The sequence below is a fragment of the Pygocentrus nattereri genome, chromosome 13 (genome assembly GCF_015220715.1).
Source record: "Pygocentrus nattereri isolate fPygNat1 chromosome 13, fPygNat1.pri, whole genome shotgun sequence".
NCBI classification, from domain to species: domain Eukaryota; kingdom Metazoa; phylum Chordata; class Actinopteri; order Characiformes; family Serrasalmidae; genus Pygocentrus; species Pygocentrus nattereri.
The window spans coordinates 32,947,878-33,019,966 of NC_051223.1; the positions used below are offsets into that span (position 1 = coordinate 32,947,878).

General features: G+C 39.0%; 1 protein-coding gene and 1 long non-coding RNA gene across 18 annotated transcripts in view; both read left to right on the forward strand.

Annotated features, from left to right (window-relative positions):
• ebf3a (EBF transcription factor 3a) overlaps positions 1–17,294 on the forward strand; it is a 118,369-nt gene extending 101,075 nt beyond the window's left edge. For 3 of the 17 annotated variants that reach the window (XM_017701356.2, XM_017701396.2, XM_017701402.2), the window contains exons 12-17: positions 2,879–2,967; positions 8,539–8,604; positions 9,256–9,433; positions 10,715–10,915; positions 11,656–11,853; positions 14,401–17,294. In XM_017701356.2, coding sequence (XP_017556845.1) covers positions 2,879–2,967; positions 8,539–8,604; positions 9,256–9,433; positions 10,715–10,915; positions 11,656–11,853; positions 14,401–14,432 — 764 coding nt within the window. In that variant the 3' untranslated portion in view covers positions 14,433–17,294. The remainder of the gene's footprint in view (positions 1–2,878; positions 2,968–8,538; positions 8,605–9,255; positions 9,434–10,714; positions 10,916–11,655; positions 11,854–14,400) is intronic. The other 14 variants (XM_017701429.2, XM_017701437.2, XM_017701446.2 and 11 more) reach the window with 8 other exon arrangements.
• Positions 17,295–40,290: 22,996 nt separating this feature from the next.
• On the forward strand, positions 40,291–56,685 carry LOC119264977. The gene is made up of 3 exons (XR_005131306.1): positions 40,291–40,454; positions 55,524–55,778; positions 56,619–56,685. It is a non-coding gene; the product is annotated as an uncharacterized LOC119264977 (long non-coding RNA).
• The last annotated feature ends 15,404 nt before the right edge of the window (positions 56,686–72,089 follow it).

A 72,089-nucleotide genomic window follows, 5' to 3' on the forward strand; every position in this document is an offset into this window, starting at 1 on the left:
CAATATGGCCGATCAATGCTTTATTAACAAGGCAGCATCTTATTTCACATTGCTATGCTGCGCTTTGTCTTCAGCCATGCATGATGGCCCGTCAAATAGCATCATGTCTGTCAGACTGGCAGTCACAGGGTGACACGTGCATACGCTGCTCACACTCACCATACACTGCTCCCGCGAATATCGATCACGAGCCCCTGCACTTAGACGCAATTGTGCCACTTCATCATAAAGTCATCCAATTATTTTGAGGAAGTTCTTGTCTCTTTCAGTTTCAGCCGCTCTCCGCCTGTCACCGGGCCACTATAACATACTCATTTACTCAACATACTAGGCAGAGCTGATCACTACATAGCACCAAAGGCTAGGAATGATAAAACAGGTAAAAAAAAGCAGGTTTGCACAATTTACACCTTACTCCAAATGTAGCTGATCAGCCAAGATATGCTTGGAGTTTTACACTGGAGTTATGATGCTTGTGTAGGTAACAATTAATGAAAACTGTCCACCAATTTGCAACATGCAAATAGATGAATTGACAAATTTCAGGCTTCAAATTACTGCTACATCCTTTGAGTAGCTCATTCTTTCCACTCACACATTGCATTTCTCTAAAGAATCATCTACTCAAAGGATGTAGTAGTAATTTGAAGCCTGAAATTTGTTAATTCATCTATTTGCAACATGATTCTTTAGAGAAATGCAATGTGTGAGTGGGAAGAACATTTTTAAAGTTTTAAGAACCTCTACTATCAGTGGGCATCAACTCTGGTCTCAAAGATCTACCTTCCTGCAGAGTCAAGCTCCAACTAAAGTCTGCCATAACCACTCCAGCTAGTTATCTTCTTCAGAAGTTCTTGATGGGCTGGATCAGACAGAGTAGTGTTTGGTAATTTAATTTACAGGTTGGGACTAAACTCTGCAGATGATCTCCAGGACCAGAGTTGGTGACCACTGCTTTGTATATTGTAGATGCTCTAGGAAGAACCTTTACATTATGTGAAGGTTTTTTATGCCTTTAAACTGTTCTCCACACTGACAAATCTCTTTTCCAAGCTTGGTTTTTAGGCAGCTGAATGCAATTCTTCTATGGCGTTGCTCAAAGAACCCTTGGCACCCGTTTCTGTTTCTACCCATGCAACATACCTATGTCAGTGTTATTTACAGTAAACAGATTACAGTACACTGTTAGAAATTAAGATGCTGTACACATACATTCCCTCAAAGGACAACAGTGGTTTTAAGATCTAGTTGAGTACCTTAAATAAGTTTTCCACATGAAAAGTGTGTATTTGTACCTTTTTCTAACATAATATTTTAAAACAGAACAATAAAATAAATTGCCTGGAGATGAGACGGGGTGTATGGAGTCAATACAACTTAGAAAATATAATTTATTTAAAAAGTAATATAATTTTTTTATGGTTCAGTTATTTTCCCTGACAAAAGGTACTGAGATGTACCCTTGAGGGTACCACCCAAGTGAGTACTGCCCCAGTGGCAGTTTTCAGTTTCTTTCTGAGAGTTTATGTAACATAGCATCAGAATCAAATAATAATAATAAATGATTTATTCATGCAGTTTGCATGATGCTAATGATGCTGGTGGTGTTCTTCTCTTTGCCTATCCATTCTCTGTCATTTCTCTATTTGCTGTCTACACTAGCTGTGTACTGTGTGCAAGGCTAAAGAAGTAAACTTTGCACACCTTCTCAGCTACATTTGGGATATTGCTTAAACAAAAACCCTTAGGCCTGTTGAACTGTAGGCCTGCATTGTTGGCTGTATTTGACAGTGATGTCTACATTTATTGCCAGTAATATTTAAGTCTGCTCAGGCTACACATTCATCCATTGCAAGTCTTTTTTGTTCCATTTTCTCTCTTTCTATCTCATTCCATTCTTTCTTTCAGCGGAGGAGGGCTGTAATAGACCTCCACCAGTTCCTCTAAAGCTTGTTAAACACAATGTGTGCAGTCGCAGCGAGTTGAGATTATGATTCATGCACTTGTATATGGCGCGGCGCTGGCCTTCTGATTTATAACCCGTGCCGTTCATACTCAAAATTACAATTTCAGAGGGGGGGGGGGGTGCACATATGTGGGTGTATGTGAGTATGAGATGGAAAAGAGAGAAGGAAAGGAAGAGCGAGTCAGAGAAAGAGAGAGAGAGAAAAGATTAATTACTATTTGTGGCCAGCAATTTCATGAGGCTGGCCCAACACAGCTGTGGAATGATGGCGCCCTACATCAGTTTGTAGTCAGCCATTCACAGATTATTAAAGCTTTGTAAGATGAAGTGCTCCTCCTGCCTGGTTTGCACTGGCAGTGTGGAGGAGAGGGAAAGAGAGAGAGAAAAGGAGAGAGAGAGGGGGATAAATCTGAGGGAGCAATAGCCAGACATATGTCATCATCGGCCGTTTCCCATAAATCCAGCAAACGGTACAGGAGGAAGGAACTAATGCAGACTTCAGAGCGCTGACAACTGTGATTGCCGCATGTATGTGTGTGTATTTGTGTGCGTTACTATTGCACTCTCACATTCCCTCATTCATAATGTATCCACTAAGCTCTCAAAATTTATTTGATCAATTACAGCCAGTTTGCCTTAAAAAAGGGTGGACAACAAAACAAAAAAAATGACTCCAACACTGAGTTGTGTCGTGTTGCTTGTGTGAATATTGTGCACAGTAAAACAAAATGATGTTATCGTCCTTTATTCAAATGCTCCAACACGCCTGCTCACATTTGATGTGTGCATACATTTTGATGAATAAACGCAATAACATTTGTGTAGACTGCAGTTCAGCGTGAACAAAATGTGTCGTAAAGCTGTGCAAGACTAACGGATGGTGCTTCTTGTTTGTGTGTTTTTGCGGTTTAGCTTTGAACGAGCCAACTATTGACTACGGCTTCCAGAGACTGCAGAAGGTCATACCCAGACATCCAGGTGACCCGGAGAGGTTGCCAAAGGTCAGTAACCGCTTTGAGAGAGTGAGTAAGAGAGTGAGAGAGTGGGTAAAAGAGAGAGAGAGAGAGAGAGAGAGAGAGAGAGAGAGAGAGAGCTATTTATCATAGAAATGTCAAAAAGGGAAACAATGCAATCTCTTTTGGTAAGTCATCGCTATTCAATCACTGAGACAACGAAACACACACAAACACACACACACTCAGCAGGCGGTGTGTTTGGATTCAGCGAGAATAGCGCGAAAAACTTTCAACGTGGCGAAATAGTTCAATTAAGCATTTTTCCACTCCAGTAAGCAGTGGCGATTGTAATCGGAGCGGAGCCCTCTTTCTGATGTGTGATTATTTTCCTCTTGTTTTCCTTTCATTTTCCAAAGCTAGATCCACTTTAATCTTTTGTTTACAAAGCTTTTCCGTTATAAGTCCTTGTCTTAGCGGGTTAATAAATGAGGTCCACACTCACGTTAATATCAGCAGCAGGCTCTCAGTGAGTCAAAATGTGGTGTGTTTTTTTCCATTTTGAATCCCACAATCTGAGTGGTTTGCCTGCTTTTGCTCCCATGTGGGTGACACATATCACCATCCCCTTGTTTTTGATGTGGGACATAAAAGAAAAAGCCACGCTTATCATTTCTCTTTTCTTCTTTGTTCACAACTCTTTGATTCCCTAATTTTTTTTAGTCTTTATATATAGATTTTTTTATTCCCCTCATTTGGCTTTGATATGATCTATGACTCGTGCCTGGGCTAATAGAAAACACTTTAATTTCCCATCTGAGACGGGCGAGGAGCCCAGGGCTTTTTCTTAATAACACGTTGAGAGATTATTTTGTACTCAGTTCGTGGGTGCTGACCACCGGCGAGCTCTAATAACAGATATCATACAAATATCTATTAAAGCCCAGCATGGGAGCGGCCGCTATCATTAACCAGAGCCTGGCCAACTCTGAGCTCCGGCCCGGGCGTCCTGTGGACTCGCACCAAACTGGGAATCCCTCAGCAGAGCCGCAGCCTGCACCACATGATGTGTTTCAATTACACTTGGCTTTCTCTCTCTGTGGAGAGCAATATCTGGACAGGAAATCTCGTTCCAGTAAATGCTTTAAACTATCCATTACCAATAAAGCAGCAGAACCAGGCCCAGCCTTTTTTCCCCTGCACTGAGTCCAGACCTTTTGTTCCAAATACCATTGTGTTCTTGCCTTTGCTGGGCTTCAAAACCGCACTTACATCTCCATTAAGCCTCAGCTGAAAACAAAAGCATCCAAAACAGTTGTTGTGGAAATGCAGGCTCTAGAAAAGTGGTAAAGGCACAAAAGCATGATGGTGTGGGGGAGGTGGGGGAGGCCGCTTTTCTAATTCAGGTAAACCTTCAACACCAGGAGCCTTCGCAGTGAGCCGATTGCCAAAGAGAGATGGATTCTAGCAGTTCCAATAAACAACATAAATATTTGATTTTGGGCTTTTAATGGACCCAAATGTGGAGTTCAGCGGCATGTAAATGGAAGTGCCAAGTGATTTATCATAGTTACGGCAGCCGTCTGCTCCAGGCGGCGAAACCCGCCGGGTCACAGCCGGCTCCGCGCAAAGCAGCAATTGACCCTTACACGGATTCTCAATGAGAGTGTGCGAGGGCGTGTGCATGCGAGGGTGCGGCGACATTAGGGCCCAGACAGGCCTGGGTAATAAGGAGGGAGGAATGTAAAGCGTGTGTTCGCAATAAGGTGAAGGCGTCACAGTCCTGTTCTCTCTGCCACTTCAGCATAGAGTTGATAATACTAACCTGATATTGATTTCCACTGTGCCTCCTGCAACCCTCCCCCTCCCCTAAACTCCTCCTCCCTTCTGTTCTAAGGAATCTGCAACGGCTATGGTTTGATGGGTAATTGTAGTTGGGACAGAAAACCAATATGGCGAACGTGTATTGCTTTCGACGTACACTAATAACGAGGCGGCTACATATGTAAGCTCTTAGTGAGAGCACAACCGAATTGAAGTTTACCTCCCTAATTTTAGATAACATCAACATTTGCACACTCAATCCAGGCTGAGGGGCATCAAGCGAATGCATCTATATACAAAGATAGGGCAAGAGAATAAAGGCAATATCAGGAGTCAGTCATGTGATGAAGAAGGAGATTGCTAAAGGGACCTTCCAGTCCGTTCTCTTTATTCTCTCCAATTGGAAAACAGTGTCGTCCATTATCCTCCATACAAAACAGAGCAATGGGAATCTGATTAGATGCTATACATTCGCTTATGCTTGATCAAATGATCTTTATTGCCATCATATAGCAGCAACCTGCCCGTTTTACTGGTGAATTAATCACTCCCTTTCCTCTTTCTCCATTCCTCTCCCCCTCCGTTTCAACCTGGCAAACACAAATCTATTCCGCTTCCTTCTCAATCTAATATACAAGAAAATTTATTAGAAATGCATTCATGTCGAGCAATTACCCATGCATTAAAATTCATCTTCTTTCTCTCAGCTTTTTGAAGTAGCTACATCTATTGGGCCCCCACACTCCTCAATGTATTCATAACCCGAGGCTAGAACTAACAGAATAATTGCTTTACAGTTTAGAATGACATTAGCACCTCCAGCCAGCTCACCTCGCCTGGGTTTCTGCTGCTGATATAGTGCATGTGCCCCACTCCTGATATTGAGAGGCTGATAATAATAATAATAATAATATGAGCCCCCCGTTTTTAAACGGTTCACGTCCACGGGCGGAACAGTTGAACACTTGTAATAATAACGCCCCACATTTGTCATGAAAGCAAGCTCGGGGATCGCTTTTGAGCTTTAATAGTTTCCGTTTAACCTGGAGTCTCTTACATCTCGGCGAAGAAGAGAGAGAGGGGAAAAAAGAAAGAGAGAGAGAGAGAGAGAGAGAGAGAGAGAGAGAGAGAGAGAGAGAGAGAGAGAGAGAGAGGAGTCAATTACACTTAGCGTAGCTGCGCTACGAAATTTACATTGAAATGCTTCTCAAACACCATTCACCGCTAATCATATTCCCAGCATGAGGCCGGCTGAGCTGAGAGGGGGCCACGTTCAGAACAAAACAAACTCATCGAGCCTCCAATGATTGGGCCCCTGCTCTCGCTTCGCACTTCAGCACCAGCCGCTAAATCCGCTTCATTAGTAGAGACACCTCGTGGCAAATGACAGATTAGAGTGGAGAGGAGAACGTGATTTCCTTAAACTATCCTTATGTCTCCTCCACCCGGGCGCCATATGGACGAGGAGTTCGAGAGATGCTCGCCCAGACGGGCTTTTTTTCCATCTTGGCGGACGCGGTGCCCGTCTTAATTGTAGTAATCGTCGGGTAAAATTGGGAGATGTGTAAGGAGCCTCGCGATATGACGGGTGGAGATGATGAGTAATTATTAGCAGCGCTGAAAAACACTTTATCTCGCTCCAAAGCAGGGAGAGAAAAAGAGAAAGAGAGAGAGAGCATGCTGGAGCCGGCTGATGGGACGGGATTAAGACAGCTGGGCCTTTCATTGATTGTACCTGCCGCGTGACAAGTGTAATTCTTTATTTGTATGCAAACTAGATGCATGCAACATGAAGCAGAGACACCAATTTCTGAGGTAAATGCCCATTTTAAGAGCCACTCATCCGCTCCCTCTCAGGATTAGAGTGCGTCTCTATAAAACGTATGGCGTGCGCACGGGGGCCCCCGACTTCTGCGATTAATCTTAATAAATACAGATCCAAGATGGCGGCCGGGCCTGCGAATGAAGCAGCCAGCCAGCCGTGCGGAGGGAAAAAAGTGAGTGCGCCGACAAGGGCAAGAGCTGAGGTTGGGACTCCGCTAGCACTACAGTGTTCACTGTGGGTTTTACCACAAATCACATACGAGAAGGCATCAAAAGAGAAAAGACTCCAACTCGAACACTCTCAAGGGCTTCTACGGGTAACCTCAGTATAAAAGGAATAAAACATCTCTCTGCCTTACTGACTCCTGGACTGGACACTGGACTGAACTGACCTTTGGCTTTTTTATTTTAGGTACCAACACAATTTGATAAAAAATCTACTTGAAAAATCAACTTGACAATTTGAAAAATCAACAAAAATGGAGATATGTTTTGTTGTTGCTCTTGTTGTTTTGGCAATATACTTAAACTGGTAACTCCCGCGACCCTGAGGGAGAAGCGGCTTAGAAAATGGATGGATGGATGGATGGATGGATGGATGGATGGATGGATGGATGGATGGATGGATGGATGGAAGGATGGATGGATGGATGTTAACAGTGTCTAGAGCTTTGCTACATTACATTGAGGTACCAATGGCATAAACATGTAATGGCCTAATGTTGTCATGAGCTGTCAACAACAGTGTCATATATACCATTGCTGTCAATTGTCATGACAGATCTTAATATTTGATGATGACTACCTATAGTAGACCTAGTAGTTGACATAACCTGTTACCACCATACAGATAATAGTGACATGACACATGCTGAACAAAACTCATGACAGCACATGTTTGCTATGACAAGCTTATTGCATGGCTCTATCAGTGTTATGTAGCAGGGCTCAAGTAAGATATCATGACAAAACATTTTCTTTTCATTTAAGTCTTATTAATCATTTAACTGATCACCTTAAGACAACACACAGAGCTCTAGAGTTGCCACTTGAAGAGAAGAGCAACAACAAAAAAAGAGAGAGAGAAAAACAATAGGACAGGCCAAGCGAGACGTCCTGGAGCAGCTTGCGAGGCTTGTTGGCAGCCTGGGTGTAATTTTTGAAGGGAAGCTAAGCAGAAAGTTAATCCGTGTTGTGCTATAAGTAGGGGGAGGCATGCAGACATGGATAAGACAGGGTTGTGGGCATCGGGTCCCAGGACGCAGCCTCTCAGGCAGCGCTGTGAGGGAACTCATTTATGAAGTCCTTTACAACAGCCACTGAAAGAGGTTAATTGAAAAATTTCCTAATGTCATTATGAAAGAACTAGATTAACCCGAGCTAATTCACTTTATTGTTCCGAAGAAAGAGGAATGGGCATTGAACTCCACTACAAATTTGGGGCATGAATTAAAGGGTGAGATGTTGTCTTTGAGGACTCTGCCAGTTTAATTAAGATATGGAAAATGACTCATTGTTCTTTGACGCTAAAGTGGGTGGATTTAGCAGCCGAATGCGGCTCCTGCACTTTACGTATCGCGCAGCAGCGCGTTCGCGTGTGTTTGTTTGTTTAATACCCAAAAGGCCGCAGCATTAAAACCTCAAGTGCTTATTTTTTCCCTTTTTTTCTTATTCGTTTTAGCTTGGAGGTTGCACACCACTTCACTTGCTTTGGCATGAGAAAAGAAGTGGGTCCATGGGCATCCCTGCTAATTTCTTCTATTATAGAGAGAGAAAAAAAAACAAAACATGCTATTGTTGATCAAACGTTAGTCAAATATTCACAACCTCACTTATAACCTAAGTAAATTCAGCATTTACACAGTGCGAATGAATTTACATAAAGCCACATAAATAATATAGCATGTACTGGTATGGCTCTTTGCATTTCTCTGTGACTAATTAGGGTGTTTGTGTGTATTTGTATTGTAGGAGGTTCTACTAAAGAGAGCAGCTGACCTTGTGGAGGCTCTGTATGGAATGCCCCACAACAACCAGGTAAAATACCTTACCGTACACACTAATGAACTCTCTCTCACTCTCTCTCTCTCTCTCTCTCTCTCTCTGTCTGTACAGTGGCTGTAATTAAATCAGTGCCTCTCTCCCCCTGCTATGCTCCTCTTTGTACATTTCAAAGCTAGCTGCAGGCCATTGTACTGTAGCAGGGTGTCATTGCACCAAGAGTATTTTTTTTTTCCTTTCTCTTTTCTCTCACTTTTATTTGTGGTTGCTGCTCATGGAGCAGAGAGAGGAGTTAATCACTCGCAACGCACACTCGCGCACACATGCACACTCTCACACGCAGAGTGGTTTATTTAAATGGAAGAATAACCTTGAACTCGGCCCAAAAGGCGCGTTTCTCAAACACGTAGTATAAAGCGGTGCTTTGCAGATGTGGTTGAGAGGTCTAATACATATTCAAAAGCAATGATCCATGTTCTTGTTCTTCAGCAGTTTGGGTGCGCAGAGGCAAACATTTTATAATCCACTCACATCACAACTGAAAGACTGAAAAAAAAGAAAGAAAAGAAGAGACATACCATTGTAAAAAAAAAAAAAAGCCCTAGTGTACATGTCATAGTCACATTTGACTTAATGTTGAAGCAGAAAGAATGTTAAGCCTTTTTGTGTGTCCCTTTTGTCCTGCAGGAGATCATTCTGAAGCGGGCGGCGGACATTGCTGAGGCTCTGTACAGTGTACCACGCAACCACAACCAAATCCCATCTCTCGCTAACACTGCGTCTCACGGTGGCATGATGGGAGTCAACTCATTCGGCAGCCAGCTGGCAGTCAACGTCTCCGAGACCTCACAGGGTAATGACCAGGGTATGTGGCCATGTGTGAAGATAAGCTGCAACAACAACAACTAAATAGTAACTGCTAATGAAATAATTGTACATAGCTAACCTTTTTAACATTCACAGTCCTGATGCTACAATGTGCAAGCTATGTGAAATATATTACTAATAATCTTTGGCATTTATCTGTGAATATTTGTCTTCCGGAACACACCTGTACACTCTTCAGGATGGCTACCTAACAGCTAACATTAGCAACAACTAGCTGTAATAGAAGGAAGCCAAATATTTATGCATGTGCTAGCTAGATATGCCAAGTATTTTACTAATGAAACATTCAAGGCTAGCATATTAGCAAATGCTAGCGTTATTGAAAGTGGCACAGTACTGCTGCAGCTTTATCTTCCCTGGCTGAGTGTAGTGTGGGTCCCTGGAGGTGCCTGACCCTGTCCCCCCAACCCCCACCCCTTACCAGCCTGCTGGTGCATTCTGCATTTACTCAGACTGCTGATAATGGCTTTACACCTGTTCTGTTGTTGCTAATGTGCAGGTCAGGGCGCAGGCTAAGCATAGTGACACAAGACGTAGAATATTCTAGTGATGAAAGTGCAAGCTGGTAGCAAGTACAGGTAAAGGGACATAGGAGTTCATACAGACGTACACTACAGTTCCAGTGTGTAGAAGCCAGTAGGAATGTCTTAGCATTTCGAAAATATTTTGCAGTAAGTCAATTTGCCTACAGCCAACACATTGTGGCATGTTTATTGACATGTAATTTAACCAAAGACAGTTTTAGAGAAATGTTCCATTGATTTGCAGTGTTGTACTCTCATTCTAGCATACATACAAAAGCCTTCATGGTCTTTGTTTGAACAGGCCCTTACATCAAACAGATCTCAATTATTTACAAACTCATAATGTAACACACCTGATTCGGTTCAGCAAGGCTTCAGGATGTGGGAATGTGAGAATCAGGTGGATCTGATTAAAGCTGCAATAAAACTCTGTATGATAATCACCAGGAGCAAAACTAATTAAAAATCAGTTTGTCTGAATATATAATATATACAATATATACAGTATGTCTTGGAAAAAAGAATATATATATATATATATATATATATATATATATATATATATATACATATATATGTATATATATATATATATATATATACACGCACACACACAGTGGACAGGAGATGGCACCCCTACATGCATTCGTTAGGCCTGTGTGATAAAGTGATCTGTATACTCTTGGTTACCTGGTTCAGAAATGCCAACTTTACTACATGTTTCTCATCTGCAGTTGGCTACAGTCGTAACACAAGCAGTGTGTCCCCTCGCGGCTACGTCCCCAGCAGCACCCCACAGCAGTCCAACTACAACACCGTCAGCAACAGCATGAACGGCTACGGAAACGCAGGCATGCCCAACCTGGGTGTCCCCAGCTCACCGGGATTCCTCAACGGCTCCTCCGCCAACTCCCCCTACGGCAGTAAGTATCAAGGTAATTACCCCTCCCCTCCGCTCTCTCTGTCTCCCCCACCTGTGCTCTCCTTCCTTTTTGACACTCCTCTGTTGTTGTTTGTTTGTTTGTTTGTGTTTGTTTGTTTTTTGGTTTATTCTTTTGGGAATGTGTGCTACTGGATAAAAGGAGGGGTGACTCTGGAGGCTGAACACCCGAAACAAGCCACATAGCAATCCAACCAATCAAATCATAGAGAAAAAAAAAAAAAAAAACAAACAAAAAAAAAACAAACAAAAAAAAGACAAACAATTACACTCAACCGAGCAGGCCACCAACAAACAACAACAACAACAACAACAAAATTACAGCTCTCAAACAATTCAAAACATTCCTCAAATTCCTCTCTGTTTTGTCAAGTCAGAGTCGATTAAAACACCTATTATCCAGAAAGTGGCCGAGGCAGGACATCACGTTTTCCATTCCAACCCTTTTTTTTCAGTTTATCCAATGATTTCTCTCATTTTTGTATTTGTTTTCTTTACCAGCAAAAAAAAGAGAAAAACCCACACACCCTCACTAAATTCTGACCATACCCTCATATTCATTTCCTCCCTCATTTGTTTTCATTCCGTGATTATGATTTGAAAAAGAGGCGAGGCCTGGCTCTCCCTGACTCTCGTCTATGCGGAAAAAACAAACAAAATAACTAAATAACTAAATAAATAAGCGAAAAAAAGTGAAACTCTCTCTGAGTGGTGACTATGTTTGCTTTATTGCAGTAGTTCCATCGAGCCCTACCATGGCAGCCTCTTCGGTCAGCCTCTCTTCAAACTGTAGCAGTACACACGGCATTTTCTCATTCTCACCTGCCAATGTCATCTCTGCAGTGAAACAAAAGAGCGCCTTTGCCCCCGTTGTCAGGCCCCAAGCATCTCCACCTCCTTCTTGCACCAGTGCAAATGGCAATGGACTTCAAGGTGAGAGCCGCCTCCCTCCTTTTATGATGCCACACAGCCGCCTCACCTGTTGGCTCACGTTAGTCTTTCTCTCTGGCTCCCAGAGAAGCTGCCCCATTCACTTTTACCCACCACCATGCTGCTGTTCTCCAGTATGGCTGGCTTGTGTATGAATTATGTATCTGTGTGTGGATGGCTTGATTTGTGGATGGGTGAATGAATAGACGGATGGATGCGTTTGGAACGAACACATTATGCATGTGGGCATGTAGCATGAATGCGCATGTGTGGCTTTATGTATTGATTTATTTATCTAACATTAATGATTGAGGGGAGTCAAACGTCTCCCGAGAGTTGCGCTCCTCACTCTGACTTGCGGAAGGTTTGGCACAGTCGAAGAGGTGTCCTTCGGTGGCAGGAAAAGTTTGGGTCAAATCGATAGCGCAGCCCAATCTGAGGGTGCCTAAGCACAAACAAATCGCTTAAAATGCCATGATCATTCTACTAATGCATTATTCACTGCCATCTTTTACATTTCATCTGAATTGAACATTGCATATTTTAATATTCACAGACCCCCACTTCCTTTAACTGACCCCACTGGCGCACTGGGGTCAGGGACGAACACAGGCTGTGTACGTCTGGCACACGATTATAATGGATCCTGGATAAAAGATCACCGTGTTCTCAGCTGTGCAAAAGCGCCCACGTGTCAAAGTTCCCCTGATTTCCTATGAATATTGTAGCCAGTTAAAAATTCATGGTGTTCTACAGTAGTTACGAAAACGGTGGCTCTTACAAGGCAAAGGCATTAAGATTTCATAAAGAGGCACTGAGCATTGGCTTCCCACACCAGCAGAGTAAGACATTGTTTTGACAAACATGGCATGTTCAGAAGCCACTCTGAATGCGATAACAGAAATGGGAGCAAGCGCTCAGCTTACTCTTTCGAGTCCTCGGCAGGACAGCGTCATTCAGCAAATTAACGACTTCCCGAGCTTGCTAAGTGTGCTCATATTTGCTCTTCGTCAAGGCCGACTTGTTTGCTTTGAAAACATGTTTGAGCCATAGTGTGTGCATCCAAGATTAATAATGTTAGAGCTAATGAACTGGGAAATTAAAGTTCATGCTGCTACATGCATCCACTTATTAATATGTGGTTTGCAGAAATTAATGAGGAATGCCATGGCATCGGGCGCTTTGGCAAACTTAAAAGCACTTCAACCATGACTCTACAAATAAGTTGAAAGTAGCTAAAGGATGTGGGGTTTTTTGGAAAAAATTAAAAAAGCTGGCAGTTCACTAGCCACCTAATTGTGGAAATGAGTGGAGTTCATCAGTCTTGGTCCTCTCACTTCAGCACAGCAGGGCTTTAATGGCTTTCTGACTTTCTGATTCTTTAGAGTGAAGCAAGACAGTACTGAAACAATACAATATCACGATATTTCCCAAACATGTCACAGTTTACAATTATATTTAAGTCTTTATTAATAATATAAACTCAATGCTTCTGGCAACTGCTACACTTTGGTAAAAATGCCCTAAAAAATAGATATATAAGTTAGTTTGACTGGACAATTTTATTCTAATTTCTTAAAATTAGAGCAAGGGAACCTTCCAAAGTATTGTAAACGTCAATAAACAACGTAAAAAAACAACTTTTCAGAAAAAAAAATAATCGTTAGTTATTATTTAGTGTTTTAAACAGCACTTTTAATCAAAGCACTTAGAAAATGGTACTAAAGAGCACCATTTATAAGGCTACATAGGCCTTTCATGATTGGCACAAACCTGCATCACCTCAGCCAGTGTTATGATAACTGGTGCTTGTTAGAATAAAATAAGGCTAAACAAGGCTATTTAGGTGCCTTATAAACACTATCCTTCAGTAAAGTAGTAAAGTTTTTGTTATCTATCTATCTATCTATCTATCTATCTATCTATCTATCTATCTATCTATCTATCTATCTATTTATCTATCTATCTATCTATCTATCTATCTATCTATCTATCTATCTATCTATCTATCTATCTATCTGTCTATCATATATATATATATAATCTGGATTCTGCAGGCTGGCCAGGGGGTGGACAGTTGGGCTGTGTGACGATAGCTGAAGTGACCATGTTGTTTCTCAGCTGTCAGCATGGCCGTACCCCAGGGAGTCTGGACCCTCTGATGGCCATTAACAAAACGCTAAGAGAAATCTCACACATGTGGGAGTGGGGATACTTTCTCCTCGAAAATGTCAGAAAGCTACTTCTTTAAAATGTTGAAGCCTTTCCAGCTTGTCTTGTTGGAAAAAGTACATACACGCAAATGCCCACCCCCACCCCTCCAACTTCGCCAAACCCCTTTGGCCCCCATCTCCAGCTCAGCACTACAGCCTTACAAACACATCTCGCACTTTCATCGACTGCGCCAAGCCTCGTCAGTCAGAGTGTTTTGTGAAATGCAAGTGACATACTTTTGTGCTGTGTGCCTTCTTTGTCCTCCGTGTGATGTCAAGGGATATCTGGTGCTAAAATTTTTTCTTCCTTTCTCTCTCACTCTCTCTCTCTCCCTAGCTATGTCTGGACTGGTGGTCCCTCCCATGTAGATTGCACTTCCACTTCTTGTAAAGCAGCAACGTCCACGAGATGAGCCTCGGGGTACATCACAGAACATTCTCCTGGAATCTGTGTCGTCGATCATGAAGTAAATCAAGTCTAAATCAGAGGAAAAAAAAAAGAAAAAAAAGAGAGAGACTTTGTTTCAAAGATTTTATTCAAACTAATATAAATTGACATGCAAGAAACTTTGTCATGAACGATTTAATTTTATTGACTGAATTTCTTGTCATATTTTCACATTTCTCAGTCTTGAAGAAAAAACATGGAAGAAAAAAAGCCTATTTTGTATAAACATTTCTGGTTTGATCTTGGCTATGTCTAGTTCTTGCTATGTGTGGGGAGAAACTTTGTGGATATGCCATTTGATGAAAACACTGACTGAAATGTCTCTGAATGTTTCTTTTCAAACGATGCGCAGCCGTCGCACATCTCTATAATGTGAAGTCATTTTCATTATTTTTTGCGTTCGCTTTTTTCCTTTTTTTTTTTTTTTGTTTTTTAATTTGTGGTGAGAAAAAAGGGGGGCCAAGCCAACACAGCAGAGCCAACAAACTGGAAATAATATAGCCTAAAATATATGATTTATAAAGCATAAACATTCAAAGTGAATAAGAATGACCGGGGAGGAACAGGCAGAGGAGATATCATGCATACTTCATCTAAAATGAGCTTTGTAACTTATTGTAGGTAGAAATTGTAACTTTGATATTGCAAAGATTCTTCTCTTGCCTTCAACAAGCACACTAACAGAGATGAAACGCCACTGTCTGTTGGTTAAAAAAGAGAAAAAAAGAAAAAAGAAAGAAAGAAAATACTTCCACTGCTAAAGCTTCCTGTAAAGCAAGTGTGATCTGCAATGTTTTTCAACTTTTTGCTAGCACTGTATACTATTGCATTCTTAGGCTACTGTGGAGTCTGTTTCTTGTACCAGAAAGTTGTCCTTTTACTTCTAGCTCCTTATTCCCTAATGTGTTTTGTATGTGGTTATACAATTGTAGACTTTTGTGATTTTGCCAAAGTTGTAGCTAAATATTTATACACTTGTCTTGAATTTTCCAGATCCACTTAAATATTTAGTACAGAGTTTTATTCCTACTAAAACAGCTAGGAGTAAAATAGTCTTATACATTGCAACACTTTCACACAAACACTTGCGGTCACTAAGGGGTTTTTTGTAACATATCAATTATAAATATTGTATTTATCTTTGAAATTTTGTATATTGCTTTCCATCATTTTATTTGATCTCGTATGTAATGTTTATCATGGCCGATATCGTGATGCAACACAGAAAGTTATGCCAAGACCCATTCGCTTTTTTTTTGTATCAATAGATCACAGAGTCTCTACATTGATTTGTAATTCTGATGTTTTGTTATGCCATCGAAACAATTCCGTCCATTTATTTTTCTTTTTTTTGCTCGTCCATTACTTGTTGTTTTGAGGAACCAGTCAAATCCATTGTTTATTTTTATATTAATTTTTAAGTTATCTAAACAGATACTTTTGTTTTGGAATAAAAACTGTTTGTTGTATAGTCAAATAAATTGTTTGTGTCACATGGCTGTAATAATATTAGTAGAAAAACGTGCATGTCAAGCAGCCCCAGGGGGGAAGATTCAATTGTGGTTGTAAATTTTGTTTTTTGTAGAATGTAAACAGTCATTTTTACCTGCCACCCATGACTTTGCCACATCATAGCTCAACCGTGTTTACAGGGAACAAAAAGACAAAAGGAAAAAAGAAAAAAAAATGCAAAAAAAAGGAAAAAAAATCTGGAATGGAAGCATACATACGTCAGTCACTTATGTTTATTAAAATGTCAGAAAAAAGCTCTGTCAAAGCCTTCAGAGTGAGTCTCTCGAGAGGAACCTTTCTGCTGTTTTAATGACAACCATAAACCACAATGCCAATCATTACTCCATTCAAATGATCAATGGTGTAAAAAGCACAAGCATTTTTTACTAAAATAAAAAAGAATTATTGTGACCCCTCATCTTTTTGACTATTTTGTCAATTTATTTTTTTTTTTCTTTTTCTTTTTCTTTTTTTTTTTTTTTTACATAAAATTTGCTGTACTCCCTCAAGTAAGACTCAAAATCCAAGGGAAGAAAAAAATAAATAAAAGGTTAGATTTTTGTATCATATATGAAGATCCAGGATTAAGATGTTCTATATTGTACATGCCATTTTGTAATTATTCCATGATACAGTAGCACAGTAGCTAATCACAGTAGTCAGTCAGTTCACGTCATCCCTTCGCCATCTCTCTCTGATTTTGATTTCCTAGTTGTGCCAAAATCAGCGGATAAAACACGATTATTTCTATTCATATTTTTATCTTTTATTTCCTTTGCACTTAACACTTTGTAAATCTCCTGTTGTACTGCTAAGTAGTCTGTTTCAAACCAAAAGGGATGTTCCCTCTTGGCAATCTGCACACAAGTTTCCTTTAGCAGCAGGAAGCAAGGGCAGCTGTAGAAGGGAATAAGTGATGAATGTGCAATGCATTTGCTTTGTGATAGCTCAACAAAGCTTAGCTAAGTGGAGGAGCTGGGGAAGTCACCTTGAAAGTGAGAGGAACCCAAGGTTACATGAAGTGCATTTGTGAATATCATCATTTCTGCAATCTGGTTTTTTGTGTTTTAGGCTAATTAGACCATGCACTAAAGTGTTTTGTTGCCGTTAGTCTGAAGAGTTCACTAAATGGTAGAACGACTCTGTAAGGGAAAATACTATTTTTTGTTTCATGTATACATTTTTTTATGTTTATGTCAACATTTCTACATTTTACTGTACAAAGATGTTCATTTTACACAATATTTAATTAAAGTATTTCTTGTCTGTGACCACTTTCTCCCTGCAATCTTAATTTTAATTCTCTCATTTTTTTCCCTTTATAAGAAAAGCACATAATTCAAAATAAATAAAACTGCGTAGTTAAGAATATACTATCAATAATTCTTCAAATACTCTAATTCACTTAAAAATGTACCTACAGAGTCTAAAAAAGATACAAACTTGATTTAGGTATTAACTTCCTTCAGATCTTAGGAATGCTTTTCCCTCTCGTGTTAACATACCATTTTGGAGACATTAGGTGTTGTCCCGACAGCAACAAAGCATGACTTATTTTAGAGTGATGCAAGAAATTCCTAAGTGAAACCCTGATGAAAACATTACTAACACTCGTCAAACAAACAAATCAGTTGTTGTACTGTTTGAAACGCCAGAGCAGATGTGTATAAATCTCTGCCAATATGAAACAGAGCAGACTAAGATGGCTGCCCTGTTTGCCTGGCCTTGTACTTGTTGTGGCGCTGGCCAAGGCACTTAGGGCTGGGTGTTTTGGGGTGAGCTGGTGACACAAGGCTTTCATCTTCCACTCCTGTGAATTCCTGGAAGAAAATGGCAGTCTCGGGGGGGAGCAGCCCTGCTCAGCCCACTGATCCCTGAAGAACAACTGCCATTTCACTTCGGACTCTCCATGCTAGCTGTTTCTGCCTTGCGCTTGATAGCATCTCGATAGATATTCCGTCGTAGTACTTCCCATTCGCTGTAGCCCGATGATAATTTCCAAAACAGAGGATTCCATCAGTATTAACAAGATATCATTAGTCGACCAGGAGAAGCTCTTCAGCTACTCATGATGTGAATTACAACCTACAGGCACATGTGGGGTTTGTCACTCATATATGCTTCATTAGCAACGCTAGCAGTAGCTTGAGAAGGCAGAGTGAAAGGACAGTACAGGTTCTAACCTTGATGAAGGTCATAAGCTAGGTGACTACCACATTCACCTGATTCTCATCAGGAACCTGCTTTATAAGTGATTCGACTAGATGCCTCATTGAGCACAATGTTGAAAATGTAAGTTATGCAATTACAGGCAAGAAAGAGTGCAGTTAGCTCTACCCACAGGAGTTAGGCAGTTCGCTCAGGCACTCGTCCCGTCTCCTTTGAAGGGTGACGTATGCTAGCAAGATTTTGATTTCTTGCACAAGTTATTTCATCTGCTAATTGTCATAAGTAGCCTACAGCATGAGTGCTCTTTCAATTAAGCACTAAGCTGATTTTAAACATCTGGTCATAGATGGCACATCTGAGTTTAATGGTGGGCAATATGGTTTAAAAAAAAAAGTAAAAATAGTACAAAAACAAAAATAGTAAAAACACCTCAATTAGGACATAATTTTTCTTTTTTTCCAAACAAGTTGACATGGGCAACATGTGGCAGCAGAAGAGCATTGCCTACTGGTTTATATGCAGCTCATTTAGTTACAGGCTTAATACATTTAGTCTAAATGAGTCTTTTTATATGATCCACGAAGTTCAGTTTTGTGGAAATAATGATGATACTCTTTAAAAGCATATTGTTATAATTTGTCACAATATCAAAAACATTGTATTACCCACACCTACACCCTCAGAAAAAAAAGAGTTTAGGTGTAGGTACGAAGCTGTCATTGGGGCAATACCCCTCTTGTCACTCGCCTTTAAGGGTACATCACCTGTACCTTTAGTCAGGGAATATAATTGTACCATAATCCATTGAAATAATATTTTCTACATTGTATTGACTCAACACACTCCGTCTTGTCTCCAGGCTTTTTATTTTATTGTTCTGTTTTAAAACATTAGGTTGTGAATATGTACAAATACATACATAAATAATACTTTTTACCCAGGAAAAAACTTGTTTAAGGTACACAATTGGACCTCAAAACCACTGTTGTACCTTTGAGGAAACATTTACATAGTTTTTAGCTTCATGAACAAAAAAATGTACAGAACCTTTATTTCACTGTATCAGAAATCAAAATATAGCAAAGTTAAAATTAGCCACTAAACATTTTACTGCAATCCTCTTACTATATGTTGCTGACACTTTGCAATATTTGAGCTTTTGTGGTGACTTTTTTGTTCTGCAGTCAGTAAATAAGAACATTATTGTTTATTCCAGAGCAAGAGCACCGCAAACAAAGCCATCAATGTTTGATTGTAATATTTTCTTTGCTGTCTGGTAGTAGTACATCAAGGCTACTGGACTTGTAGTGACCTTGACCCTGACTTGCTAATCAATTCTATGAGCTGTAATGACCCAGTTGTTGGTATAGCTGGTTCCTTGATTCCCAGCTGAGCAAGCATACTAAGAGTCCTTGGGCAAGGCCCCTAACATTACATTCACCTACATTTCTTGTGTGATTTAATTGTAAGCTGCTCTTGATCAGAGTGTCTGCCAAACGTGAAAATGTATGATCAAAAACCCTCAAAGAACTTTGATTCCTGCAAGCAAAGCATTTCTTTGCTAACCTGTTTGCTATACCCTAGTATGTCTTTGTTGGTTAGTTTTTGTTCACATGAAACAAAGTGCAAGATGCATGCCTAGTGTCCTACACACTTCTCTTTAGATACAATCAAATCGAGGTTCTTTGGTCACTTTCTAATTAAGCGAAAATAAATAGTCGATAAATTCAAAGGCCAAGGTTATCGCTCGTCTAAAAGGGGTGGTATCATTTTGAACCCTTCATAGTTCAGATGTTTAAAAAGGCGCAAGGTGAAATCCATACTCATCAACCAGAGAACGAGAGTCTTATAAAGACGACAGAAGAATGGGCTCTCTCTTTTAAAACAAGCACGGATGTTATCTGCCTCTCTGAGTGCCTCTGGTTAGCAGGTCAGAAAATGTCAATTTCTCATCAAGACAACGGTGCCTGCTGCATTTTTCCCCCACTCACAACATAGACAATTAACAGGATGCAGAGCGCTTGCATCAGTGATTTGCAGGTTATTATGCAACCGCCCGCTGGCATAGATCTGGCCCTGCTGCACATAATAGGTCTGCCTGATAGCCGTAGTGTCAATATGCCAAAGAACAACATTTGAATGTGAGCTGTTGTGCTTATTTGCCACCAATGGATGATCTGCAGCCTGATAAGTGAGGGCCTACCTGCCGAGGACGCTGCATGGCGCCTATCTGTGTCTCGCACAATTATTACAATGAACAAACTGGACAATGGCGAGGCCCCTGTCTTTATACTAGCCAAAGAGAATCAAACCGCCTGTTTTACCTTCAAATAACTTCCTTTATCTACTGAAAAAAAGCACTTCAGAGTAAATCTAAATTCTATCAGAGGATATAAAACAACCCCCAATCAGATTAGGGATCGATTTTTGGTCACATCCCATTCGGGGAAATGTCTTTAGTGTGAGATAGCTGCCAGTGTGTGGAATGACAGGTTTGAAATGTTGCAGCCTTTAAAATATATAATCTTTTTTAGTATTTTAAGCCTAATTTGACAGCTTGAATAGTTTATTAGGACCTTCTATTGTAAAAGCATGTACAAGAAGACTTTGATGCATTTACAAAATATAGGCTTGCCAAGCATGTGGAGGTAGTAAACTTATCGAGCAATTTTATTCGCTTGAAAAGGGCACATGGAAGTAGACGCACTTCAGAACAATCTGTGCAGTATCACCAGTCATAAAGCCACAAAGCCACAGCCATTAAGGCCATTATGGCAGCAGCTGCAGGCCTGTGGTCCAGCATTGTTCTAATGTCCAGCCCTGCTTCTTGTCCTCAGTGGATTCCGTAAATGCGGAGACAGAGTCGTCCAGGCCGTGATGTGTTCTCTGTTCATCAAAGAGTGGCCTTGCATCGGCCCCGGTCAGCCCAGCACCTCACTCAATCACCCAGAAAGCCTCTTTATTACCGAACCCTAATGGCCGTCCTCTGCCATATTTTTTAATGTGAGCATTAAATATTTATAAAACCCAAGTCAATAATCCCTCATAACCCCAGACAGAGGGAGACAACCACTCATTCATTTACTGTGGCCCGTGCACTCTGAAATAAAGCCAAAAGGTCAAGAGGTCACACAATCAAAGCGAGCAAAGGCCGGCCTTCAGCATCTGCTGTCATTATTATTAGGACGATTATTTTTCCAGTTGCTTAAATTTGTAACAAAGTAAGACAATATTGACGTGAAGTCTTTGTTGTTGTTGTTGTTGTTGTTTGTGCATGTGTGTGAATGTATGTGTTTTGTAAAGAGCATTGCTTTGAACAGTGGTTTATGTATTGTTATCTATCATAGAGCCTCTGCCTTCAATACAACACTCACAGGCAGTAAATCAGGCCTCTGCTTGCTCCCAAAGGAGAAAATCCATCTGTACAAAGGCCTTTCCAGCACACAGTCATCCTCACCTCAGCCTGCAGGATAGATGTTAATGTGTTTTAGATCAACCATCATAACTTCAATTTGGCTCAGGAATATGAAGCGCTAAAGATTTAAAAAATCATGATAGTTTTTGAAAAAGGTTGCTCAGTAATTTTCATTATTACTGGCAATAATGACAGCGTGGTGTAATTTCATGTAACAATGAATAAAAAAACTATTCACACCCTTATTGTTATTGCAATCTTACTCGTATAACATCATTTTTGTGAAATAAAGTAGACATTTAGATAAACCTGCCATACATATTCTCACCTTTAATGGGATCTTGCAATCAATAAAATTGTAAAGAAAAGCAAACAGAGAACTATTAGAAAAACAGACTACATACAAAACCCTGGATGTATGAGTGTGTGCAAACCCATAACTAATGCTTTGTTGAATCTCCTTTTGCTCTTGTTGCAACAGTAGGTCAGTAGGTGCACAGCCCAGTTTAGGTCATTACATAGGTTTTCTATGAAATTAAGCTTTGGAATCTGTCTGGGCCAGTCTAACACACTGATTTTCCATTTAGAATCCACTTCACAGATGTGGGGTTTGAATCATCCACATGTTGGAATGTGAAATTCGTTTTGTTTTCAGTTTTCTAGTGGAGGCTAGCAGATTTTGTCCCCATCTTGATAGTTGGAGCTAGTCATTATCCCTTTTATCGAGACTACAGTCCCTATTACAATTGAACAGAAGCAGATCCAAAACATGATGCTTTTTTAATGTTGGCCTCTTGATAGCCTCTTGTTTGACCTAATGATGAGAGTCTTCACAGTGGTCAGTGGTACAATCAATGCTTTTGATATTTTTACTTGATCTGTTCATTTTAACAGCAGGATTTTCAAAGTTTTTTTTGAAAACTTTAGACCATAGCTTTACTGGAAGGATGCAATCAAGAAAATGTCAAAAATAGCTGATAGTCAGAAATTATTTTCATTAATAATGCTCTTGAATTTTGTTGGTTGTAGGGTTACATTAAAAATGGAAAAATGTCTGGACATTATCTTAATTTCTAGTTTTACTCCATACAACAAAAGAAGGAGAGCAATTCTGCTAAATGTATTCAGACTATGTTCTCAAGCAGCAGACGGGAGATTTTATTATGATTTGAATTTGATGAAAAGTTATTATTGGGCAAACAAGCTTGTTTATACATCTTTTATATTTTTATTAAATCTGAAGCGAAGACTCAAATATGTCAATATGGAATGTAATTCAAATGTAACTTTTATTTTCTAGGTAATTAATGTGTAATTACATATAATTAACCACTTTGAGATAGTCTAGCAAAATGAAATGAATAACTCTTGGCCTAAATTTCTTGAAAAAGAAAACTGACATCTTATTTTCCCCACATACACATGAATATACAGAGAATAGTTTTAACAATCAGCAGTTTAAGTCTTTGAAAAGGCCACTTGGCCTATCATTTGTGCCTCTCAAATCAGCAGGAGGTGTTTTATAGAAATCAGACAGGGTGTGCAGTGTATTGGCTGTTCTGAACAGTGAAGGGATTTATGACCCTGTTCCTTCTGTATGGCCTTACTGTCCAAGCAGTGGTATCGATTACTGAATAACCACAGAACAAAAGGCTGGAGACATTTGCCATTGGTTATGCATGCATGTCATGACGTGTCATGGTGCCTATGACTGAAAACTTCCCTGTTAACAGAACGAAGACACAATCCCCTCTTTGCACATAGACACGCAGTCTTTACTGGCTGTCCCTGGTGTCTAATGGGCACTACTGTGAGACAAGGCCAACTGCAGGCTCTCTTTCTTTTTTTCAGCAAGTGAAATCCCCCCCACCCACCCACCCACACACACACACACATTCCCTCTACATGGCATAATCTTTGTTTTTGCAGTCTCAACTGTCGGTACCCATGGTGATATCTGTGCCCATCTGACGCTGTGCTCTCTGATGCCCCCCATTCTCTGATTCATTCTGCCCCCCTCTCTTTCTCTCTCTCTCTCTCTCTCTCTCCCAAGGTCTTGCAGACACTCTGACACTCGACACCAGTTGTTCCAATGGCCCCCCTGTAGACACAGCTCTCTACAGAGCTTTTTAATACAAAACTGTATCCGACACCACACACACATACTGCCTTTTACATGGAGCCCAGTGACACTCGCTTTCTGCTACAGTTCGAAACCAGTGCCGACTCTGACACTACTGCTTTTGTACTATAGCACAGTGCAAAAAGTTTCATAATCAGAGCTTTTCACTCACAGCCGCTTATATAAGCCCAGAAACGGCTGTTTGGAGGCCACCAGAGAAAAACTTAAGCGCTACCTTATGGACATATTACTGTACTCCCACGTTCAAGAATTGCCAAAACAGTGTCAAAGCTGCCCAATGACTAGCAAGAGAGCATGGTAAATGTACCCTTTATGTAGTTTAGTGGGTGTGTGGTTGGTACTTGTTGCAGTGTTCGAAACAGTCTGTGATGGTTTAGCAAAACTCGGATTACATGACGTGATTCTGTCTTTAGCTTGCTTCTTTAGTTTTGAACTGAGCTAGTGTAGTCTGAGCTGCAAGAAATCTCAATTAAACTCACTTATGTGGTCACAGAGTGACATACTGTTATCTGTCAAAATGGATGAAAGAAATTGGATTAGTTTAGTTGAATGTCTGCACTACGTCTATCCATTTTTTACCTTGTCTATTTCACACCCACTCCACCTCTTGATAGGGACCTTACACTCTCAGAAAAAGAGGTACAAGGGCAGTACCCATCCTGTCACGGGGTTGGTACCTTTAAGGGTACATCTCAGTACCTTTAATCAGGGAATATAATTGTACCATAATCCATTGAAAATATATTTTCCAAGTTGTATGGACTCCACACACCTCGTCTCGTCTCCAGGCTTTTTTTATTGTTCTGTTGTAAAACATTAGCTTATGAAAATATGTACTCACTTAAAAAAAAACTCACTTAAAGCACACAATTGAACTGCTGTTGTACCTTTGAGGGAGCATTTGCATTGTTTGTGCCTTGATGAATGAAAAATGTACCTGCACAGAACCTTCATTTCTAACAGTGTAGAATTAAATTATAAAATGTTTCGTACTGTGAATTCCGTCTTCTGGAATTGCTTAAATCTTCCTTTTTTGATGAAACAGCTTCAATTGCAAATGCATATTTTTCTTGATTCCTAATCTTCTGAAGGAGCAAGTCTTCTTATTTTCTAGCCCTGCTAACTGGAGCATCCTGTCTAGCACTAATTCTCTTGTCCTTCTCCTACCTCCACCCCCTGATTGATCTTCAGTGGCCTATTGTTGAGCAGGTCTCGCAGGATAATTGGGTGGATGATATGATTCATTAGGCAAATCAATTCCACAATCGTTCTGTAAATCAGTTGGGCTTGTGATTTATTGCAATTGATTTCTTGACAAGTGTGCTCTTTGACAGATAAAACGAAGTAACAGTCGCCTTTTTGCTCTTTGAGTGCACGCTGTAAAAGAGGAATGTTAAACATCAGAGCAGCACAGGAATCTGAAAGAGGTGAAAAGGATCATCTTCAAGCAAGTGCACAAAGTGCCTGGAAATGCAGAAAAATCAAATGAAATATTGTTACATTTCTACCTGCTAACAAGACAAATGTCAGTTTCATTATGGGAAACTGTCTTTTGTATGCTTGTATTATGTGTCCTGATCTTTCCACCCTTTATTAAGACTGTATCACCTCACTGCACTCTACTTACACTACTTTGAAAGAGTGAACATTATGAACATTATGAACATTATCCACAACTTGAGGCCATGAAACATGTTTTCAGAAATTAGCACGAGGCCTAAATGTCTACAGTGTTTAACTACCATGGATTGGAATGTCTAAGATGCCAGTGTTTCAAATGTGGTTAATTTAGCTGTCTTTCACTTTCAAGTTAAACTAGCAGCTTGTAAAAGATGAGTGCACAACTAATATACATGTAATGTTAACAGTAACAGTGCATTCAAGGCCAAAAAGGCCTTTCTCTGTAACAGAGAAATGCAAATGCACAATCACTCAAAACATTAGAGTCATCATGATAATAACTGTTATTCAGTAATAACTCATACAGTGTAGATTGAAATGCTTTAAACTAGACAGTAAAATTTAAACCAATACTTCATTCACAGTTTACAGTATTTTGGGTACAACATAAAGTTGTTGCACATGGTCCAAAAAATTGGAAGTGTCATTAAATAATAAGCTGTAATAAATAATAAATAATACATTTCTCTATTTATTGGAATTTGTTGCAAAAACTACTATGAATAGCTGTTTAATTTGCAAGATTTGCTCATTGATTTTCAAATACGAAGCATATGGATGTCAGTTTCTTTATAAGTTCCCTTTCAATGCTGTATTGATTTCTTAATTATAATAAAATCACTTACAGCAACATTTATCATCACAAACATCTTCATTTGTACAGTTTCCTACAAACTTTGAAACTTAAAAAAAAAAAAATTGTAAAATCATTTTATACACATACCTTCAAAGAGTGTAGTGTTCCTGGAAGCCCCCTAACTTGTACATTTTAGTGATTTTATTACTTTGCCATACCTAGTTCAGCTCTGTAAGGGGTTGGTAATTCCATTTATTAATGCATATTATTAATGTCTTAAACAAAAATAATATGTGAATGGAATAAAGGGCTCAAAATTTTCACTTTTTTACTGAAATAAACAAGAAAACAATCACATTTTACTGCAAAAAAAACCCAAAAATATAGAACAAAACAACCACATATCAACCATGTTATCATTATGTCACTGGCCACCTCTCTTCTCTAAGAATAGGTTTATGATTATTTTTCTCAGCACTGTGGGTACACATTTTTAGTTTATGCTTTTTCTGGTGATATGTATTGAAAGCATCACATATCTGACATTTCTCAAGTGTCTCTTCACTGCTGCTCTCAGAAAGCATCTGTAGTATTTTAGCACTGATCTTGAAGAAAATCTTGAAGAAAAACACGCTGCAGTTCACTTGTCACACTTGAACCCATCATAGCAGTCATGTTTTCAAAACAAAACCACAGCAGGGTGGGAGGGTCTCCAAAGCTACATTTCTGCTTTGATTGGATGTGCTGGATGATGTGTTTAATCCTCTGATTGGACATGTGTTGAAAAATTGTGTGCTAAACATTGATCTATATACACTGTTGCCTAATAGGCAAGCAATAGAAATGACTCTACAGATAAATCAGGCCTGGGATTTCAGAGAATATAGTACACACACAATATAGTACACACACAACACAATACAATACATACACAATATGGCAGAAGGCTCAGCGTCTCTAGTTTAAACTCTAGACTCTTAAGCTCTACTTTGAAATTTGTTAAAATCCAAAACAGTTATAAAGTCATTTGAACTTGATGTGTTGTGAGCATATTGACGGCAACATGTTTGGTCTTAAAGGGTTAAAAGAAATACTTCAGCATTTTTAAACTTAATTTCTATCTGCCTTTTCTGTCAAACATGGTGACCCTATGGAATGGCAACAGCTTATAGAGATTTGGCTGAATAACTGTGGGGTATTCCTTTAAGGGGGCCATTTGGAAAGACCTTCATGGAAAAACTAATTTTCAAAATTTCATTCCTTTAAAAAAAAAAAAAAAAAAAAAACAGTCTGTTTTGAATTCTTTGTTTTTGTGATGTCACAAAAAACAACTTATTTACATATTTTTATTACCTATTCTTCTTACATAATGTTAGCTCCACCATTACTGAAAGTTATGCAAAGTGCTTCAGCTCTGATGCTTTTTTAAATGAGGTTCAATATAAGGCAGTCAATCAGAAGAGAGCTTATTCATATTTCCTTTAAGAAACAGTAAGAAAGATAGCAAGTTTAATTCTAAAGAGTAAAGAGAGGTTGGAAATAGTCATGTATAAATGAATTATGACCATTTTCGTTACATAGATACACACAAATATTATATATAATATTTTATATTATATATATTATATTATATATAATATTATATATAATATAAGTGGACCGCAAGAAAAAAAATTATAATAAAATGAACAAAAATCTAGAATATGGTCCCTTTAAAGAGTCATTTAGACCAATGATCACCAACCCTGGTCCTGGAGATCTACTTTCCTACATAGCCTAGTTCCCATCACGTTCTGTCACACCTGTTGCAGCTAACTGACCTCTACAGAAGTTCCTGATTGGCTGGATCAGCTGCATTAGTGGTAGGCAAGCAAGTGGAGTAGCATATCAGATGCATGTTGAAACTAACCAATGTAGATCTTCAGGAGGAGGGGTGGTGACCTCTGATTTACATATAGGTCAAAACAGTTTTTTTTTATTTAGTAAAATAGCAGCAGCCACACCATCCAATGGTTTCTACTGTACTGTTCTATTGTGCTTTGAGTCAATGTGTTTTCTATTTTAATTCAAAATACAGGGAAATCAGTCTAATTTATTGTCCATGGTAAGTGACCATATACTACAGGTGGGCAGATAAAGATTATGCTGAAATCTGGACTATTCCTTTAAAGAAAGATCTTTTAAAAAGGTACTTTATGGCACCAAAGTTGGCTTTTCTATTGCTCTATTTCTATTGCTCCGATGAAAAACTGTGACCAGTGGTCACCAACCCTCCTCCAGGAGATCTAATTTCCTGCAGAGTTTAGTTCCAACCTGGATCAAAAATGCTGACCTCTCCCTACATAATAGTGATGCATATGATCCAGCCAATCAAGGGCTTTGGAGAAAGCTAATTAGCTGGAGCAGGTGTAGCAGATTGTGATTAGAACTAGACTCCGTAGGAAGGTAGCTCTCCAGAACCAGGGCTGGAGATCTAGAAGTCTATCCAGTGCACAAGTGTTCAGTTATCCAGCTAACGTTAGTCTGATCAAGACACTCTTCTCCAGAAGAAGCTTAAGTTCATCTTTCATCTAACCGTATAAATGTCAATGCCTTTCCCTCATCCACTTTTCTTCTGTGTGACTGTGAGGCCATTTAGAAAACACAGAGGCTAAATCTCTCTCTGACGCTGTCTCTCTCACCCCAAATCTCTTTCTCTTCTCTCTCTCTCTCTGATTTGCTGGGTGGAGTTCAGATAATAAGTCATAGTGCAGATAACCACAGAGGCTTAAAGACCTGAAAAAAGAGCTGGATTGTGAGATGCTAAGCTGAATATAAATGCTAAAGTGACAATGAATCACATTGGGAAGCTTAACCTTTAAGACCGGATCCAGACACAGAGAAGTGTGTAGCGGCTTACTGTACTGAGGCAAATCTAAAGCCAACTCACAGCCTGCAGTTCAGTTCTTTTAATGCTTGGGTAATTCTTGCTATATAGGCTAATGCTATATGTGCTAACAAGCTTATATCGCCTATAGGCAAAAGTCTGTCCTCAAGCAGCCGTCTTCTCTCTGGTTGAATGATACAGGCTTGTATACTCATTGGTTCAGAAAACGTTAACGTATGTGTGGGATTTTTAGTAAGCGGTTCAATAAGCTTCGCAGCAGTAGGCCTGTATTTCCGCTAGCGGTCTGTGTTATGGTAGCAGCTTCCACATTTGGCCCCCTTGCGCAAAACAGGTGTGGGTGGTTTGACTAATGTTCACAAGAAATCTCTAGCTTGCTGACTAGACACAATCTTTGGTGCAGATCATTGACCAACCAAAGCTGCAACACACCGAGGTAAGTCTTTCTGTTAGCTGTGTGTGCAGTTAGCATGGTCCCGCAGCAGGTTCCAGCTCCCGGTGCTGGTTTGGACCGCGCTGAGCCGTCTGCGGTGGCATGGAGGCTGCGGGTGACTTTGTAGTTAAAGACAGATGGCGGATGTGCTTATGCCGGTTTGTGCTGATGTGGTGAAAAGCATGACATCAAGGCCTGTCTCTCTTTACCTAAAGCTGATGAATAATGCGAAAGCATGTGGAAAAAGAACTTTAAAGTCATCCGCCTCGCAGGTTTTGAAGCTTTGTATGCGTGCAAACAAACAAGAATCAAACACGCAGACAGACACATATGTACACTGTGAACACTGTCCCTTATGCGCACGTGCTTTCAGACGTCTTAACATCTTTCACAGTATCGCAATATTTCAAAACATGTTTTATTCAGCTCATTAATTAGCTTTAGCATTGACCAAGTAGTCATTGTTATTGACTTAAGCCTGCTGGAAACTGTAAAAAATGACTCTGTAAAGTTACAGTAACTTGTACAATTAAAAAGATGTGGCTCTTCAAGAGACATTCAGTGAAGAAAATGATTCTTCATAGAACCATGAACACTCAAAAACCCTTTGCATGATTAAAGGGTTCTTGCCATTATGAAATGTTTCTTCAGATTGATGGACAATGTGCAGTAGATGGTTCTTTTTAGAACGTTTTTGACAAGGTGCTACCTATAATTCTTTTAAAAAAATTTCTAAATAGAGCCATCTACACCACATTCCCCATTTTTCTAAAGAACTCTGTCACAATGCAAAGATCCTAAAGGGTTCTTTGAGTGCTCATGAGTCTACATAAAACCATTTTTACTAAAGAACCCTTGAAGAACCATGCTTTTTAAGTATGTGTAGTTGTATAATATTAAACACCATGTAGAAAAGTGAAGTTAGCTTGGTGCTAACATAACACCACAAAATCCATAGAGGCTGAATTCCATTTTAAGCTGAAATCAGCATTATTGGAGCAATGGTATTCAGATACTTAAAAAGAGAAAAACTATTCTTACAAAGTGAATGTTTCTACATTAAATTCTACAATCATGGTATATATGAGAAAAATTACTTACTTGAATATCCAGTGTTTTATTTTATGTAGATGCATTGTTGCACGTGCATGGTCATTTAAGGGGAGGAGCTCAAGGGAAAAGTAGGGCAACATGAACATTAATTAAACACTATTTAATTTACAGCATATTGCAAACACTTTTGTCAAAAGACAGTGTAATCATGTTGTACAGGAATTCAAAACACAGTTTTTCTTAGCCAAGAATACTAGAATTACTGCACAGAGAGGAACCTGAGTGTCCTGCATACAGTGTTATGATGTTCCCTACTTAATATGAATCTGTGAGATCTAACTTCATTTAAGAGCTTGTTTTGAGAAAAGAAAACTTGGTTTAGCAAGTTTTTAAAGTCTTTACTGATGACATTATGTGTAGTTAGGGTGATTATGCAATGCGATGCTTTCTTCAAGAGATTATCAGTGCTTTATTTGTGGAATTTCCAGTAATGTGGTGATGCATGCACAGGTCAGAGGTGACCGAGGTGAAATCTCCTTAAATAGAGCAACGCCACAGGGGGCCCCCAAGAGCAATGAAGCTTATGGGACCCAATTTGACTCACCAGCTCCATTCCATGGAGGAGGACATGCTGGAATGTATCTTTAAGAATATTTGTGTAAAACATTGATATATGGACCATTCTTCCAAATAAGTTCAAACTGCAATTCCACAGTTTAAAAAACGAATAAAGAAAATAAATAAATAAAACAACTTAAACAAATTCAACATTCAGTCCTTAGATATTTACAAGGATTGTTAAGATCTATTTAAATCAGAAGCATCAATTGAAATAGTAGTAAGCTAATCTTGCAAAATTGAAAGTAAATAAAAGTTTGCAAAAGTGTATGAAACTCTGCTTTCAGTTATTGGTGTGACCCCCTTGTGCAGCACTGACTTCAGCCAAATGGTTTCTATAACTGTGCATCAGCTGCACATTGACTTGGAAGAATCTTGGCCCATTCCACCTTACAGAACTGCTTCAACTGTATAATGTCGAGGGGCTTTCTTGAATGAACGGTATGCATAAAGGCCTGGATTTGATTGTCCATTCTAAAATTAAACATTTCTTCTGCTTCAATCATTCCTTAAGGACTAACTGGTGTTTTTAGGAATGTTGTCCTTCTGCAGGATACCTCTTTCACTGAGGTTCAGTAGATGGATGGATGTCCTAACATTCTCTATAGAATTTCTTGATACAATCCAGAATTTATAGCTCTATCAAATGATGGCAAGCTGTTCTGGTACAGTAACAGCGAAACAATACCAAACTGTGATACTATTGCCACTGTGCTTCACAGTTGGAAGGAGGTTCTTATGGTTTTGTCAAAAGTAACATCTTTCATATAAGCCATAAAAATCTATTTTTTTATTATTCATCTTCATATCCAGGTGGTCTTTAGGAAACATCCATGCTATCATTCTACACTGTTCTTGTTCAGTGTTTGCCTGATTAGGGACCCATGAACACTGACATTAGCCAGTGTAAGAAAGACCTGCAGATCCTTACATGTTACTTTGGGGTTCTGTATGATCTCTCAGGATACTATATGCCTCACTCTTGGAGTCATTTTTTGACTACTACTCCAGGAAAGAGTAACAAATGGTACGCTACCTGCCTGAAAGAGGACAGCTTTTGCGTTTTGGAACCTCTTCTAGCCCAACAAACATGGCAAATGTTTATTTTACTTTCTATGTGGAGGTATCTGTCCCAACCCTAACCTGTATTAGTCCCTCAAGGTTGCATGGTGAGCAGATAGATCTCATTTTTCTAAGTAAATATGTCCCAAAGTCTGAAAATCAGTGTGCAACATTAGGAATTGTCACTGTCTACACATTTGGTAAAGTTTTGGTAGTGTTATGATTTTTTAGTAGTGACAAAATGGAATGTTCAATCATTTGTCTTAATAAAATAAACACAATCAAGGAATAGGATCATTCAAAGCAAAAACATTTCAATCTAAAGTTCAAGTAGTTTAAAAGTCTGAAATGGATGTTGGATTTTGACTTTAAACCAATTTGGTAGAATGATCCTTACGTTGACTAAGCTGGAAGAGTGAAGGCTAGCATGTGTTTCCTTCACAACACATATAGCACCACTGCATAGTTTTACACTGCCACCAACTCAACATCTCAACATACTTGGAGGAGAACACTAGCTGCTAATTCTGTTACATCAGCTAGCTACCTGTGATCATGTCAATTAACTTGCAAGCATTACACTGAGTGGTGGGGGAAGAGGGAGCACTATTCTACTCACCCAAATTATGCTCTCGCAGATTCCACAGTATATATATTTTACTAAATGAATTCAAAGTGAAGTGAATAAACTAAGCCAATCAGCGTTTAGTCAGCAAGAACGGAAGAACAATCGTACAGTATTTGATACAGTTGTGAATACTTTTCTTACATACCAAGATAACCTTCATGTAAGACATACCAACCACATGAGTACTACAATGTCACCATCAGAGACTGCAAGGACAGCAAATTTACAATGTCTTTCTAACATCCCAGGTGCTTGATGACAGCAACAAGGACAGCACCTTTACAGCGACAGCTAGACACATTTATTATTATGATTTTTTTAAAACAAATTCAGCTATAGATTTTCAAAGTCAAGGATGAGAGGTGTCTTTGAAAGGTGGTCCCAGGATCTTGATGTTGATAGAGCTGCATCACACTTGTCAGTACCTGTTTTTTTTTTTTTCTCCCTGAAAAAAAGCTTGAGTTTGATTGACTTTCACGAGCACTCAGTTATTTTAAGACAAACAATGCACGGTACGAGTTGCTTATCAGGGTTAACTGCCTATTATGCACAACCAGCGTGTGAATCTATCCGGCTGTCAGGAAGCTAAATGAGCAGAGATTACCTTTTAAGAGAACGCGACGCCGTCTCTGCACTCCTCCACTCCTCTCTCGCATGCTTTTATGATGATTTCCATTGATCTTCTTGGCATGACAGCTTATACAGGCACCTAGCATTGCCGACTGCCTCGCGCATGTGTGTTTTCATACCAAACATTCTTCATTTATCCTTCATTTTGTAAGCATGTCAAAGAAATGGCATCCAGTTGGACATGAATCAGCTCTAATGAAACATGTTTGCTATAAATAGATATAGCTTGTGGTAAAGAAGGCCTATGGTGTAGCTAGACGCGAGTTTACTTTCATCACACATGGCAGCCTGACGACTTTGTCTTTCGCCTGTTTTTTTCCATGTGAATGTGAATATCATTGAGTGGCAGGATGACCTTGCAAAAAAGCGTCTGAAGTTGGATTATAGCGCCACTAAAGAAGACACTGCTGCATCTGTCATTAAGTATATGTTCGTGTTCTTCATCAACTCTTATCATGTCTCTCCATCAGTCAGCCTGATGGAGAAATTACAATAGTTTGTAAAAAAAGACTCTTCATCTTTTGACAGCTTGAACACAACACCACAATGGAAGTGTCTGTAATGTTGGTAGACAGGTACTAACAACAGAGAGCGAGAGAGAGAGCAGGACAGAGAGAGACTCCCTCTTTTCTCCACAGGGAGTGGAGGAAGAGTGATAGTTCTCCTGTGTTCGGGTCACTAGGCCTGACTGAGGTAAAGTCATACTGATGGAGAACTGACTGTCCGACATAACACTGACACACAGAATGCTGGACACACACTCATGAACGCACACACACATACACGCACACACACCTGACAGGTCTGTCACTGTGGTTTTCTATAAAACAGCCCACATCACTGGCAGTCTCATCGACGTAGTATACTGTGTTATGTTAACACCAGGTTAAATTGGAGAATTCTCCAATGCTTTTATATTTATCCAAGTCTTTTATATATTTAGACTAAGAATAATCTGTGTACACAAGCCCACATCATATGGAGCTCTTCTGTAGAGACACTTTTAAGACAAGCTTTTATTTACCTGCTGTAATCAACTAGAGGTGATAAAACCACTGGGGCGTGATGTGAATAATGCACAATAAATTATCTCATAATATTCAATAAAGTTGACATTTCTGTCAAAAAATTCTCTGTCAAGCTGTTTTATGCACATATGTATTGCAGTATTATGTCAGTGAGTCAGTGAGTTTGTTGTCACTCACATTTGCGTATTCAGCGAACTTTTAAAAGTAATTCTAAACAGCACCATAACAATAGGCCTAAATAGATTGGTTGGAGGCAATTCATGTATATTGAATGTTTTCCAAATCAAATCATTGTATATTTGCAGATTTGCACTGAATCATTTTTTACTGAAATGTAATCAAACCAAATCATTGGTGAAATCTACGATTTTATGATGCACTGAGTCATTTCCTACAGAAATGTGATCAAATCAAATCATTGGTGAAATCTAAGATTTCATGATGCACTGACTCATTTCCTATAAAACTCTAATCGAATGGAGTCATGGTAAAATTTGAGATTTCTTGATGCTCTGAAATATTTCCTATAAAACTGTAATCAAAGCAAATCTTTCATGATCACTGAATCTTTTCCTACAGAAATGTAGACAAACAAACTATTGGTGAATCATTGGTGAAACTGAAATTTCTTCTTGCACTGAATAATTTCCTGCAATCGAACTGAATCATTATAAAATATGAGATTTTATGATGCACTGAGTCATTTCCTGTAGAGCTGTAATCAAATCATTGGTGCACTGAATCGGTTCCTATAAAACTCTAATCAGATCAAATCTCTGGTGAAATGTGAGATTTCATGATGCACTGAATCAGTTCCTCTAAAATACTAATCAGATCAAATCTCTGGTGAAACATGAGATTTCATGCAGGGAATCAGGTAATGCTTTCTTTTACAAACTGCCAAAACTCTGTAATTATTTTGAGTAAGCTGATGGTACATTCCAAGGCAGTTTAACTAAATTACTCTCAAATTACTCTTAAACACTCTCTGGTTCTAGCTATTATGCTTATAAAAGTAAATTACTTAATACATACATAATTATTTTAGATAGCAAGGAGGCACATACAAATAACCTCACACTAAATTTAACCATAAGTTTAAGTACATTTTAGTAAATCAGGTACCAGGTAGTCTTATGGCATTAAAAGACAGTACAAGTACATTTGAAGACATAAGAGTCTGTTCCTGTCTTTTACCTCGAAATGAAACAATCAGGGCTGTAAAAAAAAAAAAGCAATGATTTATACTGTAGTTTTACTGTAATACTTAGAGATTCTTCGGATTTATTTTCCTACTTAAGCGTGTGACATTGCTACACCTTTTCACTAAAGATAATTATACAGTTATGAGGTTTTTATGTCCTTTTTCAGCTTTGCAAACTTGTGAAATTCAGTTAGACTGTATTGGAGCTTATCATAATTTTGTCCAAAGTAATTACCTAATACTCTGGACTTTTTTTATAGTTAGAGATTTACACCCCTATAATCTTCTAATATCTAACAGACATTATTAGTGTCAAATCTGAAGAAAAGCAAACTTCATGTGCTCTACTCCAGAAGACAAAAGCCCTCTTTGAGAGAATAAGCAATTAAAGTGGAATGGAGCTCGGCTTGCATGGAATAGACTACCAGCTTTCCAACTGGCATCTCCAGCACGTCTGCCTCTCTCTCTCCCTCTCTCGCCCAGCCACTATTTCCCCTTTAATTGTGCCACTTGAGAAATTTACGTGCCTGTGAATGTGGCATGAATCTCACGCTTATTGCGGTATCATTAGCAGCAACATTTAAGCAACATCTGTGTGCTATAGAGCTAATTGAAGTAGCACCAGCGTCAGCTGTAAATCCACGGGAAGATGGCAGCTCGCGCCCGGCACTGCTGAGCTAGCCGCTAACAGTCAGCCTGTTCATGCAATCTGCCACGTGCAGGATGGCACAGACACACACAACACACACACATACACACGTACACTCACACATACATACACACACATATACACACTCACACAAGCTCACACACAACGTCCAAAACATACAGAGAAGGGGGTTAATGATCCTATTAGCCACCTTGTTGCACCAATTTGGCTGTTTCCCTGGCTGCCCCGCTGCCTTGGTGCTGGTGTGTTGTGGAACGGAGAGTATGTGAAAACTGTAGAGAAAGCGCAGGTCAGTTCAGTGAAATTGATTTTTATTTCCAGGTGCTCTTTGGATTACTCACTCGCTCTCGCTGTCAAACAGTCTTCATCCGCTCTCAGCCAGTCAGTCCACACCATTTGAGCTGTCTTTGAGAGGGAACTCTCTTATCACGTCTATTTTTCTCTCTCTCTCTTTCTCTCTCTATACCCACACATGGACACCCACCAACTCACAGACCAAACACTTTAGCAGTGTGTTGCTTTGTCAGCCAGTTGTGCTACCCCATAAACTAATCTGGCCAGTAATCAAGTCATTACTTCAACCTATTATACTCTCCATTCTGCTACGGCCAATGGAGCAGTAGTACGAACAAAGAAAAATAAACAACATTTTTAGAATTACAAATACAGTTTCAAGGTTGTAATTGTTTTAAAGTGAAATGGGTCCAATATTAGCTGCTTAGGAATACATATCAATTGGCTTAATTTGCATTTACTGTCTTCTGTGTGTAGTTGAAGAACCTATTGCTCAAATGTATAAACTTATTTTGTTGATATCAACATAATTCTTCATCCCTGTCATTTCCAAAATATGAATCCCTTTTCCATCGTTCACTCTTTTACACCCTTTGAAAATGTCAGCTGCCATTACATTGCGTGAACATCTAATGAGAACTGGACGAACTGAAATGGTCCAAAATGGATTCGTTTTTTTTTTTTTTTTGCTAAAAATATATATTCAATACAGTTCTCTCACTTATCACAATGATCTATTTAGACCAAACACTTCCTTCCTTGCTTAAATACAGAATGCATTCAGTGAAAGAAAATTAAGTCTTGAATTTCTTAAGCCTTAAATACGGATTGCATGCACTATTACTATGACTGAGCCCCCCCGGCTCAGACTCACACTTGGACTCCTTTTCCCAGAAGCCAGTTTGAGATCACATGACTCTGGAATTTTCTCGTTCATCCAATCACCGTTCACAATCACCTGAATACTAATGTTTTGCACCTGTTTTCTGTGTCATATGACCTGTTTAGTTAATTTTATAAGCCCGGGCACAGTCAATTAGTGAGGTATTGTTTCTCTATTAGAACTACTGAGGCAAGACTGTAACCTATGCCATATAGACTGACAGCAAAGTTAACTAAAGTAGCTAAAAGACACTTGGAAAAAACACACAGTGGGTTTTATGTTTAATAGTCACCATTTTATTGTAAAACAACAAAGTAAGGAGACATTAATATAAACCCAGTACCCGTTTAGCTGGGATTAGCTAGCTAGTCAGCTGTTCCTGGCTGAAGCTGGGCTTTCTGAAGCAGAGATCTCAGCAGGTGTGTTTAGCAGCAGATAATAGTGCTGTTTTCTTTTGTTCATTTGCAAAATGAATGAAGATGGCAGTTTGGAAAAGGTATGTTCCTCATGTGTGCTGGTACTGCTATCCTCTCCCCATCTCTCATTAAACTCAACGTTTCTTAGCGCAGCAGGGCAGTGTTTTTGTGGCTGGGAGCTGCTCTGTCTTCCTCTTTCAGAAATAAATCTTTTATATTCAACTGGGCTTTCTTCTAACTGGTTTATAAGTCAAGCGTAATTTATTTTTACTCTGTAACATTATTAAAAATTAAAGTGGGGTAAAGGTACTTCATTAAAATTACATCAAGTAAAAGTAAAAGTATTGTGATTTAATTCTAGTAAAAAAAAGTGTCATTGCAGGGAAAACGTACTCAAGCACAGTCATTTATTACTTTTCAACTCTGGATGAACATCTGCACTTGCATCTGGATACATATGCAATATGTTGCCATATTTAGAATAATGAAGGCCTGTTTTGGAGCTGACCAAAAGCAAAGGGAGTTTTGTTGTTTTTTTGTTTTGTTTGTTTTTTTTGTTTTTTTCTTCTTCTTTTTTTCAAGTGACCGTTTGCATCAGTGGGTGGTCATCATTATAACAGAGGTTACGCTGAAGTTTGATTCAGAGTCTATTTCTCTCATTCCCTTTGATCTCTAAACTGGGAACACTTGCTCCTTTCTGTTTCACCACTTGTTCAAAAATATTGGTCAGTGTGTCTGAATTCTGCCTTACAGGCAAGCTGCATAAAATTTCACATGATCACAAGTTTGTTTCAAGCATGCAAATATATGACATCAGTGACATCATCTGATTAATATGTGATTACACATGGACAACTTGAGATTACAAATGAACCAATATGTAACAGTATCATGTGAATCACATCTCTAAATAATCTTTATTACATGTGAAAATCCTTCATGTGGAAAAAGGTAAAATAAAGATGTGAAATAAAAAAAAAACATTTATTCAACGTTTTTTTTGGCTGTTGGCTATCATGAGACATGTTGGGAACCCAAACAAAGGCCAGATCTTTTATAACGGTCTATATTTAATATTGTCTATTTTCAAAACAGACTTTTAAACCTGTCTGCTTTTCTTTTATAGCTAGACTTCATTACAGGCACTATGAGATCAAACTATGCTGTTTTGCAAGGCCAGATCAATAGGTACATGTTCAAAGGACAAAGTCAGGCAGGTCACCCAGATGACCTCAGACCTCAAACCTGTGTGTCATTTCTTTGCATTTATTATGTAGTAGACCTCAAAAAGACAAACAGACAAAATGCACAAAGAAGATTCAGTATGAAAAAAAAACGAAACATGAAATGTTTTTGTAAACTGGTAGATGATTCTTGACAAAGGTGGAATGAATCCACCATTCTTTAAAAAAAATGGTGCAGCTGGAGTGAAGGAGGAAAGGAAAGATCCTCTGCATCCACTCTGTGTGCTATGGATCTTTCAGCTATTGAAAATCAATAGTCACATGACATGGCTGAGGTCAGAGTTCAGGTAAATGAAGCACTTTAAGCTCTCCAGCTGCAGTGGCCTGACTCCCCCGGCAGAAAAGATCACCACCAGCCTAAAACCTCCCTCACTACTTTAAGAAGTAGGAGAAGCAGAGCTTTCAAAGGTAACCTGATAAGCAGAACATATGGCTTTTCCTTAACCTGATAGAGATGGACAGACGGGGGGGGGGGGGGGGGTGGATTAGGCTTTTGGAGCTTGTTCAGATTTCATAAATGCACAGTAAGTCTCACTGTTGCTTTGTGCATTTTTCTGAGCATTCTAAATAACGGCAACAGTCAAATCATTCCACTGTGTAATATATAGAGGTGTGTATATATACACTGACCAGTCACTTCATTAAGTACACCTCCTTTTATCTACACTGTGTGCATTTTATCAGCTCCACTTCCATATAGATGTTCTTTATGGTTCTACAATTACAAACTGTAGTCCACCTGTTTCTGTGAAAACTTTTTTATGCCCCTTTTTACAATGTTCTCATATTGTCAGGTCCCCCACAGGACCACCCCAGAGCAGGTATTATTTGGGTGGTGGATCATTCTCAGCAGTTATGTGTTAGTGTTGTGCTGCTGGAGTTTTTAAACACCTCTGTGTCGTTGCTGGACAGAAAATAGTCCACCAACTCAAAATATCCAGCTAATAACGTCCTGTGATCAGCATCCTGTGACCACTGATGAAGGACTAGTCGATGACTAACACAAACTTTGCAGCAGCAGATGAGCTTCTGTCTCTGACTTTATCTACAAGGTGGACCATCAAGGCAGGCGTGTCTAATAGAGAGGACAAGTTTTAAAAATCCAACAGCACTGCTGTGTCTGATCCACTCATGCCAATATTTACTAACACATCTTCACCATGTCACCACACATTTTTTCAGTATTCATTGTGTCCACTCTTTGCCTTTCTTACAGCTTCCATTCTCTTTTGGGAGAATTGCATTCAGTTGTTCATAGAAATCTGTAGGTCCATCCATTGTTCTGAGAACACCAACAGCTTCTTGACACCTACACATCCTTTCCTACCCACAGCATTAAGTTGCGGATGAATGGACAGAAACAGCCATGGATGTTTGGATTTATACAGACCAGAAACAAGGTTTGAGCTTTCCTCTTATTCCTTAAAAGTAAAAGGAGTTGCAAAAAATGAAGGAAGTTTTCAAGAAGTTTTCTCATTTATTTTCCTCTTTTCAACAGTAGTGTGTATATGTGCGTGCATATATATATATATATATATATATATATATATATATATGTATATATATATATTTATATATATATATATATTTATATATATATATATATATATATATATATATATATATATATATATATATATAAAATGTGTGTGTATATACATATATATATGTGTATGTGTGTGTGTGTGTGTGTGTGTGTGTGTGTGTGTGTGTGTGTGTTTTATATATATATAAACATATATATATATATATACATATATATACACACACACACTCCACACTCACACACACAAGAGCAATTATGCCACATTCAGTCAAGCAGACAATGATTAAATGCAACCCGTGGCTGAATGTGCCAAGGCGGATAATTGATGTCTGGCAGATATTTTTCTAATATGTCACTTATTGGTGTATGTGAATTTAAAGGCCTGCATTTTCATACTCGTAGACAGAGCGTTTCTACTCCAATGATAATGAGTGACTACCAGCCTGCAGGCTCAGGAGAGTTAAGATGCCAAAAGTCTGAACCCTCAAGAGGCAGAAAGCTCAGTAAAATACAATAAAGGATATTAGCGGAGAGCAGAAATTTGCTCTGCACATGGAATACCCTGCAGGCTTCATGGCTCTGATTAGTTGGAGATACTGCAGAGGAATTAGTAACAAAATAGTACATATTGTTTTATTGTTTTGCTGTTGTGAAAGCCCAAAAGTGTGAACGCAACACAAGATCGTGACTTTGGTTTCACAGCAGAGCGAGAGGTCAATCTCCATCTGTGCAAAACACATTGTAATGACAAAATGTTGTGGATGCTCACTCACCATGATACAAAATCAGAATAATGCTGGAATAAAAAAGCATCCAGAGAGCCGCACAGGTAGAACTGACCGGAGAAGTGGAGAAAGTATTACTCACTTCTAATGAAAGCCTATTGAAAATCACATACATTTTAGAATAATACAGATCCTCTTGGGTGGCTTATCGGGTTCTGACTACATGTATTAGGGCTTAAGCAATATTACTTTATTAGAGCTTAGCTTGGTTAATATCTCTGCTCAGTACAGATTTATATAGCTTGAGTGGTCAACAGTGGTTCGGCTCACTCAGTAGGGATGTGTTTTAAAATTAATATTATAGATCAACCAAATTACAGCGAGCAAAGAGCGGCGCAGGATGTCCCAACAGTCTTAATACTCACATTGTAGCTCAGGACTAAATCAAACTCTTTGTGCTGATGAGTTTGAGAAATGAAAGTCAAATCCTTTGTGTGAAAAGCCCTAATAACACACAAATAGCTTGGTCTTACTGCTCCTTTCTGGCTTCCTTTACTTTGGAAGCTGCAGTTTTTATGCCCCCCTAACATAAACAAATATGCACAAAATCATCTCAGGTGCAGATAATCAAGAATATCAATAAAAAATGAAACAGATAAGGATAATTTCCCTTATGACTAAGCATGAATTAATGTGACATGTACATGTGTATGAGCAAGGCTATGTCTGAAATTATGCACTGTTCACTACTACTGCTGTTAATGTGCTCAAAAATATATGCTTTATCTTAATTTCATCCTAAACAATAATACACAGGGTATACAGTGTCATAGTGTAAAGTATGTCTGTGTATATGCTTTCTTTTACATACAAACAGGATGTGGTGTTAGCACACAACTGGAACAGAGCAATAGAGTACCAGTGATGCAGCTATAAGGGTATAAATACAGTAAATGTGACAGAATGTGTTTGCTGTTGCAGAGTATACAGAACTGTGTGAACTCACTGACTGAAGTCATTTATTATATCTACATAGCACATAGTGTACACTGCACAAAGTACTGTAACCTATTGACAGCTGGTAAACTGGACCTGTGCTCATTCCCTTACACATCAATCCAGTAGTAAAAGTTCCAGTTTTATTGGTTTTAGTACCTGCTCAAGATTGGAACAGGACATAATGGTACTCAAGAGTGTTCTCCTCTTTGTCTGCTAACACTTGCAGCTGAAGCCAACAACAATTTAGTAAATTCTTCTTCCAAGTGAAGATAAAGTCATCAAGCACTAGTACATCATTAATAAGTTCACCTCAATGCAAACTCAAATGGCATGTTGATGTGTTGATTGCTATTTCTAGAGTTATTACTTCATAAAACATTTGCTAAGGACCATGTAAGTTGGTTAGTAAATTGATTAGATTATTCAAGGGTTCTTTAGTAAAGAAAATGGTTCTATACAGAATTGCGTGGTTAAAGGGCTCATTGTATCATGAAAGGTTGAGGTTGATGGAGAATGTGTTGTAGATCATTTTACATGGAATCTTTATGGAAAGGGTTCTATATAGCACCAAAAGGGTTCTTCTACTGTCACAAGTAACATTAACAGTGGCCTTTTTAGTGCTATATGGAACCCTGTTCAAAACAATTCTATTTAGAACCTTTTTCTTTACTAAAGAACCCCCGAGGAACCATCTTTTTAAAGAATGTACACATTTCGGTGAGCCTGTGCACACAGGACAATGCAGTGTATCGTTTCTATGTGGTTTTATCCACCAATAGGTTAAGCTAACTAGCAGGCAAAGTAGTTAATTAGCTAAATGAGGGCCTTTAGGGTGCCATTAAATGACCAAAATTATAACGTTTATCATAGTTATTATTATATAGGCCGTTCCATTTGTCTCTCGTGCAGGCGAGAAATGAACTAGAACTAGAACCGTAGGTTCCATTGGTTTCCCATTTGGATCAGTTCCAGATTTTGAAGGTGCAGTAGAAAACGTGATTTAAGTGGAATGATTGAAAGACTTATCATTGAGATTTACACAGCTGACACATTTTTTCTGCTATATGGAGAGAATCCAAACAGACCCTTTGAGATCATCAGAAATGCGGTTCCATATTACAGTGGTTTATAGAGTGCTCTTGATTTTCCAATATAGAGAACCGTGATTAGGTGTCCATTTAGAGCAGTACGCAAGATCAGGGCTAAAAAACGGTGAAAGAATGAGTGTTGTTGGGGAATCTAGGCCACATGTGATGCGTGCTGCATGTGTGCCATTGAGAGCGCACAGCAAGCCTCTCTGTGTAGCAGCGCCAGCGAACGCATTCTGCTCCTCTACCCACAATGCAATAGTGCCACTAAAAATAACAAGGGGGAAACACAGCTGAAAGGGTCCGGGTGAGTAGAGGAGCAGCACAGGGGGCTGAGTGTGACCCAAAAGCATCGTGTCAGCTCACCACAGCCCCAGCACAGCAAAAAACGATGAAATATGGAGCGATCTGATTGCTCTCAAAAGCTCAAGGAGCAAACCCAGACCCGCCACAGACATTAGCCTGTGGGCATAACAAAGCTGAGCTGTGTCTCAGCCTTACAACAAGCTTGGGCTTTCTGTGTAGGCAAGAGCTGGGATGGAATGATGGTAAAAAAACAAGAGCGAAAACACTAAGCTAGCTTGTTTGTCTGTTGTCTTGCCGGCGCCACCTCCTTTTGTAGTCGGCGGGAGATACTTAATTGTCATGCATCATGGAAATTACTCAAGCCTCTTCAAAAACAGTAATAGTTCTGACACCTTTTCAAGGAACGATGCTCAGCCCGAACAAATAGGTTTGCGCTAGCAGCTTCGCAGGGCTAATTTTCTGTTTGCTTCATTTGGAATGCATGCACCCTCACCATGCTAGCCTGTGCTTGTTTTTTTTTTTTTTTTTTCAGCAGAAATAATTAGCCTCCTGAGAAATAAAGGTGCGCTCTCTTCACGCAGAGCCACTCTCTATGCTGGCGATAACTCACTCACACCTGACCACACTGCCTGTCTAGCTGTATATATGTGCGCAAGTGTGTGCGTGTCTGTCTGCATTGAGGATCTGACTTTTCAGGAGCATAAGCACGCCGCTGAAAACTTTTAAAGGCGTATCTGTCAGTAGCCTGGCCTCATCCATCAAACCGGCTGTCAAAGCAACATGTTCATTTCAGTTTTCAGCTGTGGGTCTGAGCTCCAGTCCAATCGCCTTTCACCGTGCTCTCCAAGCCCTGAGAGGGGCTGTGCGTGTGGGTCAGAGGAGAACTGATAAAGCCCAGGCGCTCTGGCTGTCTGGAACTGGTGCCAGAGGGTCCGCGGCCCTGCAGGGGCTACAGCCCTGGATACCTGTGCTTGGGCCCCCTACACACACAAATAGGCACACATTGGTTGCCCAATACTTCTCAAACTGCCACTAACACATACACACACATATAGACATGTACACACACACACCAGGGGCTGCTTTTCATCACACTCTCCCTACCGTTTGCTCTCAAAATAAATTCTTTTGCAGGGAAAGCAAAATATCAGTGTGAAAAAAACAACACGGCTCTTGAGTGAAGAGCTAACCGTGTTAATGAAGATAAGGCACCAAGCAAATAAACCAGACTTCAAACTTAGGGAACTTGGGTAAAGTACTATTCAGTGACACTTAATATTTCATTATTCACAAACTAGGAGATCAATTAGATCACGCCTTCATAGTGGGTGGTAAGGAATATGAAAACGTGCCATTTGGACTAATGTGGATAGATATTTAACTATGCAAATGACATTACTTGTCTCAGTAGCTCTTCCTTCATCATTTAAAACATTGCACGCAATGCTGATTTGCTAATGAGGCATTCAAAAAAAAGAACATGCCATAGGCTAAAACTGACTGACCGCTCTTCTAAGGTTGACATTCCGGTGTATAGTATTGCAAAACACTCATGCAGTCAGTTTGTAATACTATTCAGTGATACAATTTACAGCACTTAACCATTTACGTTCCTCATGTCATCAATGATATAAAAAGCTCTCAAGTACATTTGTGCTTAGTTATTTTAAACATTATCTGGATTTTAAACACTCCCTTTTACTGTGTGAATATTTCAAGACTATTGGACCAACAAAAATAGTCCACAAGTATCTGAGGTTTTGGCATGACAGTAACAATATTAAGTTCCTTATGAAAGTATCCAAATGTTTTACCAAAATGTAAGAAACTATACATCATAATAACAATACTTTCCATATATATTATATACATTGAAATATTCAAACGGCTTGTGAAAACAGTTGGTACATTAAACGGAACGCCACTATTTTTCAAACATTAGTTTAATTCAATCATTAAGGTTTAAACACAATCAGTGAGGGTGGTCTAATGTGAAATGTACCATTCTGAAGAAACTTTTATACTCTTTACAATGGCAGTAGCTGGAATCAGATGTCCAAAGCAGTTATAAATACATTGTTTAAATCTTGAGACAGATTTTAGAGCAGATTTAGACCATAAACCTGATGTTTACAATACATTCAGAGCAAAGATATACCTGTAGAGTGGTTTTCCAGGATTTACCACTACTTCACTAACAATATTATATATACAGAAAGACATATTTAGATTTACTGTTTATTTTAAAACTCCTGGTTCCTATCATAACAGTTGTAAGGAAATTTGTCTGGCATTTTTTTCTGGAAAACTTTGTTCCATCTCACAGATGGAATTATGTAGAAAATGTGAAAAATTCTGTGGATTTCCTAAAATAAAAGCCTTTATTATAACATGGCTATGGCCAAAAGAGTCTCAACACATTTCAGCTTATAGCTTTATTAGGGTGAGATAAAGGCCGACATGTGTTGAGAGATGCTTTGGACTAAATTCATTTAATCAAGTGTGTCATGGTTTTTCACTTTTTTCATCTAGATTTTGAACCCTTGGCCAAAATCTATATACAGCAGCGCACCTTCAATATTACTAGTTTATTTCCACTACCAGAAGCACCCCTTTTTAATTTTATTGATCAGTAGAATTCCTCTTGAACTTCCATTTACAGTTACGCAAGTTTCTTCTAGTTCCTGTGAAGTTATCAATTTGGAGATGACGATATGTATTATACCTACATGTAATAAGGCTTTTCTAAGCCTAACCCCAAACCTGCACATTTTATCTCTCCCTTAAAGAAACCATTTCAATGATGTGAAGTTTTGTAATGATAGTGATGATATAAATAATATCTGGATATTGTTGAATAAGATCAACTCTCAGCATAGTCAGTTAACAGGAATAGATTTTCAATTTCATAAATATTGTGGCTAACAAAAGGTCAGGCTTTGAATCAGCCAAATCATCATGGAAAAACACACCTTTTGAACTTTTGAATTACTGTGATTACTTTAATATGGAGTGTAACCGAATTATACCAAAATAATGGAAAAAATAAGTTCTCTGAAAAATCCGGCCTTTTCATCAGTCTGGCCTTCGGTGGAAGATGTGTTCAACTAAAAGCGCTTGAGGCGACATACAGTATATGCTAGTGCTGCTGAAAAATCTCTGGCATTCTGGGGAGAGGGTACACAGGGGCCAGAACGCTCAAATGTTCAGCTCCAGAGAACACTGAATGCTTCTACTTCATTTTGCCCTGGAAACAAAACAAGAGCATAATGTGTGCATTGATTATGCATGGCGGCGAGTGTGCGCACACCACTACCCAGGAGTGTTTTCTTAATGTCCGATGCGTTTAGCCAAACGTGAACGTGTTGAGAGGGCTAACATAAATCCAATCAGACTCCGAACTGTTTGGAGAGGAAGAGAAAAAAAAAGTGTGAGTTTAGATACAGTGCAGACGGTTGGGGAGAGCGCACGGCCAAGACCAACCCAACAGGGAGGCTAGTTTTAGAGCTACAACTTCTGCTGAAGCTTTGCTCCTCCGAGCAGCCAAATCTGCCAGTCTCCTTCGCAAGCTGAGTGGAATTAGAGCGAGCAAAAGCCCTGTCCACTCTGCCCGCTTGCACAGAGGTTTCTTATGAAACGCTTTTCATCAGCAGTTCACCTGCCAAATCATTCAGAGTAATGTTCATGGCTGAAAACCGGTTGCTGAACAAAGAGCGTTTCGTCGCTGTGGTAAGAAATGCTCTGAAATTTGAAATGGAAACTTTATAGGAGAAGGGAAAGTGTTGTTTTCCTAAAGACCTGTATGACGGCACACACTTCAATCCATCACTCTAATAATTACACAGCACACATATTCATCTCATCGTGGCTACTGAATAAGTCATAGTAGTTAATGAATAGTTTACAGTATATACTAAGTACTACATAGTGAGTAGTAAATCTTACAACTTGAAATTAAGAACTAATAGAACTACATTTTAAAGTGAATCCTGACTCTCATGACTGTTAATCTTCAGTATGGTGTGTATGTCCAATATTATTAATCCCTTAACAATCCAGGTTTATTTCATACAAAGGCTGATTATTCAGCAACTACGGGGACTTCAATGCAAACTAGTGGAGCTATTCTTAGGTCATAGAAGGGTGTAATAAAACTTTGGGCCTGCTGGCAGGCACTTGGCTGGTTAAGGGGTCAAATATGTTGTATATAGCAAGCAAAATACTTTGTTTATTATAAGTCATAGACAAAGTGTTACTATTGGGTTGCCACTTTTGTTAAAGCATCAACTTGTTTCTCTCTCTTGGCTGAGCAATAAACAGCCATTTTAATGTTTAATTTAACTAAACAAATCATTCAGCCTTTCCAACATTACCTATAATGTGACTTTACTCAATAAAAAACTTCCATAGAACTTTAGTGCAACCACATCATATTAACAGTGTGACAATGGCAGCCACTACTAGAAGGATTGTGCCTATTTGTCGTGTTTTTTAATAAACAAAGCGCTTCATTTGGTTTATAAATCAATAGTCTTGGACACGTGCACTGTTTTAAGACATACAATTCTAAACAGTTAGGACTCCCTTAAAGAGCTTACTTCAGAATCTTATTATGTACAAAATGAGTATCTTAATCACTGACTTGAAAGGTTTGTTTATTCACAATTTCTATTGGTCCATTCCTCCTGAAATGTTAACACGGTTGGGAGTTACATGCTTTTCCTATGACAGGAACATTGTGCGTCTATGTACATAATGTAGCTTGAAGTCCTTGTTGTGTTGTAGAATCAGTTTTCAAAAACTTAAAATCCAAGAGAGTATTACATTTTCTTTCCATTAAGTGACGTTGCTGAGGGAAACGTGATGTCAGTAAGAGTCTCTGAGCTAGCTGGGCATTTTAGCTTAATAATACGTGGGGTTGGTGGGAGGGGTGGGTGAAACATGATTATATTGGTTAACCCTATTATTCTGAGAATCTGCCAATGGCCCCTTTAACCAGAGGCGTTAGGGTGCATACACATTCATGTTTGCCAAAGTGAAACGCACCAGGGTGTAGACCTGGTGCTTTATGTGACCTACTACATTTCTATCTATATATAAAATGCATAGGGCTTCTTTTATTGTTGGATGTATTGTGATTTTTCTTTTTTTTAAGCAAAGTTTAGATTGGTAAGAGCTCATTATTACTGTGTTTAACTAGAGTAACAGTAAAACACAATTAATGTGTGGGTCATATTCCTATTCTTCTGTCTGCTTGTCCTAAAAAGTACAGTTGTATGCGAAATTTAAACACCCCCAGACGAATTACACCCTTCACATCTTTTCATGATATCTGATTTTTAAAGTGAAAATAACATGACACATACTCTAAAGAGAATGTCATATGGTCATTTTCTGCAGTGTTTGTGCTCACTTTCTGTTTATATACTGAATTTAATAATTGGAAAAGAAGTGAAATATAAAATATAAATTATGCCATAACTTTTTTGAACAGGCCTCATTTTTGTGCAACTTTTTATTTTTTCAAATTAAATTCAGCAAACAAACAACTGCGCAAAAGTGTGTTCTCTGGAGAGGATGAACTTATTTTGCCTTACAATATCAACAAAAAACATGTCGTTTGACCAGGGACACACAAAACGTTTGTGATTAGTTTGTCATGCCAAGGGGCATTTCAGAAGTGGGCACAAGTCATCATGGTGTGATGAAAGATTACGACAAAAGAGTAATTTTAGTGCTTAAATTACTATATTTATTACGCTTAATATGAACAGGGACATGAACTAACATGGTAGAAAAAGGTCCATTTTGATTTCAGTTTGAAATTACAATGTCATCAAAGTGATTAACGGGATTTGAAGAGCTGCTCTGGTTGATAATGCAGTCAGTAATGCACTTCATCAGTCAAATTTGGTGCAATTATCAAGTGTCTGTACAATGAGTAGAGTATTATCATGAATAGAGACGGACCCTGAGTGAGAGGATAACAGTAGTGGACAGCACATTATCAGACTGAATATCAGAGAGAGAGAGAGAGAGAGAGAGAGAGAGAGAGAGAGAGAGAGAGATTTCTAAAGGAAAAGAAGGCAGGGCAGAGTGTTCAATCCCAGACGGAAGGGCTCCTGCTCTTTCAGAGCCAGCTCAGCAAGCCAGTCCTTTATAATTAATAATTCATGGCTTTGTATAGGGGTGCACAATGGCTATAACATGAAATATTTCAAATGAAAAAACATAAAGAAATTCACAGTTGAGGATTTTTTGCGGGCCTGGCTCTCGAAGTAGCCACATCTATAATCAGAAATCTATTATTTATGACAGGACATGACCAGCTATATTTTATTCAGTAAAAAAAGTGGAAGTAGTGCAGGTTAGTAGAGTTCGGGCCGCAGTGAGGAACACATGTGGCCTCTTTTTTCCCCCTTCCTCCTGCATTTAAAAAGAGCGGTCAGAACATGAGCTTTACAGCAATGCAAGCACTGCCTCGCCAGATAGCAGCCAACCCTGAGAAGAGAAAGAGAGAGAGAGGGAGAGAGAGAGACAGAGATGGGGGCGGAGAATATATAAAAGCATGAGTGAAATACAAACGGGACTAGAGAAAGAAACAATACTTTGACCCACAAATGCTGTTCAAAAAGAGACAGGAGGCCAGGCCTGTTCCTAGCTTTGCTCACTTTTTTGCATGAGGAGAAAAAGAAAAAAAAGAGAAAAAGCCATTTCCCCTCGGTCAAGGGCATCCATTTCATTATAAAGGCAGTCACGCCAAAACAAATATTATTTCTGAATCTTTCATTATCTTTCTCTCTGGAAAGGGGCTAAAGCAGCATGTGTCGGTATTAGATGCGGTGGAGCCAGCTGCTGTGGCCGACTGCACCGTCACTCAGTGTCAGCGGTTCAAAGCCAGGCGGCCAGAAAGGGAGGCAATCGGATAGGTCAGTGCAGCCTAAAGGACAGGACTATCTCTGTAAATCATATCCTTCTTTCTCTCTCCCCCTGTCTCTCTCTCTCTCTCTCTGTCTGGGCATCCTGGGTAGTATCTGAGAAGCACACTGCCGGCAGCAGGATGGCCCAGCCAGGCGGGGGGCTAAGAGGCCAACATGAGGTGACCATCAAAGGCAAAGGCACAAAGCCTGAGCTACAGTGCTGCACACACATACACACATAGGCAGTTCAGCTACTGCCACTTTTACCAGCCTGCTGCGAGCACTACCAGCGCATGCCACCGCAGTCTACACTGTAAGAAAATGCAACAGAGCCCACAATTCGAGAAAAGCCACTTATGCCGCTTATCTCTACATGAAGGACTCTACCAGTCAAATGTCTGGCTGCATCAAACTAAACATGCATTTTTCACAATGATAAAAATCTATTGATTTAAAAGCCTATTTTTGATCTAAAAGCCAATTTTATTTCCAAATGAATTTTGCATATACATATACACTCACCAGCCACTTTTTTAGGTACACCTTGCTAGTAAAAGGTTTTACCTTCAGAACTGCCTTAATTCTTCGTGGCTTACTTTCAACAAGGTTTCAAAGTTGGAAACGTTCCTCAGAGATTCTGGTTGGTTATTTGAGTTACTGTTGCCTTTCTATCATCTGGAACCAGTCTGCCCATTCTCCTCTGACCTCTCACATCAACAAGACATTTTTGTCCACACAACTGCAGCTCACTGGATGTTTCCTCTTTTTGGGGCCATTCTCTGTAAACCCTAGAGATGGTTGTGTGTGAAAATCCCAGTAGATCAGCAATTTCTGAAACACTCAGACCAGCCCGTCTGGCACCAACAACCATGTCACGTTCAAAGTCATTTAAATCACCTTCCCCGTTCTGATGCTCGGTCTGCACTTCAGCAAGTTGTCTTGACCACTTCTACATGCCTAAATGCATTGAGTTGCAGCCATGTGATTGGCTGATTAGCTATTTGTATTAACAAGCAATTGAACCTTGTACCTAATAAATTGGCCAGTGAGTGTATAAATAGAGCCCTGCAATGGACTGGCAACCTTTCCAGGGTGTATCCTGCCAATGACTTATGAGTATGTTTACGTTACGAGACTGAAGTGACACAGATCAGATTTTTCTAATCATTTGAGCCATTTTGTCAGATATGATTCTTTTCAGGCAGAGATGTGTTCACACTAGGCACAGATTCAGATCACTTAAAAACAGGAATGTGAACCATCAAGGCAGAAAGATCAGATCTGATCAAAATATGTCAGGAGGCTTGTATTCTAAACATAGCTTTTAAAGAACTGGCACATAATATATATTATATATTATATTAGACTCCAGTCAGCATCTGTTCTGTCATTAGAAACATCACCATCATAGTCATCATCTTCTGGGTACCATTGAAATGACTCATGCATTTATTACTGAAATGGCACATTACTGTCAATTACACAACATGACATTTAAATTGTTACAGCATCATAGCAATGAGTACACATTCACTATTATGAAGACGCATGACTTTGAATGTCACTACTGTAATGGCACATATTGCAGGCGTGGGGTGTATGCCCACCTCTTAGGAGGCTTATTTACAGTAAACACATCTGAACATGGCCAGAGAAATGTTTGTCAGTGTATTTTGTGCTTGATATTTCTCTGACCATGAACTCAGAGAGTGCAGTGAGACTTCAAATTCATCCAAGTCATGAAAACAGTGTGCACTCTTGTGTGTTGCTGTTTTCTGCTGTCATTCTTTTTCCCAGCACACACTTCAGTCACTGAAACTTAATGATATAATGTAGTTATATAATGCTAGCTAGCAAGCAGCTGAACTAGAGCTGATATGTAGCAGTAACAAAGAAGTGAACGCATCAAATGCTTTGGAAAAAATTGGAAAAAAATAATATGTAATAATACTGATTGTAACACCAACTCCAGTCCATCAGATCAGTGTGGAGATTTAATCTATGACTTTATTTTCAGTCTTTCTTTCTTTCTTCTGGTGCATTTTCAACATTCATATTTGATATGAGCGAATGCACTTTTGTAAAATAACTATAACTCCTTACTCTAAAAGTGGAGGATGTCAATGTGGCTTGAATGAAGCTTATTGTGGTTTCAGTGGGTGGAGAGAAGTTTTTTGGATGTATAGATGGAAAGGATTTGGGTGACTGTTGATTTCTAGTGTTTGTTACGAAGGCTGGCTTCTGGCTTCGGTGTCAAACAAAAAATAAATAAATAAATAAATTTGCACAACAAACAAGTCTTGGCTGATTGCTTATATGTTAGATAAGTGGAAAACTGTGTAAATTAGATTTTTCACTTACCCATTCCTTAAAGACTGTTGTGACATTGTTTTACTAAAGGTTTTTAGCCCAGATTTAGACTTATAAGCTATGAAGTACTTTGTTACAAAATGGACACTTTACAGGAGAGTAAAAAAAACATTCTTTAGTTGAAATGGATGTTCATGCATGTTTTTTTTGTAATTTTTAGTAATTAGTCATTTGGAGCACTGTTATTGGTCCATTTATTGTGGAATTTTAGCACATCGTAAAGACTGGGTGGCAATTTACAAATCTGTGAAAAAAAGATGAAGTTATGAGTTTTCACTCTGACGGCGGCGATGTGGGAAACTGGTACTCACAATGTTGGGCAGGGGGTCCCTAAAAAGGTGTGTGTGTATGTGTGAATGTGTGTTTATATGTGTGTTGAGAGGGTTAATGAATGTTGAAGGGAATTCTGCTCCACACAGTCACACTCCTTAAGGAGTGAGGAGACTGCGCAGGGAGGATGATCTATGAACTCCCACTCAATATCACCGACTTTAAGCACACATAATGGAGGGGAGCAAATTGCTCAATTTGGGCAAAAATATGACACGGATGCACTGGGTGCACTGATGAACTGCCTCGTGTTATGAACAGAAATGCATGCTGTAATTTGTGAAGTGCTCTCGCCTCTGGAAATGAAATGTGAGAGGCTTAGAAGGAAGCTTCACCCATGTGGCTAACGGTGAATAAAATGTGGTGGGGACTAGTTAGCATTGACTTGGCACCAGGTCCACACTTCAGTTCGTCACTCTCATCACTATATACCATATTACTGTAGTTTCACAGTAGTTACTAAATGATAATAACAAAAACAAAGATGTAATTTCATATTAATTATCACTTGAGCTCATTTCTCAGCTTGTTGAAATAAGAAGAGAAATTCTGCTGAAAGTGCAGATTTTAAACTACCTATCCATACCACATTTGTGCTTATAAGCAGAAGGTGATGCATTTTATTGTCGTTTGAATTTAATCAGATGTATTGAAAAAAATGGCACATTATGGCACTGTCAATTATTCCCATACATTTTAAAGCTGCAAGTAATGCCAAAATAGTTACCAAAGTAGTTACAGTGAGTAATGACAAAACAAAAAAGAAAAAAGAAAAAAATAAAGCCCTGACCTGCCCTGCCCCTGGGTTACAAATGGCAAAGCTGTTTTCAACACTTCTTTACTGGACAATGATTATTTGTTACCCCTTACCAAGCCATGGGCCTGTTGACAGGCCCAATTGTTTTATGACACAGTTCTATAACCTAAGAAACGCTCCATTAGTTTGCACTGAAGTCCCTGTAGTCATTGAATAGTAAGCCTTAGTACATAATAAGCTTGGAGGTTATGTATTAAATATTCCTTCTTATTTCTGCTTAACCCCTTACATTGCCAGGGCCCACCAGGGGGCCCAAAGTTTTATTACACACTTCTACAACCTACAAAAGCACAACCAGTTTACATTAAAGTCCCTGTATAATAACATCTCCTTCTCACACATCTTCTAAGCTGAGCCTGGAGCCTATCCCAGCAGTCACTGGGTGGAAGGCAGGATACACCCTGGACAGGTCCATTGCCAGGCAGACAGACAGACCTATGTAATACGCTACTGAATGATAAGCTTTAGTATAAAACAAGCCTGGGATTTTAAGAGATTAACAATCATCAAATTCATCATTAGTGAAGCATTTTACTATAATATTTATGCACATCAGAATTGGAACAATGACAACTATAACAGGCAATAAAAGATGTCTATACTGAACATATATGACATTTTTGTCCATGTTAATGCTATTATTTCTATTTGAATATTCATATGTGAAGCATTAGATGTCAATGTGAAGAATCTAACTATAGGTGTACTTTGCTTGCCTACTTTTTACATTTGAATAACTGTACATCAGAACAAATTTGGGCCCCTGAGTTTAAGATTAGGTTTAAGTTTTGGGTTGAAGTTATGGATGGTTACAGTTCGGTTCAGGGCTAAATTTGGTAGAAATTTTACTTCGCGTTTACTTGCACTTCATAGACATTTAGTTAAGTATTTGTTAAAGAAAAGTCGCTACATGTGACTCTCAAAATAAAACGTTACCAAAGCGATGACCCTATAGTTGTGAGGGATAGATAGAAGAAGTTAATTGCACACAAAAGCTGGCCTCACAGAGCAGCTGCTAATTATTAGCCATGTCCATGGATTTGAGTGAACATTGTTGTAGTATGCTATAATCACAGGGGAGCAAATGCCATGAATGTTAGCAGATTCTATAGGAAGGCTCAAGTGAGGTCTCAACAACTCATTAATGCAGTTATAGCAAACAGCTAGAGGCTTCAAAAATACACTCGGCTTTCCGTGACCCCCAGAAGAATATCATTTCAGAATCCTTCCTCTTCCGTAAGAGCTAAGGAAAGAAAGGGATGACATCAGTTTAAAAAAGGGAGGAAGAGAATGCAGTGCTTGCAATGTTACCTCTTTCTCTCTCTCTCTCTCTCTCTCTCTCTCTCTCTCTCTCTCTCTTTTAAATAGAACCCCTTGAGGTTCCGGAGTCGCAGCACCTTTCATTAGCGCTGGCTCCAGCCCTGCTGTCCGGGCATCATTAGCAATCTCAGAAATCAGCGGCAGACGACGGGTCATTCTTCATCTACCTGTCCGCCACCACGGCCAGCAGCGCTCACCCCATCCTCCACTCCACTCCTCCACCCATCCACCCATCCACGCTCTTGCTGTATATATACATACAAATGTACAGAGAGCACACCAGGGCACGAGCGAGAGAGCGAGGTACATGAACACTTATAGCCACTCTCTCTCTCTCTCTCCCTCTCTCTCTCTCTCTCTCTCTCTCTCTTTCATTATTTTTATATCTTTACTTTGTCTCCTTCTATCTCTCTCTTTCTCTTTTAATTATGTCTTTCTTCTTTTCTCGCTCTTTCATTCTGTCTTCTTCTCTCTTACTCTTTTTGTCTCTTCCCATTTACCTCTTTCTCTCTCCCTCACACCCCGTGTTCTTTCTTTTTCTCTTTCTGTCTTTTATGTTTCTTTTTCCCTCTCTTATTCTACCTTCTTCTCACTCTTTCTCTCTCTCCTTCAATTACTTTCTTTCTCCTTTCTTTTTGTCTCTTTCTTTCTGTCCTTTCTTTTTTTGCTTTCTTTTTTTCTCTCTCCCTCCTTTCTTTATCTCTCTTTTTTCTTTACCTCTATCTTTTTCTCTTTTATTCTGTCTCTTTTATCTCCTCTTCATTCTCTTTCTCTCTCCCTCATCTCTCCTCTTTCTTTCTTTTTCTCTCTTATGTTATCTCTCTTCCTTTCCCTCTCTTTCTTTCTCTTTCATTCTGTCCCTCTTTCTTCTTCTCTCTCATCTCTCTCTCTCTCTCTCTCTCTCTCTCTCTCTCTCTCTCCACTGTTCAGCCCTATATCAGGCTCATTTGAACACATGTTCAAAACTGAATTTATATAGTTCTCTCTTCAACCACTGCTGTTTGTTTTATGTGTGAAATATTTAGCACTCTGTGTGTGTGTGTGTGTGTGTGTGTGTGTGTGTGTGTGTGTGTGTGTGTGTGTGTGTGTGCGTGTGCGTGCATTTCCTCTAAACTGTACTGCCCTCTATTGGATATCAAACAGGACCTGAATGAACAAGAAAAGAGGAAGACACAGATTCTCTTCGTTCTCTGAGTAACTCACCTACAGACACAGTCAAATATCTATGATTATAATAAAGAAGTAACATTATGTTTATTTATGTGAGATTCAAACATAATTTATGAAGAGTTGTTCTCTTTTATATCTTTGAAACTATTAACACGCATCTATCCTCCAGATAAGGTCAGTACTGGTGTTAACTGAGTAAATGAAAAGGGACAGTTTTATTTCAAAGACTTGTGTATCCACAGTTTAACCACATAAACTGTGCTTTGCCCACTCGCTGGTATTACACTTAACTATTTGCATCAGGTAAATGATTGGTTTTACTGCAATATACAATGAAGCCACATTATATTGCACATTTCCTTTTGGCCTCTATAAGCTTCCCCCTGTCGGAATTTCAGCTGTCCTGGATAGAAAAAATATTTTTCCACACCTCATTATCTCATTGCCTTTCTGCTCAAATATTTGTTTATGAACTGAGCTGTGCTGGTTAGTCTTAATTTGTCATTTCCTGCTCTTGGTTTTCTGCTGAATGGCCCCCAGTCTGAAACATGTAAACACATGTCTTCGTACATTATTCTGTAACAAAATATGTGCTTCTACACTCTCCAGCCAAATGAGAGAATTAGCCTTGAACATAAACAGTGATTAGAGCAGAGTAAAATCCAGTGTGAGAGAGTTTACACCACTGGGAAAAAAGTCTGCGCTCTCAGAAAAAAGGTCTGAAACTGTCAGTGGGGTGGAACCCTCAAGGGTACATCTCAGTACCTTTAGTCAGGGAACATAACTGTACTATAATCCATTGAAATGATATTTTCTAAGCTGTACTGACTCCACACACCCCGTCTCATCTCCAGGCTTTTACTTTATTGTTCTGTTTTAAAACATTGGGTCATGAAAAGGTGCACATACCAACTTTTCAACAAAAAAAAAAACTTATTTAAGGTGCAGAATCAAACCTTAAAGCCACTGTTGTACCATTGAGAGAACATTCACATTGTTTGTACCTTGATGAACAAAAATGTCCTTGCACAGCACATGTATTTCTTACAGTGTGGAAATAGTAAGAGGTACACCTCTCATATAGCACTTATATTACTAAGGACACTCTCCTGCTGTTTTTAAACTCTGATATTCCAAGTCTCGATATTTGTTCAAAATAAAAAACAAAGTGTGCTGATGTCTTTTTCTCACTTCCCGCTACATTTTCTGCAGATATTCCTGCATAACTGCATTGATTGCATGTCACATTAAGTGCAGAACTAATGACAAATCAATTGATGTCTAATCAGGTTTTGCCTGAGGGCCTTAAATTAACTGCAATTTGATTTTCTACAAACAAATATTTTATTTATTAGTAGCTCTTGGTCTTCGGCCAGACTTACTTAACTAAGTGAGGTGGTGTTTTACGAGTACGGCTTTTTTTGCTAAATTTGTTTCTACATTTTTACAAGGTCATTAACTCCTATAATGAACCCTAAACAGTGCGAACAACATTTGATTAGAAGCATAAGCACTCACTCCATTTCTGTATTTAATTTTAGCATTATAGGAATGAGTTATGATGTGCTTTTTGCCTTCGATGGGTGCGTCTGAATGTGAGTGCAGCTCATTCCGTCCTTACATGGAGAGCGGCTGGGTTTCTTTTCTTCTCCGAAACACATTAACGTCGCTGGACTGGATATTGTCCTTCAACACAACAGATGCTTCCTTAAAGGGGTGGCTCTTTTGGGGCAGAATTTGGCCCCAATACAACCCCTTCCCCCACACCGCCCCTTTAAATCCTGCTTTCACAGGCATTAAAAATAGAACAAATCTGGACAGAGGACAAGAAGCGAAAGGCAGAAAGAGACAGTAGAGAATGCTGGATTCAGTGTATGGTAAAAGCCTCTAAAAACACAAGCATGGGTCATACAATGCCGTTCCCTCAGGATATGTAGCGATTTTCCTTTCTTTCTTCTTATTCTCCTTTTTTTTAATATAGCTCACCACATATTTCATTTCTGTTGTTGTGTTGGGGCTCATGTCACTCAAATATTTACAGGTTAGCTCAGTGCCATAACATCTGCTGCTGCGCTGTAATGTTGGCCTGCTTTGTAATATACAGAGATTAAAGGACTGAGAGAGTAAGTCACAGCACTACTTGAAATGAGGTGAAGTGTGTGTGTGTGTGTGTGTGTGTGTGTGTGTGTGTGTGTGTGTGTGTGTGTGTGTGTGTGTGTGTGTGTGTGTGTGTGTGTGTGTGTGTGTGAGAGAGAGAGAGAGAGAGAGAGAGAGAGAGAGAGAGAGAGAGAGAGTGCATGTGTGTATTTGTTTTAATACACTTGCAAGACAAAAAAAATCCTGATTTTGTAAAACCTGAAAATAAACAGAATTGTTTTAGAATCTCAGGACCAAAAACATCATCCAGGTTTTTTACATTTCTGTCGATAAAAGCTATACGTTTGTCAAACTAAAAGAACTAAAGGCCACTGTCATATTGGTTTAGGGCTTAGAAAGTCATGTTTCAAGTAGGTACTTGCATATTGTCACTGTCATAACAAGATATCTGAGCTGATGACAGTGCAGAAGAAGTTAAAAAGACAATGTCAACTTTAATGTATGCTATATATTTTGTCCACTCATCATAAAATGTTCAAATTCTGGAAAAATAATAAAAACAACAAACAAATAAACAAACTAGAAAAATGCACATGCTAGGTTTTGTCCTCACTGTAATGAAATATATAAGCATAAGCAATATATAAGTATTTGGACACTCAACCATTTAACTGTGGTTTAAATGTTTAACCACATTTGGTTCAGAGAAAATTGCTTTTAGCTCAACATAAACTGATGGTAAAGTGTGTGTGTGTGTGTGTGTGTGTGTGTGGGTGGAGAAAGACTGGAGAGTAATTCCAACCAGACTCCACTGAGAGTACTGTAAAGCACGTTCTGGTTTTCTTACAGTTGTGTCCATGAGCTTGTGTTCATCAATGGGTTCATGAACTCTGAAATGTACAAAGCCACTGTGGATACAAACCTGCAGAAGCCAGCAAAGACACTGCTGAATCCACAACAGTCTGAAACACATCAGTCACCTTCTGAATGAATACTTTGCCAAAAAGAAAATTAGAGTCTTGGAATAGACTGCCCTGCGATGGACTGGCGACCCGTCAGGGTGTCCCTGCCTTCCGCCCAAAGACTGCTGGGATAGGCTCCAGCACCCCCTCGCGACCCTGACGGAGAAGCGGCTTTGGAAGATGGATGGATGGATGGAATAGACTGCTTCCAATAAATGTCAGCTGGTTTAACATCCAAATACTGTTCTGAGGCCACTTTATATATGAACATACATGTGTGAGAGTGAACAAATTATGATTCATCCTTACTGCTTAGCCTTTGGATGCTGCTGGACAGCCATATGTCCTTTCACTTCCCAGAATCCCTCGGCGAGGAAAGGGTGGAGCAAGGGCTGAAACATAGGGCTGGAGAGGATGTAGAGAAAGAGAGAGAGTGCTAGGTTTGTTTGTGCTGTGCGGGAAATGAGATAAGTTCAGATTGAAACTGAGAGACTCCTCCATATCTAAATGTAATCTTAGTGCAGGATGAATAGAATACAGTATCTAAGAGCAGGATTGACGTGTGAGAATGATACTGAGCAGAAGAGAGCAGCAGCCAGGCTAAATATACCACTTTTTATGTGCTGTTATAACTAACTACAATTTTTTTCTTCTTCAGACTTGATTTTTATCACACTAAGTGTATTTTATTCAATCTATATTGTGGAGTTTCTGGTCTGAAAGTTTGATCAGATTAGAGGAAAATTGTGTCTAAAGGAATATGTGGCATGATAAATTGAAGCACTAGGACTTATTATCTTGTTGACTCTTAGCACACTTCGATTAAAGTGGCTGCACTCTAATTTTAAGACGCAGCTCTCGGTCTTCAACAAAGTTTCAGTGTATCTCGTGAAGGGTCATTTCCTTTGTAAAGCAAAGTACTCCATTTGTATTTGACCTTTTGACCCACAAAAATCAAAGGCCCATGATGGACAAACAACTGTCCTCTTATTAAACAAGCTCCTGACAGCAAAACGACATGGTAAAAAGGACTCTCTGTGTGTTCTGTACACATACCCCCCAATTTGATTATTGTTATTAATTCTGCTGACATTGGCAGCCCTGACAGCCTTCTAGAGAAGCAATGACTGTGGAATCTAATTTATCCCATGCACAAATCCATCATTTACAGAGAGCGGCGCTTCTAACGGTGAATAAAGCGGCCAAACCCCGCAGATTTGTCTGCCTGACAAAGAGCGAGGGGGAGAAAACGACATGAAGGTGCGTTCCAATCGATGGCGGAATCCCACGGATTGGGACTGGGCCTGAATATTTTCCCCCAACTTTGCATTTTTTACTCTTCTTAGCGAGCGGAGCCACAGGGGAGTGGGCTTGTTTTCACTCTCAGCCTCATCAATAGCTAAATCCTGGTGAACAAGTGACATGGAGAAGCTGGAATCAATAGTCGCGCCTGCATTTTCCCCTCCTTCTGGTCAAATGGTTCAGCGCAGCTGACAGGCATGACAAGCCGAACATGATGCAAAATCATTATCAGCAGGCCATGGAGATGAGTGCAGAAAAACATGACACAGGCATTAATGGCCATGGCCAGCACTGAATAAACTAGCTCCTCGCTAAAGGATTTGTCAAGTGGAAAAAAGATGTGGGGGCCAAACTTCTCGTAGTGCATCGATTCTCAGCCCGTATCGAACCACTGGTAGCAAAATCACGGTCAATATGACGCCATGGTGAGCCAAGGATGTCAGCGGTGGAAATGTTTTAATTTGCTGGATACACTTCTCACACTGGCCTTTCAGTCTGCCTTATAGTTTCACACTACTGGATCCTCCTTCTCGTCAGATTAATACAGAGAACAGACAAAATTCATGATTAATCAATGTTAATATTATCAGATTGTAACCTTTGGATCTTGCACTATAAAAAAACACTGTTATATGTTGTATTATATACTGTATATTATATACTGTAAAATATTTGGTGGCAATCCATTTTAAGAGTCCATTATAAAAGCCCTTATTGACACATTTATGTGCAATCTCTAAATATATTATGACAAAAACGTGTCATGAAATTGAGTGGTCTAAAGTAAGGGTGTCATTATTTCAAATCAAATTTGAAACAGTGCATTGAAATATGAAACTATATTGATCATTGATATCCCCCTCAGTTTCTCATCTTTTGTGGAAACCTCTGTCAACTAATGCATGCACCTCTGTCAACTTATACTATGCATGCACCCACAAACAAATAACTGGCCTTTTTACCTTGAAGTTGCATATTAATTCTAAGGGACAGAAAAAATGGTATATGTACCTATATTTACAGATACATTTATGCTCATCAAGGTACAAACAATGTAAATGTACCCTCAGAGGCACAGCAGTGGTCTTATGATTCAGCTATGAACCTTAAAGACGTTTTTAAAGACACTGGGGTACCACCCCAGCGACATGATAGGTGCCACCCCAGGTACAGTCTAGTATCTCTTTTTCTGAGAGTGAGCACTGAAAAAGTTTTGTTTGGGTTCTTCTTTTTTTTCTGAGGCAAACCTGTATAGTGTAAAATCTGAGCTCTGTAGAATCGAGATAACATTTAAAATATTGAAAATCAAATCTTTATCTCAGAACCTGAGAATATGTATCATCACACTCCTTGTGCGTGGATATGAGTGCAAGCTGAGAGAGCACATGTACCAAAAGAAACAAACTATATCAGATACAGTCATATGCAAAATGCTTTTTTGTGTAATATGTTATAAAATAAGTAGGAACTGTGCACTAAAAGTAGTACAATAATGTAATTTCCTGAGAAGGACATGTTAACATTTTACATAGAACACAAACATTTACATTTATATTTATGGCATTTAGCAGACGCTCTTATCCAGAGCGACTTACAAAAGTGCTTGTCATTACTTCAGAATATCTCATGTTAATAAAGGTCGACATAATTTTAAAGAGCTTTGCTCTAAATTGCTACCTGAAGTTATCTATGCATTGAGACCTAAAACAAATACAACAAGTAGAAAAATACCTACAACTCAACACAGAGTCTACACAACACTAAACCTGCTGAAAAAAAGTTTGTAATAAAATACAGTGAACAATAAAAGAGGTGAAGATCTTTAATAGACAGTGTTAGTGATTAGATAAGTGTAGTGTAAAGAGATGGGTCTTCAGACGTCGTTTAAAGACGTCGCTTAAAGACAAAACGTAATTTTATGAAGGGTGCTCAAACTTTTGCATATGAATATATGGACGTTAATGCTTTAAGCCTTGTCAAGCCCATGGCTTCACTGGCTGCCCAGTACTGCTTTATTAGGCAAAAACCAAGGTGAACTAAGCACTTTCGTTGTGTTATGCATCACAATCTTTTGCACATTTCAGGCATCTATTTTAACACCCTATTAAAATATACTTTAATATTGCATTCATCACACAGCTCTATTTCTCCTCCTAAGAAGACCTATGTTTATACTTCAGCATTCTCCATATAATTTCTAAAGGAACTGCTGCATCTGTTTGCCGTGAGGAGCGTCTCTCTTTGCTTTCTCTTCTCAGTTGAAGGTCATCGCATGAATTATGTGTTTAGAGCAAACTGACTAAAAAAGAGCTGACTGTACCCAAGATATTACAATGAATCCTTTCTTATATTGGATAAAAGGTCTCGAGATGGAACCTGCGGCCAAAAGGTCTTACATTATTGCATTACTATTCATAAAGCTGTTTATGACTTTATGAAATGCTCATTATTCCACTCTGTGTGTTTTCCTATTTTTTTCCCACCATAATGATTTATTTATTTATAGCATATTGTGAATTTTGATAGAACAAACAAGATGCACAGACCACATTTTGTTTGCAGAATGGCTCCCTCCCCTCACTTCTGATGTTAATGAACTCCAGCAGAAGGAGGGGCTTTCTAGCAATAAGCAATCTTGCTGTGTCAGTACGGGACTCAATCTAGCTCTTAAATGGTTAATTCCGCCCGTTTCATTATGCCACACTTATTGGCTTTTTGAAGAAAAAAAAATGGAGGGAAAGTTCGTTAAGCAGTGTCTCAACTCAATTAAAAATTAAAATCAAACATTTTATAGACAGTGAACTATTAACACAAGTTGATGAATATAGGTCATACCACAAAGAGAAAGAGAAAAGCTTATTAATTAAATAATAAGGGCAATTCCAGCACTATCAGGCAGCGTCGAATCATTCCAGGAGAGGAAGGAGGAGGGGTGGTGGGGGGGTTGAACTGCTCATCTCACTGCTTTCACGGTGGGCTTGTTTATGATGAAAGAGTGGTTAGTGTTGAAACATCAGGTTAACTAGAAATGCTGAACTTCCTCACTGGCATCAGCGAAAGGTAATGCCTTTACTGAAAAAAAAAGAAAGCCTTGATTAGTCCTTAACACTGTGACACAAGACGCATTAGGCGCCTGCGTAATCCAGGTTAGAGTGCAATAGGGTCATCACAGAAATTAACTTTTTGTTCATTAATTTGTCTGGATTAGTCGAGGGCAAAAAGACAGCAAATCTGCTCCAGTTTTTCTTATGAAAATCATTTAAAAGTGTACATCAATTGTGGCTTGTGGGTGACTTTGGGGTTAATCAGGCTGATGTGTCCTTTTAATTGCTTTCTATTCAGAGTAAATTCATTAGATAATGTTCTCTTCAAAATTCATGAATCAATTTAACTGAAGAAAACCACATTAACAGCTTTGGTTCCATTACCGTGTGCCGTCATGTCAACGGACGGAAGCCTCGCTCTTCCTTTAGGCAAACGCTGTTTTTATGTACCATGATTGCTTTCAAAAAGGGATTTATTTCAAATCCATTTCTTTACCCCATTACCGATTTAGCCAAATTCAATGCCAAATTATAACAATGAAATAAGCCCCGAAACCCCTTTTAATCACACGAGTGAGGCGATACACTCAAAGGCCTGGATCCGTAGCATCGGTTGTTATTTGTGGTTAATTTGGACTGATTACATTGTGGCTAGGTTTTGGCCCCGGGCAGAGAGAGACTGAAGAGGAGAAGGGAGGCCTCTTCACTAATCTCACTACTGCTGGAAGAATATAAAGGAGAACACTTGGCATTGTATGACGTGAGAATTTCACAGGCCTAAATATGTCAATCACGCTTCCGCAGCACTTTGTTTGAGTCATTAAAGAGTCTGCCATCTTTGTGGATGTCTCTGAGTGATTTTCCAATGACAGAGCGAATCTAGCCCCTGGGCCCACACTGATGACTAGTGCTGCTTTAGCAGAAGGAGGGTGAACTGGTGCTGGAAAATGTATCAGTTTGAGTGGACAAAATAATGTATAGTCTCCGTATGTAATGAAAACTTCATATCTGAAAGAGTAATTGATTTACAGGAGAAGGAAAACAGCATTTGTAAATTTGAATATAGCATCACTGCTGTACACAAAACACTATATCCTAAACAGTAGCTGTAATGGTGAAGGCAAAAAATGTTTAATGGAAGTCAATGCAAAGAGTTTTTCATTCCTCTTCATGTGATTTTTGAAGATTTCTATTGGTCCATTCATCATGAAACACAATGTAAAGCATAGCTGTTACGTTCAAATGACGCAGAATGGTAAAAACTTAAACAGCTTGAGATACAAGTTTTTCTTCAGACAGAGATGATACGTAAATGTAGTAAGATTATATTCTGCCTAATTTTGGACCATTTCTATTAGTCAAACTGTAAAGGGCATCTAAAATTTTAAGATTTTGGACTGGAAAAATTTGACTTTTGATATGGCATCTTGCTGCTGTTGGAGCAAAACCTCATATCTCCAAAATAATAACTTTACCAGATAATCAAAAAATATACTCTACTTTTAATGTAAGTCAATGGAATCAGACTTTTTTCAAAGCCATTCGGGTCATTTCTGTTGGTCTATTCATCATGAAATTTACACACAATGTTATGGGCAATGGTTATTTTCAAAGTTTGTCAAAAGACAAAGATGGAGATATGAGGTTTTGTTCCAACAACAGTAATACACATATATTTGGATGGGTTATATGAAGACTATATTCCAACATATTTCACTTCTATAAGAGCTGGATATTGTCATTTTCAGTACTAGTTAGGTCCATTTTCAGGTAGTTCAATTTAGTAAAATGTATTTAAAAAATCTGCAACTTTGCTCATTTGCATAAATTGAGCCTGTTATATTGAGCGCTGGTGAAGAAATGAAAGAGGCAGAGCAGCAGTCTCATGGCAATCCACACGGCTCTGTTCAGGTTTGTTTTGATTCTAATTAATTCTCTGATGCTGTCAGCTTTATTAGCAGATACGTCCCACGGTTTTTCTGTTCTGTTTAAAAACAGCCCCCCTCCTCCTCCCTCTGTAAAATCCGTCCCCTACCCTACAGCCACCCAGCCCCATGCCGAGCCTCCACATAATCAAGGTAATTTGCCTGAACTTGGGGGAATATTTACCAAATCCGGAGCGGCCCGGCTTGATTGATATCCACCCATGTGACTTATTAGGCTTTGTCAGAGTGAAGGCCCTGCGGTGGTGTTAAATAATTTTTCATTGATAATCACCCTGTCACTGCTATCAAGACAACTTTTTGAAGACCGACCCGACGGAGAGGGATTGTAAGGAGGGGATGGGAGGGCGGGGTGTTGAGGGGGTAGAGACGAGGCCTCTTAATTTGTTAATAAATGCTTCTTTAGTGTAGGACAGGGATTAGGGCAGAGAGAGCTGTCAGAGGGACAGGTGAGAGAGGAGCTGGCAGCCTTTAATTTCTCAGCGAGTAAAGATGGAGCTCTTTAGGGACTAATCTCCTTATCAACACTGAGCTGTAGCCTGAGGGCCACCCCCACCATTCACACCAAATCGTGACCATTTTTTTCTTTATTTCTATCCTCTTTTCTCCCCCTGCCTCCTCCTCTATGGACCCCCCTCATCGTTTGAGTGACTGACTCAAGTTACAACTGTAGGCGCCAAGTTTTGGTCTCAGTTATTCAAATGCAGGATGGACAGTGAGAAGTAGTTCACTGAAGGCAAAGAAGGCATCTGTACAGTTGAGAGTGCTGTATTTGAATTATAACTTTACCAGAGGCATTACTGAGCCTTGGTCTTAACGTTCCTTTGTTTTCTGCTGTGAAACATGTAACAGTGATTATTTGGCATGCAAGGTCAGCCGTGTTTATTTTGTGTCTGCCTACCTGTATAGCCCCAGCCTTCAGGCCAGCGCCTTGACATTTCCCATCTCGCTTTCTAAACTAGACCCTCTGAGCTAAACACAGCCATAGCGGAGAGTTACTCTAAGCCTGACTGCAGATGTTTAATGGTGGAAGATGTTAATGTAGCAGCTGCTCATTCAGGCTGACTCAAGGCCTTTATTGCCTAACAAAACTTATCTAAACCTATAAGACTTAACTTCTTCTTATTGTTAATCATTATACCTAATGTTCATTAACTATTATGAATTATTACACTGTCAGAAAATGGTATGAAACTGTCACTGAGGCAGTACCCCTCTTGTCACTGAGGTGGGACCCTCAAGAGTACATCTCAGTACCTTTAGTCAGGGAACATAATTGTACCATAATCCATCGAAATTATATCTTCTAGGTTGTGTTGACTGGACTCACCCCGTCCCGCCTCCAGGCTTTTTATATTATTGTTCTGTTTTGAAACATTAGGTTATGAAAAGGTACAAATATATGCTTTTCATCTGGGAAAATCTTTTCAGATTCACAATTGGACCTTAAAACCACTGCTGTACCTTTGTGGGAACATTTGCATTGTTTGTACCTTGATGAACAAAAAATGTACCTGCACAGATCCTTTATTTCTAACAGTGAAATTAGCTGCTATGAAACTATTATAGTTGTGTGCAAAAGTTTGGACAGCCCTGGTCAGATTACACAGTTATAGACTTCTAAATATGAATAAGTTAACACATCCTCCACAGGAAACAAAGTCAGCATGTTTGCTGAGTTTAACAAATTGGAAAAAAGTAAAACATTAAATTTGATAGGCCATACATTTTACAAAGGCTTTTTATTTTTTTTCCAATATGTCAAATTCTGCAAAGAAACAGTATCTGCTTTAAAATATGCAGCAGTGTGTCTCTACATTGTATATGTCAATTCATTTTCACTTGGAAAATAACCAAAATTGTGAGAAGAAATGTTATGAGATATTAGTCATGAGTATATAGCATATTTACTATAGTTAGTAAAGTTAGTACTTATGTACTTATGAGAAGTTATGTATTGCAAACTTACATATGACATACAGACCTTCAGAGTATATCCCTTACAAGCCAAGAGTTATGTTCTTTTTGCCATACCAGGGGTGCACAAGTTTGGTGATTTCCCTTCTCAAACACACCTGATTACACTTGTCTATTATTTGACAGGTTTGGTGGGTGTGTTTGAGTAGGGAAACTTCTGAACACTGGCCCTCCCTGACTGGAGTTGTGCACCCCTGTGCTATACTAGTCAAATGGAATTATGTAATTACAGATTAATTACATAGTGAATTACCCAATTAGTGTATGTTTTAGCTTCCAATTTGCAATTAGGTTTGCACATTTTTTCATCAAATTCAAATCCTAATAGATTATGTCCTTATACTTATGAATGTATCAATTGAAAGTATCGATTGAGAGTGCCTGACAGAATTTCTCCACTTGTTTCAATAAGATACAAGTGAGAAATGTTTAAATATCAAGTTGTTTCATGCTTTAATTATTCCCAGTAGTAGCTGTGGCTTCTGAAGGTCAAAGACTTCACTGATCATAATGTGAATACAATGCAATCACAGCTTTGTTCACTATTCTATTTTTTTTTTCAATATAATTTTTCATAACATAACAGGACTCAGAGGAGGAGCTCATTCAGCACTGCAGTGCACACTGTCCCCCATCAGTGTAAAATGTCCACGTCTATTAACCCAGTGTTGGAGTGTGGCCCTCACACCCCCTGCTCTCTATCCTGAGGCACAGAGCTGGAATGGGCTGCTGCTGTGTTTTGTTTTGTGTTTAATATTAATGGGTATGAGAGCGCAGCTGTAAATGGGGGGAGTGGTATATGTTTAAGGCAGGTAATGTGAGATGGCACAGGGGGCAGCCTACAGTGGCCACTCTGAACTCTCTCCTGCTGAGCCGTCACCTTAAACTCCTCTTCAGACTGCATTAATTACTGCAGAACATGATGACAGCCTGCACCCACTATGTCAAACTTCAGCGCCTCTGCATGGCCGTTTAACAGGACTGATGCTGATTTGCAGTATAAAAATGAATCATTAGAGAAAAATCTATGCTCTTATGTTCTTCTGAGAAAGCCTGAAAGCCATTCGCCCTGATCAGATTTTATGATAATTCTTTGATCTGCTGCTGTGTTTAATTATACTAGCTTTTGAATTTGTAGATTCATATCTGTGGAATGTCTTGACCCACCCTTAAAGGGGAATTCCACCTAATTTTACTTATTTATTTTATTTTATTTGTTTGCCTAAATAAAACATTAAGATGCACACAAAGTCAGTCAGAGCAGTTTGATATGCAATGTGTCACTGCAGAAAAATTTACCAGAAGTCAGAATTGTTCACAGCGTAGGTGATAAGAAGTTCAAACCTCCCTCACAGAAAGCCATTACATGAAATGGTTCTAAATACACAACCTGATAGCTAAGACATCATTTTATGATAGTTTTGAGATGTGATTGTAAGTCTGTTTGATTGATTTTCAGATTTACACAAGTTCAAGTTTTTTGGATAATAAATAAAATGAATCAATTTGCATTATAAACGATATGATCTCTGGTTCTTATCACAACCACTGTAAACAAATCAGAGTTAGTAAGTTTCTCTTCAGTAAATCAATTCACATACCACTCTAAATGACTTGAGCAAGACACCTAACCCCCAACTGCTCCCCGGGGCGCCCTGGATAGGGCTGCCCACTGCTCTGGGCAAGTGTGCTCACTGCCCCTTATTGTGTGTGTATTCACTAGTGTGTATGTGGTGTTTCACTTCACGGATGGGTTAAATGCGGAGGTGGAATTTCCCCGTTTGTGGGATTAAAAAAGTATCACTTACATTTCAACAATCGAATAATTGTATTTTTGAATAATCAAAAACTGAATCCCTCTTTAATTCAGTATATTTGTATATACAGTATGTATACAGTACATTCAGAACTGGTAGCTGGAAGAAGTGGTAACTATGGCTTCTGATATATAATGTGCACTTATAAAAATAGAAAATGCCAGAAAAAAATTCTTTGCAGCAATGAAATTAAGAACGATTCTTTTTCATTTCTTACATTTTTAATGTTTTTGTATATGAGGGTGAAGAACATTTTAATGCTTACAGGACCTCCACATCACATAACAGTTTCATACCAATTAAGAGTTCCACACATAGGACAAATCAGCATTACATCACAGCAATAAAGAACATACATCGGGGTGGAGAACGCTAGTAGTGGTGCACTGATACATCAGGATTTTACACTATTCATGGTACTTATTTGAGATCTATTTAACTAAGGGGTTAAAACACAAACATAACTTTCTTAGTGACCTTACAATGAAACATCTAAATAGTGCGAGATTTTGTACCTCTACATATTTGTTATTAAATGCTAGCAAAATATATGCTCGTTAGAATTGTTGATATTGGAAACCTATGGAACTTGTGTGCTAATAAAGCTTCTCTGGTGCCATTAAAGTCTACTTTAAACTGATCTTTCTACTCCGATAACTTCACAGTTATCTGGACTGCGTGGGGTTAATTTTATGTCATTTAATCACAAGCCTGCATGAGCCATCCATTCTCACTGCAGTGTTTAATGAATAAAACATACCTTTATAAGTAGCCTTTATGCTATGTACTATGATAATGAAAACTTTATTATATTTAAACTTTATTATTATAAGCTTATATGTTAACTCCAAGCTAACAATGCATTGAGTGGGTTTAAAATGAAATTTAGCAGCTCTACCAGGTTTACAAGCTGAAAAACAGGGAACACCTCAATCTAAACCTTTACTTTCTTGGGTATACATGTTACCTCGCTCCCTGATTCTGTTTCCTGGTGGTAGTCAAGTCAAGAGTTAAGTCAAGAGGCTTTTATTGTCATTCCATCTATGTCCAAGTACACAGTGGAGTGGAATTACGTTCCTCCAGGAACAACATGGTGCAACAAGGAACAAAAAGTACAACGTGCGAATGTGCAGACAGTGTGCAAATGAAAAAAAATGGGGAAAAGTGGAATTTTTTTATACTCTAAAAAGGCTCTAAGTCAGGGCTAGCTGGTGTGAGGTAACAAACAGTCATTCATTTCACTGTAGCTTGCTTTTTCACTGCAGCAAAACTTACTCTGAAGTAAGGTGGAGAGTATAATGAAAGGTATTCCATAATATGTGGATGTCAATTTTGGGCAATTGTTCTGCAGCATATATTTATCAGGTTATCAAGGGCACTTGTTCTGGAGGCAGTGCTAGCCGTGGCTGTGTTCTGTGTAGACTAGGAAGTAGAAAGCAAGTCTAATGCTGAAACCTGAGGAAGTAAGATACAGCGAATTGTTAGACAGAACTCTCTTTATGTACAGTGTGGCTGTGGCCAACTACAGCTATTTAATAAAGCACAACGATGTGCATCATCTTTAATAGCAGCGAATGCCATGATAAAATAAGGAGAACTGGGGTCCTGTGGGGTGGATGAAGCATAAAGCAAATGGTTGTTTTCAAAACTGACTTTTTCATTCACTTCTCTCTCTCTCTCTCTCTCTCTCTCTCTCGCTCCCCTCGCAGCAGTTGCAAGAAGAAATGGGGCACCTTTGCACATATTCTTAAAAGCATATGGACTCTATTTCTTCCCAAAACATTTAACATTACAGCCTCAAACACAAAAATATTTTACCAGTATTGAGCATATTTCAGTTCAATCTGTTTATATTTACCGCTACTTAAAACCAGCTGCTTCTACCACTGACTGGATGTGTTCTCCGCAGGAGGTATAGCAGACATTCATGTTTACAAATATTCTGATATAGTCTATAATCATATGTCTAAGCCAAGAACCATTTAAGACCATTGATGCTCTGATCACGTGGTCAGATTTATACCTTAAACATTTATACCACAGGAACTGTATACCAGTGGAGGCCCTTCACAACCTCAGAAACAAGCAAAACTTTCTTGACTCTTCAAGCAAAATGTTCCAGACTTTTATAAACTATGAGAGCTGGTAAATTATGAATGGTCAGAAATATAGATTTAAAGCAATAGAAGTGCATGCTCGCTGGCCTCTGCCAGACTACCATGACCCAAGAGGTAAATCCATAAACCTCTCCACAGGCCTTGTATTGCAGACCAGTATACAGGAGCTCTGGTGTATTAAGCGA